Raw genomic sequence first — 72,089 nt, forward strand, 5'->3', positions numbered from 1 at the left:
TGCTTTTTATTTTATTAGAGAAAACTGATTATCTTTCTCAAAGATAATTGAAGTTTTAAAATTCATTTTGTTTTTTCCCTCAAGAATGTAGTATTTCCAAGAAATGAAGGAAAGCTTTAAAATTAAATTACTGTTTATAGTGATGAGTTACTTTAAGCAGAAGCCTTTAGTTTTACATAAATCCGTAAATAGCACTGGCTTTGAACAAGAAGGTTTACCTTCATATCTTTTATCACTAGCTTTAGAATTTATTAGTAAATACAAGTATAACAATATTATCTTCGATTTAGAAGTAATTCTTTTAATCACAGATTTTTCAAATTGTCTTATTGGATCATAGTTTAAAATGACACATTTCTTTAAGCTTAATACAAGTCTATTTTTTTCTTATAAAATTAAAAAATTATAGAATAATATAATGTAAGAACAACTTAGAATTCTAGAATCCAGAATTTTAAAAGTGGTATTTTTTGGTTTACATATTTCCAGATTTATAGTTGGATATAGTTTTAAGACACAAGTGCTGTGCAATAATGTTTTTTATAACCTTTTAAAAAATATACATATGTTATAAGTACCTTTTAGATCTTTTGATGCATTTGAAATATTACTTTAAAATTTCATGGTGTCTTCTTGTACGCCTGTGTCAAAGTTATGTTACTAATTCCCTATTCTTTTTTATTTATATTACCTACAAATTTTGCTTATAAAGTAAGCTTTTAAACAATTTTTGTTCAATGCAAGAAATTTGTACTTTCTGTGTGAATTAATGACATGTTTTTATGCACATTTTGGGGGGATGTTTTAGGGGCACATCATAATGGGATATTGATTAATAAGAACTGATTTTATATTGAGGTTATTAGCACTATACGTGGTCTATCCAGATAGTATCCAGCCATCTAATATGAAAAATAGAGACATTTACTGAAGAAAATACAAAATACAAAAATATTGTACATAGGACAATAGTGCCTCATTCTTTTTCAAAGTTGGCCCTTGGGACCCCACACAGTTTTCCCGGTAGCCATCAGCTGCCCCATTATATTTTTCTTAATCTTATGGAAAGTTTGAAATCTCTTTCCTTTCAAAGGTGATTTTAGTTTTGGGAAAAGGCAGGAGTCACAGGGCACCAAATCTAGACTGTAGGGGGGGCTGAGTCACCTGGGTGATTTGATGCTTCTCCAAAAATCTCTACATGAGACATGATGCATGAGTGGGTATATCGTTGCGATGAAGCTGCCAGTCACCAGTAGCCCATAGCTATGACCTTCTGAATAATCCAAATGGTTTCTGTGGAGGAATGTTTGAGCTTAACACAAAATTTGATGCAGATTCATTTCTCTACTTGCTCAGTCATTTTGAATGTGACGGCCACACAGTACACATGCTCACTCAATGGCGTCTACTGCTCCCACTGACTAGTACAGTGAAGTCATCATTGTTCACACATGTGCATCCCTCAGCTGCCAGATTACATGCATGTCATGCAAATCATTCTCACCATATTAACAATGTAATATAACTTTTCCGGTTGGACTTTTTCTGGACAGACCTTGTATCTACTCCATATGTTACCAATCTTTGTCTTATTTGCATTTTATTATTTAACTTCTCTCTTTTAAGTTTATAAGTTTCAAAAGTATTAAAATAAATTATTTTTTTCTGATTTTTTTAATGTTTAGAAATATTCTTCCCATACTAATATGAGGAAATTATTCCTTCATGCACTACTGCTAGAGTTGGACTCATTCTGTTTAGCATTGCATTTGGTATAAATTATGAAGTATATATTGATAGAGGAGAAAGGAGAAGGCGAATTTCACAAGAAAGTGGCAAGTTGCATTCAGGCATAGAACTGACGAGGCTTGAGGGAACGCAGGAAGTGTGAGAGCTGCGACCCCCAGGACCTTGAAGAGACGTGACTGATGCCCTCCCTGAGTAGATAAATAAATATTGGAGAATAGGAAGAACTTGGCATCTGAGAAAAGAGAAATTACCTTTATTAGAGAAAAAACACTTTTAAATTAGAATGATCACATCATGTGACATCTCAGTGAAACTGAGGTGAAAAAATCTGAGAGCCAGGGTTTGGATCTGAAGGGGAGTTAAAGTTGCACTAGACTTGCAGATTGGGGAGTCAGAGGCAAGCACTTCCCGAGTGTGAAAGAAACTCCAAAACAATGAAGGCACTATGATAAGAAGCAGGAAAAAACCCATAAAGTACAACAATAATAGTTAATGCTATTTAATGTTGTAGTTGTTTTATAGACCCAATGAGGACTTTATGAAAGCTACAAATCCTCTCCTATGACAAATGCATGTTTGTACTATTTTGCCAGCAGTTTTAGCAAGTGTTTCTTCTACACAGAGTTAAGGATCTTTACTCTAGGGGATATTTAAGACATCCTTCCAAAAACTGTCCACACTCTGAGGGAGCCTTATATCTAGATAGAAAAATGGAGTCATCAGAAACACAATGATGCCACCTTTGAGACACATGGGTTTTAAATTTAAAGAGAAAGTGAAAATAAATGGAATGGAGTAGAGACATGTTCACTTTGATTCGATATTAATTTGGTTATTTTTTTGTTTGGTTATTACTTTGTTTTTTTCTTCTGCTCAGATGGCCCCTTGGGTGGTCCTCTTCTCTCTTCCTTTATTTCTGTCTTTCTAATGGGTGTGGGTATGTTTTTAAATGGGCAATTGTCTTCACCATAGAAAGCTATGAATGAACTAGGTAGGATCTTATACAAATGAGAAAGAGAATATTTTTCTCATGGCTTCCACTCAAGATCTTAAGCTAAGAGTCCTGAAATGGGTTGTTCAGTTTCATACATGGTCCTGCCCTCATTCCTAGACAAGAGCCGGGGCAGGCACACCACAACAAACCAAAGGAGCACATTGGACTCATGGACACTCACTCCAAATTTATCAAAGATCACATCAAGAACTACTAAAGAACGTGACCAATAATGGGAATTCCATTTGTAATTAATCCCTTATCTTTATAAAGGACTCAAAGGCAATGAACTCAACACACAGTTTACAGAAGATGTTTGTCTTTTGTCTAAGGTTGTGTCTATTCAACTGAAAAAGAGCAAGCTACATTATTTTGTAGTCTGCTGATCTGTAGCTCAGACTACTAATGCTAATAAAGGGTGGGGCAAAAATAGGTTTATAGTTTGTATAAAAATAATATAATAATTAATAAATAATAACACAAGAATGAACTCTGTTTTGCATACTTACAATTGTAAACCTACTTTTGCCCCAACTTGTATTAATCATGGTGTGGGTTTCTTTATGATAGATTTGATCATTTCTTGGGAGATGGGCCATTCTTATAAAATAATAACAGGGAACTGGAATCAAATGTACCATATTGACAAGGTTTATTGTCTTCTCTGAAATTATTTAAAAAGACAAACGTGTGAATACTCAGGAGATAACTGACTTTGGTTACAAAATTCCTTATGCCCTCTAAGTCTCCCTCCAGAATCATTAGGAACATATTATAACTGTAATGTGTGCAAGGTATTATATTTATTGGAGAAACACCAATAAAAATGAAAAGATCAAAATAATAAGAGTAAGAAAAAGAAAACAAACATATGAAATGACAATCTGAAATAAGTTATAACAGAGACAATTTTGAATATTTAGGCATCTCTTATCTGTAGACATTTAGCGCTGAATTGCGTGAACATTGCCCTTCACGACAAATTACAATGGCCTGATGAGAGTCCACAAAAGGCAGAGATGCAGGCAAAATCAGCTATGTGAGGCCTTTATGCACAGATGAATCTGACAATAAAAAAGAGCTGGTACAGAGCAATGGGAGGAAAGGCTGGGCTTGCTATGCATCTATGGGAATGATTATCTGCATTGATATGATGCCATATGAAGAATGATTCATTTTAACCACAACAATCTAGTGTTTTAATTATGCCTAATGGATAACTGAGAGTGTATGTTCTTTAAACAATCTGTTGTAATCTCCCCAACCATCCCACAAACCACTCATCTAGGATTCACAACATGAAAACTTAGAGATAATAATTTAATCATAAAGTGATTTATAGAATCTTCTTGAAATTCTTGAGTACTTCAAAGAGATAATAGAAATGAAATTATAGAACGAGAGAATGGAGCAACCGTGGCAATGACATAAGCATAGCAAAATGAGCCACTGAAATATGAGGGATTGTTCAGGCAGAGCGCTACGTTCTTTTGTTTGTAAGTTTTGATGAAAGTAAACACATTAACTCAGTCCCTTAGTTAACACTAAGGAAAACGTATTTTTACCCCATGTACCATAGAATGTGAACATGTGCCATAAGGGACTGAAGGATGCTAAGACAGTCCCAAGGCTGGAAGATGGAGGGCTTCTCTGATGGGCAATTTGGGCTTGAGGATTCACTAGCAGCCTTGCAAACATTCTTAAAACGGCCGCTCTGTCGACAGCTCTCACATCCAACTTTTCTTCCTCTCTTTTCCCCTCACTAAGGTCAGACCTGCATCAGGGTATGTCAGCTCTCTCTGCTTCCTCCAGCTTCTTTACCAGTTTCCTCTGCAGATATTTTCCCTAATGAATTTTTGCACATCTAATTCTTTCTTGGTGTTATCTGCTTCTCACAGTACTCAAATCACACAAGCTGTATCAGGGGTTATCTGAGGAAACAAGCGATAGGGATTTAAGAGTGATTTATTCATTGTCTGGTGGATGAAGAAAACACTGTCCTGTTCGGTAGGTGGGGCAATGATACAGCCTTATGCAAGGGGGGTATTTTTCAGAAAAATTTGAACGTTTGTACCTTTTTCATGACCATTTAGTCCCCTTATACTCTCCTCCCCTGACACCACTACACTGTTGTCCATTCCATGTGTTATTTCTTTTTTTGGTCAATCCCTCCACCCCCTAACCTCCCAATCCCCTTAGCTTTCATCTAGCACTCTATGAGTCTGTCTCTATTTTGCTTGTTATTTCATTAGATTCCACATATGAATGAAATCATATGGTATTTGGTTTTCTCTGAGTGGCTTATTTCACTTAGCACAATGCTCTCCAGGTCCATCCATATTGTTGCAAAAGGTAAAATTTTCTCTTTTTATGGCCAAGTAGTATTCCATTGGATAAATATCACATAGTTTTATCCACTCATCTACTGATGTACAGTTGAGCTGCTTCCATATCTTAGGGATGGGAAGTAACACTGCAATGAACATAGGGGTGCATATACTATTTCACATTAGCGCTCTGGGTTCCTTCAGATATATTTTCAGAATTGGGATCACTGAGTTACAAGGTAAATCCTAAGGATTTCATGGCAGTGACAGCAAAACATCTGGGTCAAGAAAACGAGGTAGGGCATAAGGATTCAGGCATTTGAACATTTTGGGTTAACAATGCCTATGAAGACAAGGTTGGCTGGTTCTTTCAAAGTTGCACTGATGCTCTGCAGAGGAATAATAAGAGACTAAGGGCTGTTAACATGCGTTGGTGTCTTACAAAGAAGCCCTTATCCCTTTTAGTGAAAACAGAGGTTTGCAATAGGCTGAAGAGAGCTGCAGAAACATTTCAGTCCTCACCCAATGTTCTGCTTTGTTGTGCCAAGGCCAGAGTGCTGGTTAGGAAAATCTGGGGCCCTGAAACATGGCTGTGGGATATTTTGGTAGAGGACCCTGAAGATATTGGCTCTGCATTTTCCCCCTGGGCTTCAGAGATGGACCAGCCCCCTAAGAAAGAGGCACCACTTTCACAGTAGGTGTTGTGGCTGACGGGTTCTGAGTGGAACTCTTCCACCAGCAACTGCTTGGGCCAGTGGTGGCTGTCAGTGGGTGCCATGTTCTGCCCACTGGCTTTGCTGATTCTGGTGAGGCAGCAGATGAGTTCAGCCAAGCAGGATATGCACTGCATTATGTCAGCTGTATCACGTGGCCCAGCTGACATTAGGGGAGGTGCCAGTGCCTTCATAGTACTGCTTGTGACCTCACCCTGCTGGCCACTGGCTTGATGCTGACTGGGCTGGCTACTTCCACTATTTGGCTACGGGGCTGCCAAGCTGTTGGTGGGTATCACAGTTGCTGCCTTAGGCTCACTTTTCCTCCTGGGAAGGAAAGAGACTATATACACTGAATGAGCTGAAGGAATTAGCAAGTGTGTACTGGTTTGAGCCAGGAGAATAACTTCATGATGGAAGTTTGAAGGTGTTTCAGCAAAGAGGTCAGATGTAAGACTATGTAAGTAAGTATTCTTATTGTAGAACAATTTGTTAACTTTCTTGGGACAAGGTATGTTCCAGAAAATACCCTAAAAGAGGGAATAAACTTGCTGCTGCAGTGGCTCTTGGAGACCTTGAAAAGGTGACAGTTAACACTGGATGAAGTAGGAACGCCTGAGTTGCCTTGTCAAATGTTACAGGCAGGAATGAAGTAGCCGAGGGAAGCAGGTGTGCTGGAGTGGAATACTATGTGAGATCAGAAGATTCAGCAGATGGCTGCATTCCAAAGAAGGACCCAGAGGTCACATTATTTTCCAAGGCCATCGTCAATATATTTGTGAGAAAGGTACCAGCACCAGGAGGTCACCAGGTGACCTCTTCTACACGCCAGGGCTGATGAGAGGAGAAGCAGGTAATAGTTTTCAGAAGTCAGGAGGCCACAGTTATTCTAAAGTTTGGCCAAGGTCAAAGGGTCAGCCAAATGACTTTGACCCAGAAGAAGTTGTGGAGATAGTAATGGAACATGGTAACCTTGGGAGCAAGAGTATTGTGAATAATTATAAAAACAACAATAACAATATAAAAACAAAAGGCAAGAATGCAGGAGCAGGAAGCTGAGGATGATTGCCTCAATTAAAAGTAACACTCTCAGTTCTCAAATCTGAGCCACTTTTCCAATATGGTACTGCTACAGGGTGCAGCCAACAGGGGCCCCCCAAAAAGGATTTGAAATGGGCTCCAAAACTCAAGGTGTCTAGGAAATGTTGGAGAGACATATACGATGTTCTCACCTCTTCCCCCCCAGGTGTGAGTTGGGGGAAGGGACACATGGAGCAGGAACATGCAGGACTGTTTTGAACAGCCACAGCTTTGCAGCTAATCCATGGCATGGTCATTTAATATATCTATAGCCTTTGGCTGGTTGTTTAAATATGTTAAATAGCTGTGGCCATGCTTGGAGCCAGGGGGATGGCTCCAAGTCACTTCCCCCTCAAGATGTTACTTGGGGGGCAGGTCTCCCGAGTTACAGAGCCTGCATAGGAGTTTGGAGAAGATTGGCTCCATGACATGGGGCCACACCTGCTCAGACTCACTATGGCAGCCCAGTAAAGTTGGAAGAATCTGGGAGTCCCAGCAGGTATAACCAATTGTAGGAGGAGTCGGAAATGGGGCTGCAAAGGATTGGCATAGAGATTTAAACCCAGACTCTACAGCCATTGAAGAGGAGAGCCATGTGCTTCTGGCTTGAGTGGGAATCCCTGCAGCTGGGGATAGAGAGAATCACCACGTGGCTTAGGCAGAGAATCGCCACTCAGCTTTGCCAGAGTGGCAACCCTACCCTCTCTGCAGCCTTGTGGAAAGATCCACATGTTTTGGCCAGAGTGCAGACCCCTGCAGCTTTGGTGGAGAGAAGAATCATGTGGTTTTGGCCAGAGTGCAGACCCTTCCAGCTTTGGTAGAAGAGGACCACGTGGCTTTGGGGTGCTCCCTTTGGCCACATGGCCTGGGAAGCAGGAGAGACTTTGCCAGGAAAATAGGTACAAAGAACTCTTGCTAGTAAACCATAAGAAGGTGCCACATGGCTTTGGATTAATTAGAGATCCTGCCTGAATGGCAACATAGCTGACGGTGCCAGTGGCCTGAAACGTGGAAGTTTGCGTCTTTTCCAGAGTTACAGTACCCCAAATTAGGGGGGTGGCGAGGAAGCACTATGGGCATCTGTGGGTATCCAAAAGAATTGATATCTTAATGAAGACATTAGGTCACTACTTTAAGTCTGTATAGCATTAAATAAACATTTTCTTTCTTTTTCACAAATCTCTACCATTGAAAGACATCTTTCCTCTGGCGGTAGACATAATGAACCTGTGCGTGTGTGTGTGTTGGGCAACAGTTTCCGGAGTCCCTGGGTGGACCAAATAATAATCACTCCCCCCCCCAGGCCTGTGTTCTGTAACAGTACCCATAACATCCAAACAGTGGGCACATCTCACAGTGAAGGAGATAAAGGGCAGACAACCACAGGATCCACTGGCTACACTGTGTAGTGCACCATCCAGATGCAGCCTGTTTCAGAACTTTGGAATAACTTCTAAAAATCCAGCCAAAGTGCCAGTCCAGAGGTCAGCATTCTGAAATTATAGGGAGTCATCCTCAAGATGTATTAAATCATAGACCTCTAGATAATGTTATTTCTCCGAGGGGTAAAATAGATGAATCTAGGAATCATGAATTGAAGCATGGATAGCCTCACTGTCACTCAAAGACCAGCTGGAAGATTGTCTTCATCTATACTCTATGTTCTACATTTTTCAAAGTTTAAGGTCCTAGTAAGCAAAAGGGACTGCTCTGGTAAAGGGACAGATAAGAAGGTCCATTGAAGTACATGTTACGTCTGCTGCCTTGATATTTTGGATCCCTTGTGCTGAGAGACCATTACTATAGAACACGAGTCATCACACTGGCAGTGGCAATTGACCTTGACAGCAAGAGGACATGGTGCTATTTTTATACAGCTGGAATGGGAAGCAATATGTGTGGACTCCAGGTGATTCAGGTTTGCACCTCCTAATACCCTCTTGTCCCATTGTAACTGTGGATGGATATGTACAGCAACCCTTTCACCTGAGCCAGGTATGCTTTCGAAGGATACAGGCCTTCCGAGAAGGAAGGGTTGGGTTACACCAATAACACTGCCACCAACAATGTGCAAATTCAACTGCTAGATATTAAGGGAATTCTGAATGGATAATGGAGGAAGGATAATGTGAGTATCACTTGTGGTCTTGAGATCCACTGCATCAGAACTACCTCTTCTGAGTTTCTTGGGAACCATGGATGAGAGGCTTTCTGACCTGTGAGGAAAGGTAGATCTCTGTGGTCCATGAGGTGGCCTGTGGCAGCATCAAACTACGAGACTGCATCACTCAGGGCTCCAAGTGAGGAGAGCAGTGGCTCCAGGGACTGTGCTCTGCAATCCATCACCACTATCACACCAAGGCTGCCCTTCCCATGGCTTTCCCAAGCCAGTGCTGAGAGCAGCTGCCGGGGCCAGTCATTCCTAGAGGATGGGGAGCTCCTTCCATGGTGCACTGCTGCTCAGTCCCTCCCATTGGCCACTGACCTTGCCAAACTCTCTTAGACCTATCTCCTCCAAATTGATCTTTTCTCCATTGCAGGAGTCATGTTGATCTGAAGGCTCTCTAAGACCCTTCTATTTCCTCCTGATTTTCCCTCATAGGCATGTCCCCTACCTAATAAATCTCTCTCTCATTTCATGCTGTCTTGGCATCTATTTTTCAGAGAACCCACAGTACACATTGGTGTTGAATGAAAACACAATTTGTGACATTTAAGTAAAAGCTATCCTAAATCTAGACTGATTTGTAATACTACTAAGGCCATGAGCATTTCTTATTTCTACTATGTACAAATTGACTTTCATTTATTCACTAATAATCACCTGACCTGTGCTCTTTACCTACCCAGAAAACTTTTGATTCCTTTTTGCTTAATATAAACAGAAAGGATTGAAGAAGAGAATGTGAATATGTACAATTTCTCTAAATTACTAAAAATTACAGTGACTGAATGATAATGACTAAAATAGCAATTCAAAACACATGCCCTCCTGACAATAGACTACTTCTGAAGAAGGCTCTGTCTACACTTGAAGGTGAAGTAGAGATATATATGAGACAGAAATAATGAAATTAAAGACCTTTAGTTGTTTCAACATTATGATATGTCTAGTTTGTTTAGTCTTTTCATGGGCTTCACGTTTTAATAATTAAGGAAGTTCACAAAATGGTTTGCAGGAGAGTATTAGTGAAAGTATTATCTCATGCTTCAAAGCCTGTCAAACAGGAAGCATATAGCTTACAATGCTCAATAATTTATTGAACAAATAGATACCCATGATTGGATGGATTTATAAAATCACGTTTACAATGTTAATGTAATTATAAGCATAAATATTTTATAGCATCTATTATAGAAGCTTTCAGGTAATTGATGCCTCCAGAAATACTTGTTGATCTGAAACGAAAAATATTTTTGAAACATGGGTGTGGATAGATGCAGGTCATACAGGTAAAAGTGGATCATCAGTTGGGTGCACCAAAGAAATAAGTAGGGCGAGGTGTCATCACACGAATCCTTTGGGTGCTGTTAGTAGGAGAAGCACATCACTGTATCAGTGGCTTTGTTTATGGTGAGTACAGCGGACATCCAAGTGGCCTAGAGGAGCAATGCATTATTGACACGTACTAATGAGGAGGGGAAACGCAAATTGTGTCTGCGTTTCAGGGTGAAAGTCAGTCAGAGGTCTCTGCTGAGTTCAATGTGATCACAGTTTCCAGCTAGGCAGGAAGCAAGTCTCTGGCCTTTGTAAGTTTTTTATAGCCCGAGGAAGAAAGTTCTCCAGTTTTAGCCCACTTACCACACCTCCCATAGTGTACTTCACAGTGGAGGTTAAAGGAAGTTAGTTTTAGGGAGTTTCTGTTAAATATGGGAATAAAGAATAAAAAGGAAATGATGGCATATGCAAAATTAAGGGGATAAAAGTCCTTTTACTAGTATGTTTGAAAGAATCAAAACAGTTTTGTGATATTTTAGACAGAAAAAGTAATTTTTATGCCATAGTAATGTAGGGTTGTGTAAACTTTCATATTAGCTGATAAAGAAAAATATTACTTTCATGGGTTTGCACAAGAAGTTCAAGTATTTCATCTCAGCTTGATTTTTAAGCCATTTTCCTGCAAACTGGCAAATTTCTGCCTACAGCAAACTGATGAAAATTCATGGATATTTTCATTCCTCTGGTTTAGGGAGGAATAGTAAAACTTTTGCCTTAGATCAAACTTTTGAATATTTGAGGAGAGGGAAAAACCACACATTGCTTCTCAAATGTGAATACCCAAAGTGAAATGTGGCCATTCCTTATATTTTTAGACGACTGGAAGTTTTCCACAAACTTCTATAACAGTCACTCTGCAGGCTTCTGCTATAAATGTTTCAGGAACTATCTAGGGAAATATTCTATTGAGAGGGAAGGCAGGATTATCTAGCAGATAGAGCGTGGAGTTTGGACTTAGACAACCATCTGAGACCTGCACCTGCCTCTTTCATTGCCTTATGGTGCAGCTCTGTATAAATGATTCAGACTCTCTTTGCTTATATATATTGCCCTGTGGCAATACAGAGAAATGGGCTAAGCATTAGCCCCTTCTCAACAATCAGAGGATACCATAAACGTAAATATGACATTGTCTGTACAGTGCTATGACCTATAATTTCCCCCTCCCCAAATGCTGCAGAGATGGGAGGCCACAAAGGTTTATATAAATAAACTTTATAGAATCCAGGTGTGGAGAACTGTATAACCTGCCACTCACTTCTGTATTTGGTTAAGGGTCCCTATAACACATAATTAACAATAAGTATTGCCAATCGCCAATTCCCTCAACAGGCATCTTTCCTACAACATCTTGAATATATTAACCTCCCTCTCAAAAATTCAGTGAAGGGAGACAACCTATAACAACCAATCAGCTTGCATCTATTGATTGTCTAATATGTATGATGCATTCCACTGAGTATTAGACCTCTGATGAGAATCTATTAGTACATAATGATTTATAAAGCATAATCACTGTTCTCTAAACACTTGTCATCATGCTCTAGTTAAAGGTGAATGCCTGAATTACTAAAAATTGTGTAAAATAACCACGTGTCAAACAACTGATAGGAATAATGATTCTAAGGCATTTAGAGGAAGAAAAGTATAAAGATTTGGGAATGACTCCTCATATGATTTCAGTTTCTAATTAAGACATATACATTCACAAATACAGAAGAAAAATGCAAATACAGAAGTATAAAAAAATAAAACAATGTCCTTGGCAGCTTACACGCTAAAAAATGATTCATTAATATCTCTAGCTGTGATCATTTATTTCATTGTTCTCACTGAATTTAAGTAATTTTGCTCTGTCCTACAGGTTATTTCTCTTATATGCCAAGTTGAAGAAATTCTGATGGCTGTTTGAAATCTAGTTCAGTCAGTCAATATGGCTGTGTCCTATGAAATTAATTCAGAGTGAAGGAAGGGCCATGTGCTATAATGGGAAAAGAATTGGACAAGGACCACCGTGATCTCACTTGGAACGATGAACAGTCACTTAACCTCTCAAGGCATCTGTTGGGCTGAGCTCGATTTCATAGGCCAGTTCTAAAATTTTCTGGAAGAATGTAATGCCGCTTAACAATTCTATATTTCCTCGTGCTGCCGGAAAGCTCATGTGCTTGTGTATTCTGTCAGGATTCACGATCATTCATTGTCATTAAGATTAATATCTCAATTTTATAGACCACAGATGCTGCAGGTAGAGGAAAAGCAGATGGTAAAATGATGCGCTCAAAAAACATACTCTCACTGTAATTCTTTATTTGATTGTATTTCCGCTGGACGTTCCCAAACTTTATTAAATTTTTACAATTAACTCAAGAGAGCTTTGATCTTGTCTGTAAGTACCAATTTAGATGCGTAGGTTGGTTCTTGGTAATAGAACCGGTGTGTCAGGGAACAAGACATCTGTAGAACAGTTAGAGGCAGGGCATCCTTGCCAGGGGTATATGCCAATATTAGCATATACCTTTATTTCAGATCAGATTGGTAAAATGGTTTTTGTAAGTCTGATAGTAGATGTCATCAAGAAGATGAACAATGTCAAAACATTCCATGAATGAAAAGGAAATGGTAATAATACTTTTAAATAAGGTAAGAAATACATAATTTGTTTCATGTAAAACATTGGAAATTTTGATTTTTTTCAAAAGTAAGTGTTAATATGTCATGTAGACATCCCATGAAAAACTAAAATTTATTTGTGCTGTATTGTATAATGTGACTGATAGCAGGATATATATATTTTTAAAATTAGCTTTGTTGAGCATAATGAAAAAATACTTTGAGAAATTTTCTAGAATTTAAAAATATAGTTTTAAATAGCTAATCTTATAAACTGACAATGAGTAACTGTGTCAAAATCCAGCTATTTTAACATATTTTGGCCTATGTCCACTTATTTAATTGAGGGACTTTATTGAAAGTTTGCACTGTATTAAGCATGATCTAGATGAAAACAGAGCACTGTTCAATAGGAATATAATGCAAACCTCATGAGCAATTTTATTTATTTTACCACCAAGTTGAAATCTTTTATTTTGCTAATGTACAAGTAGAATGTAACAGTTCACTTTTACGGTGAAACACTTAACTGCTGATGACTTCTCTAAGATTCTGCTGTCCTTCCTAGTTCAGGCACCCAATCTCCCGTGAAAACCCAGCTTCCCTGCCATCTACCCCCCCCCCCCCCCGCCCAGAACTAGTCTGTCTTTTCAGAAGTCTTGTCTGGTGTTTTCTGTGTTGGCCTCTCTGTGCTGCTGCTTCCTTTGAAAGACTTCATCGGTTAATTGTACAATAGTCATTTCGATCTTATAATTCTTAGTAACCGAAGATACCCACTTTGACTCCATTTCTCTTCATTTAGATCCAGCGGTGAGTTGTTTGTTCTTTTGCTGCTAGTTTAAATCTTCAATTAGGTTTCCTTAACTTCTGGAGCTCTTTCGGTGCACTTTCAATCATAGGAACTAAATTGTCATTACATACTTCCCAAGGCTTCGCATCCATGCTGTGACATTAGTTCCAGATTCTCAATTCGAGCTGCTTGATGCTCGACTGGGCCACAGAATAGTTTACACATTGTTACCATGAGGTGATGTCAATTTCGTCACCCGAGGAAGGGGCTGAAGTCCATACCACTTCCCATACTGAGCGATTCATTGGTTGACCAGCCGCCAGTCTTTCAAATTCAATTCTTACTACGTCACTTTAGAAAGCAGCATAATCCAGGACCGTCAGATAGGTCAGGTAATCCTTAGCAGTGAGTATCTGTTCGTTTCTTCCTTCACCAGCATGCAGTGTGCTTCCCGCACACCAGGCGTTTGATCATGTTGGTGAACATACTGCTGCGCATCCGCAACCTCTGCGGCCACCAGGCCGGTGCCGCGGTCCTTAAGTTCGCCGGGGTTTTCTGAATCTGCACAGGCTCGGCCCGTTTCATTATGCCTGCCTGTGCGGTTTTAAATTTTGTAGTTTCCATACTAAGCAAAGTGTAAAAGGCACAGGTAAGTTTCATTTTCGTAAATTTTATTGAACCCTATATATGTATAATATTATTTTAACATAAAATTTGAGGCTGTAATTTTTTATGTAACCAAGCTTTCAAAATTCAGTGTGAATTTTACTTAGGGTACAGATCAGTGTGGACTAGCCACCTACCAGGTGTAGCCACGTGAGGCCAGTGACTACAGTACCGGCAGCCTGGTCTGGATGCTAGGGTATGGTAGTAGATAGCACAGGCTGGCCGCTAACTTCAGAAGCATTATAGGCTAGTACAGAACACAGGGTTGAACAATCAAAGCGTAAAATTTTATACTTCTTACAGTTGTTAAAAAGCATCAATAAAATTAATATTGTTGAATACAGGCCTGGCATTTAATGTATTTCCATTACATACGTCATAGATGAATGCGTTCTCTGTATGGCTGAGATCATTCTTGCCGTTTTTTTTAGGAAATGCATTCAGAATTAACACTCCTTTGTAGCCTGCTAATCTTCTTTTATGTCTGTGTTTTCCATTTTCCCAGTGTAATATCAATATTACACTGTTAAAAACTCACGAAGAAGAAGCATAATAATCCTTTAATGCCTTTCTACATTGTTAAAAAATAAAGTAGCTAGGTACAAAATAAAAAAAATTATCAGAGAAAATTTTATTTAGAATGAAGGAAAATTCAATAATTTTTTCATGTACTTTCTATAGCTTTACAGTTTCTGTGATTTGTGCTTCTGTGATTCTGTGACATGTTTTTAAAAGCTTTCTACCAAGGGCTATATAGATCTATTGGTTTATTATAAAAGTAGTATATTTCTTATGAAATCTTATAATTTTATCTAATTTACACATAAAAACTGGTATGAAGAAAGTACTTAAGCTTTAAAAGGGTAATAGTATAGAAAATTTAAAAATATAAAGAGAATATAATATATACATGACATAAATTCAGTGTCATTTAAAGATTTACCTTAACTGATTTCATTTAGTTCAGGCTTAATTGTTAATTGTGCCGTTGATAGTTCTATGTATTTACTGAGTTTTGAAGAATGAGAAAAAGCACAGTTTTCCAACCAGAAGTTTAATGGTCACTCATTCAACTAAAAATCTTTTCTCATGCTGCTACCTAACTAAAATTGCTGTTGGAGTTTAGACAGAGAAGACTGTATGGACCAGAAGAGTCAACTCCACGAGAACTTTCTTTAGCTGGAACTTCATGATTGGATAGACCTGTATTTTTTTTCAGGAAAATGTAGGCAGGTCTTTCTCACTATGAAAAGCAACATAAACAGAGTTGAAATTGACAAGAGTTGGAAAAATAAAGAAGATAGCTTCAGTTTGAGAAATTACAGTTAGAAAAAAGAAGGATGAACAATGTAAGGCTAATTAATGGAGACTTAGAATTGAAGCTTTGTCCAGTAAGTGATATGGTACCAATATAGTTTTAAATCAAGGCAGTGGAATAATGAAAATGGCATTTTTAGAAGATTCATCTAGCAGAAGTGACGGAAGTGATGAAAAGTGGAAGGGAAATATCAAGGAGGCTGGGTTGAGGGACCAGATCCAATAATAGATCTGAAGATTTAAAACAAGCCTTCTTATGATGGGAGACTTACGCTTTTTTGACAGCATAGGGGATAGAACTGGGGGAAAAGGGCAAGTAAGAGAAGGCTGAGGAAAAAGAGAATAAATGTAGGACTAAATTTATTCAGAAACTAGGCTCCGACAGGATTTGGGGCTCTGGTTGTGGAGTGGGATGGGCGGAAAAAGGAGGACAGACAATTCTTCCGCTAATAGTATGGCGTACAGCAGTTATTTTGAACTGTTAAAGTGAGTTCTTTTAAGTGTCTCTTGTCCAGCATAAAATATAGCGAGTTACATTTTACATTATTCTTAGATCTCATCCCTCAGAGCTAAAGTCAATTGAAAGTTGGCTGAAAAATTACTAAGTGGACTATGGTGATTCTTCCATGTTCTTTCTAAAATATACATATTTTGGTTTGAATTATTTCAGAAACTATAAAACCAAACTGTATTTATGTTTGCATTATGTTGGCATATGGTTACATATTGAAAAGTTAGCTTTAGCATAGCATTGGATTATAAAATTGGGCATAGCAAAAACAAAATCACAAAACTCAGAGCAGTAAGAGAATTTATAACTCATGTAATTACATGGGTAGAAAAAAATAGTTATTAACTATCTATCAGATACAAAGACTACTGAGAGTATCAGGTATATACATGTAAACAAAAAAAGAAATAATAAAAAAGAAAGAAAAAACTGTCTTCTATAGTCATTAACCAAATGAACACACATATATGTGTGCATGTGTATATATAACCCATACACACACATTCTGAGAAGTGATTATTATGCATTGAATTTTATCTTCTCCAAATTCATATGTTCAGGCCCTAACTCCAGTACCTCACAACATGATCATATTTGGAAATAGGTTTCTTGAAGATGTAATTAGCAATTTAAGATGAGGACAAAAATGGAGTAAGGTGAACTCCTAATCCAGTGTAACTGCTGTCCTCATAAAGGAGAAATTTGGATATAAACACAACCACAAGCAGAACAATATGTAAGGATGAAGGCAGATACAAGGGTGATGTTTCAATAAGCCAGAAACCCCAAAGATTACTAGCAAACCACCAGAAGCTAGAAGAAAGGCATGAAACATTTTTTTCTCAAGACCTCAGAAGGATCCAACTCTGTTGACGCCTTGAACTTGGACTTCCAGCCTGCAGGACTGTGGGACAATAAATTTGTATTGTGTAAGTTACCCGGTGTGTAGTATTTTGTTATGGCTGCCCTACTCAAAAACCAGAGTTCTACAAAGTGTGTGGAGACTTATTATAGATTAGATTGGTTATGAAGACCTTTAAGGAACTTACATTTTGGCAGGTACACAAAGGATGAGAATGAGTAAGCCATGGGCAGTGTTGGAGAAAGAGTGGCTTGGGCAGAAGACAGAGTACATGCAAAGGCCCCGAAATAGGGAAGAACTTGGCATAAGTAAGGATATGAAAAAAGACCAGTGTATCAGGGGCACAGTCAGTGAAGGAGAGAGGGGCACAAGATGAAACTACTTAGACCTTGGTAAGGAATTTGAATTTTATTCTAAGACCAATAAGGAGACTTTCATGGGCTTAAATCAAGTGGTGATATAATCCAATTTATATTTTTAAATAAATTCTAACTGCTAGCCAGAGAATGATATAGAAAGGGTAGTGGGAAACATAGTTAGAAATGACAGCATTGGACCAGGTATTCAGGCTTAGAATAAGCTTGTGGTAGCAAAATACACCTGATTTGAGAAAATGTTTCACATCAGGAGTTAGAGGGAATCTGTCAGATTTTTGTCTTGAGGTACTGGGTGCTTCTTGCTAGAATGTTTACTGAGGTAGAAAGGATGGAGGATGGCAAAAGGGGTAGAAGAGAATGAGAATTGAATTCTGGATGTGCTAAACCTGATACGCCTATGAAATAACCAATGAGGAATGTGAAATGGAAGGTTCATGGGGCCAATGAAAGTCAAAGGCAGGGGTGGAGAGATGGAAGTTATATAAATTGCGCCGTGACTCCGGAGTATTGAACACTTGTAGGGGGGCTGAAGTCTCCTGATTTCCAGGCCCATGACCTTGCAATCTCATGAAAATGCCTAGTTAATGACATTATGGTATCATTCAATTAAGTATAAGGGGGTGCTTTCAGGGGTTATATTGAGAATAAGTGTACAAGCACCACTGTGGCAAATAAAAAGACAGGCAAATGAAGATCAGTGAGACACTGTCAAGAGCACAGAAATAAGATTCAGAAGGCTGGAAGTTTACTTTCTGCCTTCCTACTTATTGGTTTAATTGCGCCTTAGAAAAATGATTTCATAGTGTCAGAAGACCTCTAGGATACTTATTAGTTTAAACATTTGACAACTCCCTAGAAATTACGCTTCTGGGTACACAGCCTGACAGTATTCTTGTACATGTGTACAAGGAGATATGTACAAGAACCCTCGCTAAAAACATTGTTTAAAACAGCAAATTTAAAGGAATTTAAGCATCCTTCAAAACAAACAAATAAATAATGTTATATTTATATGACAGAAAGCTATTTAGCTTTTTAAAAATGAACTAGATCTTTGTGCTAATGTAAAGATCACCAGTATAGAATGTTGAATGGCAAAAAAAGTGGGTCTGAGAATTATACTTGAAGTGATTGACCTTGTGTGGAGGCACATGCATGTAAAAATGTTAACAGTAGATGAGAAGGATGAAGTTCTGGTTAAAAGTTGGAATGGGAAAGAAAAGACTAGTGATGAGCTATCTAGAAAGCTGTGAGTTCATGTTTTATCTAAAATATACATGCAATGGTCAAAATAAGCTTGTTATATTATTTTTTAATGATTTTATTTATTTATTTTTAAAGAGAGGGGAAGGGAGGGAGAAAGAGAGGCAGAGAAACATCAATGTGTGGTTGTCTTTCATGAGCCCCCCACAGGAGACCTGGCCTGAAACCCAGGCATGTGAATGGAACTGGTGACTCTTTGGTTCACAGGTCAGTGCTCAATCCACTGAGCCACACCAACCAGGTCTGTTATATTATTTTTTTACAATGATATTAAATTAACATTATGACTCCATAAGTAGGTTAAAATCAATCATTTTCATTATCATAGAGAATGAGTCTCATTTCCATAAATTGTATATTGTAATATCAAGTTATTCATTTTTAAGAGTAGAGAAATCATGGTATTCCTTATAACATATTTTTTCATTTCTCCTTTATAAACTTACACAATATACAAAAGTTGTGAGATTACACAGCTTTTACTATCAGATTCTGAGATGAGTGTTTGAGCTGAGTCAGGCACTGTCATTCAAGACTGCTTTGGAGAGCAGCTTTCTAAAGGAGGCCTTGGTAGTCTTGCTCCGCAAATCAACAACTTGATGTCCTTAGAATTTAAAGCACCAAAAGTCACAGAGCTGGTAAACAGAAGAGACAAAAGTTAAACCTCCGTTGTTCTATTCTGTCCTATTCTCTCCACCAGGACTGACATACACTTTCATGCTGAAGAGACTGCATAACTTTCATAATTCCTTAAAGTTGGTGTTTCGTTGAGTTAATATGGAGTTTAAATACATATTGAACACAATAGTCATGTATTTTTCATATAAATGTTGTAGAAATTCCAGAAATATATGCTAGTAAATGAAGAAAAATAAGTAACATTATGAATTCCATCTTGATAATAGAATTATTCCTGTTAATCATAGAAAAGCTATGTTCCATGTTATGCTCTGGTTTTGTTTTTCTGGGTATCATTATAGCTATTCTCATTTTGTTCCTTTTTTTGGAAAACTTAATAATATACTGTTATTTTTTATGTTGAAATGGACAAAGATTTTGCTGTATTTAGAGCTGAAACAGAAATGTTACACTGTTGTGGAGTGTGCAATTTCACTGGTTCACTTTCCAAAAGAGGAAAAAGTGTAAGACAACTTCAAGAAAAAACTCTAACAGATATATTTGAAAAGAGGTTCACAGATGTAACTTTACAGTCATTTTGGGTTTGATTCTTCCTTTCTTGCCTTCTCTGCCTACTGTCCCTATTTCACATCTTAACAGTTTTTGTTATACTTGAATGATGAGCTCAAAGCATAAAAGCTGTTGTTTTCAACCTTTATTAATGTTTTCTAACTCATTTCCCTGTTTGCCCGCTGACAGCCTGCCAAAATCACCCTCTGGTGAATTGTAAAAAGATTGGGGTAGCAGTCAGGGGCCCCGAATGTGTTGCAGATAATTAGTAGATGAGATCTTTGTCACAGCAGATACTTGGCTACCCGCATGTCTCTATTTTTAAGACTGAGTGTTACACAATGTGCATTCATTGTCTGCTTTAGTGCGAAGAGTACATCTCCGTGTTGTATATAATAGAACTGAGTTGAATGAGAAGTCCCATTATTCTTTTGTTGTTTTGTACTGTCACTGGTTAACATGTGAGATATACATATTTGGTGAGTAATTGAAACCACCTTAGGCTTTTAAGCAGCTTTAGAAAGGGAAATCACCTATTTTGTTACTTACTGACTTAATCCAACCACCAGTCTTTGTTTTCCTGTAAAGGTGGGACCCAAAAATCTCCTAAGGTGATCACATTTGTTTTCATGCTAATGAGTTCAGATAAATTTGATTGGCAAAAATAGGGGGTCAGGACATTAGTTCTTGAATAGCACAAATAGAAAGTTTTTTTCAGTGTAAGATAAGGAGTGATAAATTGAGGTAAAAAGAAGAAATGAGACTTTAGGATGATGAAAATGCCAGGGTTATCAGTGGGCTTTCACCAGAATCCATGGCAGAATAGCTGGTAATGTGTTGTTATGTAGTGATGTGTTCTCTTTGAAAGTCCGATGATGTGCCCTCTTAAATGTGCACATGGAAGGTGTGCATGTTTGTGTTATATTCAACAGGCACACTCAACACTTGACCTGTTTAATCTTTCCCTTCTTTATGTGCCAACCTTTGTTTCACTACCAAAGGAAGTTCATCAGTTTATAGTGCCAATGATCTCCGGGTATGAGAATTATGTAGTCATGCTATAATGGACTAGTTACCTCAATATTATAACCAGAAATGACTTATTTTTAAAAGGATAACTACACCAAAACCAGTTTCCAAGTCTGAAAAAAAGGAGGAGAGATCATGGCTCCTCCTGTAACCAAGATGGTTAACTTGGAGAAGTCACAGGAACTCCAAAGGTGACAGATTTTTTGTAAGTAAAATGTGTACAAAGATAGCTGTTTTTTTTTTTCCCCAGAAAGATTCTTACTGAGGGCAATTAAATTGATAGAGTTAAAATTCCTTAGAAAGTCTTTGGTGTTTTACAAGTATAAGGCTTTATTAGTAATAATCTAAATATTGATCTTGGCTTCTTTTTTAAATCAGCATTTATTCATTTTTCAAAAATTAATAGGTGTCTAGTATATTTCAAGTTTATACTGTTCTAGGTATTGGAAATAGAGTAGTAAACAAAAAAGATGGTACTTATTGTCTCTATAGATCCCAAGCATTAGTGAATTCAAATAACGATAATAGAAAAAACTATAAAATCAGTTGGTGATAAGTGCTATAACATAAAATAAGTCAAATAAGATGCTTTAAATATGAGTTAATTGTAGAAAAACTTGAAGGAGATGATGCCAAAGCAGTGAGTGAGGGCCAAATTCTATACTGAAATACTGGCTTAAAAATATTCGCTCTTGAATGAATGATATTCCATGACTCAATCAAAGCCATGTATATCACTTACCAATATTTCATAGAAAACTCAGTGGTCTGGTACTTAAAACTTTTATCTCACTCCATGCTGTTATATTTGGAATGAAAATTTTAATTTTTTTTCAAGGACATTTTTTTCTTTTTTTTTTTAGATTTTATTTCTTTATCTTTTAGAGGGGAAGGGAAGGAGAGAGAGAGAAATATCAATGTATGGTTGCTTCTGGTGCATCCCCTGCTGGGAACTGGCCCCTGCTGGGAACTGGCCTGCAACCCACAAATGTTCCCTGACTGGGAATCGAACCGTGATCGTCTGCTTTGCAGGCCCGCACTCAATCCACTGAGCTACACCAAATTATTAATACATGAAATACAACATATTTATTTTTACAATGTCATGTAAGTGCAATGTAATAAAATTAATCTGCTAACATATGCAAATTATGGCAGAAGGGTAAATCACTGTCCAAAATAACATTGTGCACTTGAATGTTAAACAATATTTGAAGAGAAAAATGAATTTTCAGTATACCTCTCTTAAATAAATTAAAACAAATTGTGTTTAAAATATGTGAAAATAAAATAAATATTTTCTTGAAAGTAAAAAAATAATGTTGGATTAGCCTGTTTACACAACTCACACACAAATTGATGTATCTTTTCTTAGCACAGATGATTGAGAAAACAAATCTAGAGGCAAAGGCTTGTGTGTTAACATTCCATCAGGGAGGGAAATCCTTAGTTCCTGCATTCTGGGATGGAGGGTGGATTCCTAATATTACTAGGGAAGTAAGGGGTCATTACTAAACTGACCACCAGGTAACCCAGCCAACTTGTCTGGGTGCATGTAGATCCAATGGCTCTCATCTTTCTGTGGCACGAGGAAAAGCCTGAGGTAGGCGGCTAAATTTGCGTGCTAATATTGTTGGTGGAAATTAGGCTCTTTCATGGGATCATAAGAAAAGTGTTCCAAGGACCCATGTATGGGAGACTGTAGTCTGGCAAGATGATTTATTTGTGTGGAAATAGAAGCTGCCCCCTGGGTTTCCAATGTACCATCTCCCTCCATCTTACCATGGAATTAGTCCAACCTTGTCTTTAGCAAGGCCAAAACAAAGGGCAGTGTTCAGAATTTCTGCTTCATATTAAAGCTTAGTCCCTTGGAGCCCACAGCATCAGTGCAGGCCCCAGTGGCTGCTACACCCATATGCTCCTGCGTGTGTTCTTGGGCGAGAGAGAATATGTGAACATATGGGAAAAAATGCAGGTCAGAAAGAGAGAGAAAGAAAGAGAGAGAGAGAGAGTGAGTGCACTTCTTTGTTCCTCTGGGATTATAGTAGCTTGGCTTTGGGATGGACTAGATGCTTATCCAAAAGAACCAGTCAACTTCCCAAGCTTCCGTGGGCTTTTTGATGGGCATACCACCTATCTAGACTAACAGGCACCTTTGGTCAACCACCTTCCCCTGTGCCCCCCAACAATCTGGTATCAGAGTGGGGGGGAAAGAGAAGTGTTAATCTCCTTGGTGGAGCAATACTATAATCTCCTGTATGTGAAGCTGTAACTTCCTGGAGAAGCAAATAGGTTCATGCTACCCAGTTGATTAAACTCACTCTCCATATCTAATTTCTGTTGCTGCACTTTCCTGTTAATAATTAGCTAACTAGCAATAGTAACAGTAGGAAGTGAGGGGCCATCTGATGAGGAATTAGGATCACCTACTATCTTATATTTGGCTTAGTATGCAGACAGAGTGTAAGATAAACAGGTCCACAGGATGTTGGTGGAGCTCAATAAACTTTCCTTCACTACAGTTCTAACTGTCTCCTCCACGGCTACAAAAATGTGTCAGATGTTGATCACTCTTAATTGGGGGGGAGGGGAGGTGCTGTCAGTAACATCCAGTCGAAACTATGGTCCAGTCAATCCAGGTGGATAAGAAACTCATTGGGGACCTAGTTCTTATTGTAAGCTATTAAATAATAAGGAAGAAAAGCTTCAACCATATTGGAAAATCTATAAAATACAAATTAAGGCAAGAAGACAAAGTTGTTTTCTTCTAAAAATCTATGAAATTAGTTAAAATAAAACAGATCAATATATATACCATGTTTTTGTTATATAGGATGGGTGAATTTTCCTGTAATGCTAATGATTATATTAGCTGATTCAACTTTTATAAAAACATACTCTATTGTTTAAGGTTATACATTGCTACAAATGACAAGAATCTTCTCTTCTAAACAGAAACAAACACGCAGTTGTGTACACAGAAAAAAACAGTCCTTGTGGATTAGATTAAGTCCTATATCTGTTATGAGAAAGTAGCCACATGATGTGGGAAAAATACAGTATAACTTAACTCAGTTGTTCTTGTTTCCCAGGTTCCTAACACTAGTACACAGCCCCCTCATAGTGCAATACATGAAGAGTTGGGTCCTTCCTGGTTGGGATTGCCCATATTTTTAATGCATACTTCTTTCACAAAATGTGCTGCAGCTGCAGAGGCTAAATTTGGACCACTGGCTGTGTTATAAATAAAGTTTTATTGGAACACATCCACTCTCATTCATTTATAGCCTAAGGACTATGGCTGCAAGCAGCCTATGGCTGCTTTCCAAAGTTGAGAAACTACAACAGAAACCATATGGCTTGTCTAAAATATTTATTATATGGCCCTCTAAAGAAAAAAATTCAATTCTGTTTTATATTATTGGCTTGCATTAAAATTCATGAAGACTTTATAGTCACAAATAATATACACCATTACAAAGAGTGTTCATAGGTATTTGAAACCCTTCTGGTTTTCAATCATGACTTAGTGTTAACAAAAACCCCATTCCTGTTGAGGACAGACCAAGTGTTCCAGATTTCCAGCCATCCAGAAGCTCATTTTCACATAGTGAACCCTCTGACTCCAACTTAATAACTAACTGTTCATACAAGATTATCTTAACTAAAGACAAACCAAATATCATATATATATGTATATATATGATATGTGATGGCAAAAGATGTAAAATACCTTTTGTTATAGCAAATTCATCTTTATAAATGCATGCTTAAGACATTTATGTACAATTTTTCTATAAGGCTGTATGCATCTCAAATTTATATCAAATTCCTAAGTACAATTCTAAGTGCTTCAAGATTGGTGAATAAATTCTACTACTATTATGTTGTAATTATTATAAATTATATATTGAGTGAAATGGTAGAATAGTTTACCATTAGCATGTAGAATGCAAAGGATAATCACATTTTTCAAAATTGTATTTGTATACAATGGAATATTTTAAAATATAAATATAATTTATCTTTTTCCATTCTTGATAACTGTATTTTAATTTCTACACCCCTCCTACCATTGAGCCCAAGCTACAAGGTGGACGCTTGTTGCTCTGGGGAAAGAACTATGGAAGCATCATACAAAAGTGATCAATTCTTCCCTTAACTTTCAAAATAGAGTTTTAAAATGTAATTGAAAAGCAACAATCTACAAATCTAAGCACATTTGTATGTAAAAACTCTAGGATTAAGGTAGACCATTTTTCTGTGAGTTTTCCCATGAGTCTTTGGAGTGGAAGATCATGAGCCAGAGCCGTGAGGACTCAAATCTGAGAAAATCAGACTAGGGATGCATGCAAAGTAGCATATAATTAAAATGATAATGCTCCACAATGGGTAAATTTAACTGTTGCAAGTAGGTGCTGGGTTATTATTACTGTTTTATAGATGAAGAAACTGAGGCACTGGAGGTTAGGTAACTTTAATATAGAGCTGATATTTTAATTCATGCAATTTGGCTACAGATAAGATGCTATTCACCTCTATGTGATATGGCTTCTCTAAGATACAATCATATTTCTCCTGCAATAAAAATGATTTAGCACCTTGGCTGGGTATTCAGTTGGTTAAAACATTGTCCCAATATGCCAAGTTTGTAGGTTCAATCTCAGGTCAGGGTACACACAAGAAACATCCAGTGAATGCATAAGTGGAATAACAGATCTCTCTCTCACTCTCCCCCTTCCCTCTCCCTTTTTTAAAAAAAATCAATTAAAATTATTTAGCCAGTTGAAGACTAGAATGAGGAAAGAAGTCAGAATTTGAAAGGAGATCAGAGAGACAACATAGATGCATATAAGTTATTTAAATCTGATTCTGTCCCTCCTGGGTTTGAATCATGCTATAGAATAAATATTTGTGTCTTACAAAAGTCCATATGTTGAAACTCTAATGGAAAAGTCATGGTGTTGGATGGGGCCTTTGGGAGGTAATTAGATCATGAGGATAAAGTCTTTATGATATGATTAATGATTTTATTTTATGTTTTAAAATAGTTTATTTACTTATTTTTTTTAGAGTGAAGGGAGAAAGGAGAGGGAGAGAAACATCAATGTGTAGTTGCCTCTCATGTGGTCCCCACTGGGGACCTGGCCTGCAACCCAGGCATGTGCCCTGACTGGGAATTCAACCAGCGACCCTTGGGTTCAAAGGCCAGCACTCAGTCTACTGAGCCACACCAGCCAGGGTTGATTTGTTGTAGACTGTTCTGCCTGGTTTTAGGAATTGTAACTCTACCCTTTGTGGCTAAGGGCGAGGGAAAACCTTTGGAGTTCGAGCCACAGGAGACAAAGCTTGTCTCTGGTAGCAAATGCTGCCTCAGTTTCCTCTCCCTGCCCCCAAAGCTTGGTTGGAAGTCAATGGTGGGTAAGACTCCTCACAGCAGAGGGCAACCTAAACCAGACTCGATCACTTGGGAGGCCTTCATGGAAGGACTCTGGGGGCTGCAACAGAGAGGGAGCAATGGACTCTTGCCCCACGGCTCTGACAAAGCCTGAGTCCCCACGTTCTCTGGGAGAAGCGCTTCCTGGCTCAAATCCCCTTAAGCCTGAAAACCTGATGGGGAGGGGTGCAGCTCCTTGCCTTACTAGACCATGTTCTGGGGAAAAATCTGGCATCACAAAGACTTCCTGATAAACCTGTGAAATCTGCTCTGCTAGGAGTGCTTTCATTCATATGTTAAGGGTTTGAGCAGGAAACCCTAAAACTGTTTCTGACAGACTCTGACTCATACTAAGCCCTCAGACCTCTTTGAAATGTTATCTACTATTTGATCCTTGCTGCCCAGTATTCCTGTGTGTTACAACCCAATAAAAGCTCTTGGAGGAAGGGGCTCAACACCTTTTTCGCCTGAAAAACTAGCCACTGCTCACGGCCTTTTTCCTCTGGAAAAATGGCCACCTCTCCTCCCCAAGCAGATCACATCATATCTCAGTCATGTTTACTCTCAATCATGGCAGACGGGGTGACTTGCGAGGAAAGTCCCCACCACACTGATTAATGATTTGAAAAGAAGAGACAGGAGAAAGTTGCTTCCTATTTCATTGCTCTTTGCCATTTGAAGATACAACAAGATCATGGCCACTGCAAACCAGAAACATCCCCCACCAGAGCCTGAATATGCTGACCTAGGAGCTCTCCAATTCCAGTTCTCTGAGAACGTAACTTACGTTGTTGAAGCCATGCAGTCTATGGTAATTTGCTTCACCAGCCCCAAATGAATAAGGCAATCCTTAAGGGCATGAGTGTAGTGGGGCATATAAATGTCTTTTTGTACTGGTGAAATTCCAGAAGGAAATCCAAGAGATAAAATTTCTTATATCTGTAAGACCTTATATCTCCATTTCCCTGGACAGTTCTGGTTTTCACCTATTATTTTACTACTGTAAATATCAATAGCACTTGTTTTCATTAAAAAAAGCATCCCAGCTAGAGAATAAATGACATGGTCTTCCTATTTATACGTTATAACCACGTGGAACTTCAGTAAGAGGCTGACCCACAGAGCATTGTTCTCCATCATGGGCAGAGTAGGTTGGATGTAGAAATGGTGTCAGCAGGAGAAACCATGTACTGCCTGTGTCAAATGAATATCAGCAGCAGATTGGGAACAGACACACCCAAATACCACGTCTGTTCTGTGTGCAAGCTGGTACCTCCCCATGACTCCACCTGTCTTAGTTCTCTTGGGATGCTCTAACAAAACACAGTGGATTCAGTGGCTTAGAAACAGCAGAAACACTACTCTCAGTTTTGATGTCCAGAAGTCTCCGATCAGATTCTGGCGTGTTATGGTGAAGGCCATCTTCCAAGTTGCAGACTTCTGGTTGTATTCTCACGTACTGATAAGGACCAGGGAACGATACTTGAAACCTTTTTTAAGGGTTTTGTCCTCATGACCTAATTAATCACTTCCCAAGGCTCTACCTCTGAATACCATCACTTTGGTAATTAAATTTCAGCTTATGAATTTGGTGGTGGGGTGGGGCACATTCAAACCAGAGCATCGTCATATCACGGGCAGAAAGAAGAGAAAAAGAGGGAGAGGTTGAATATTTGAAATAATGATAGTGAGCTAATGCTGGCGTGATTGAGTTAAATGAAAAGTGTTTTGATCATCAAAATAGAAAGTTCAAGTTTATTTTCCACTACAAATGTGAAAAGAGAGACTTGTGAATGAGTTAAGTTACACAGAAATAAAGTCAGAAGTCTCCACCTTCAAGTAATAACATTAGATTTTGAACTACATATATTTTTACATACACATAAACGAACAGAAGTGAGTATATCCACCCAAATGTTAGCAGTAGTAATCTTCGGTAGTGAGTTTGTAGATGACTTCTATTTCTTTCTTTTATTTTTATATATTCTCCAAATATTCTTGAACATATATCAGCTTTGCAACAAAAAGGATTTTTCTTTTTTTAGAACAGATGCATTTATGCTTTCAACCTTCTGTGTTGGCTGAAGCTAGTTAATCTGAAAACTATTCCGCCTTGAAGTGTTAATGAGCTAATAAGTCATTTCAGGGTGAGTTACTTTTCAAAACTGCTGAAATCATACCTCTAACTATACTTGTACTCTATTTACTGGTAGGGAGGACTTGACTAACGCAGTGGCTGTAACCTAATGTAAGAAAATATGCTTGCTGTATACACAAATTATTATTAACATCTAATTAATAGAAATAGTCCCATTTTAGTAAGTTGGTAACCATCCTTTGAATCCAATCATTTCTCTGAGTGAGGCCTCTATGGAATATGGCTTAGTCTTTCATAAAGTAACAAAAGCCTGGAAGAACTATATATGATAAGCTTCCAATTAACTGTGATCATTACATCACATTAATGTTCTGAAGTCTATACTTATCCATAATATTAGAAAATTTATACAGAATTCTGGGTGCAGAATACTAATAGATGTGACTTTTAGCAATGACTAAATTAGAATTTTGGAATGGTTGACTTACATGAAGGTGTCTGTGTGTACATGCGCATGAGCACAGAAACACGCACACACATGAATCTACTCATACTAACACCACCACCACCACCACCACCACCACCACACAGAGGAATGGGAAAGAGGGAGAAGTAACCTGATCTGTAGTTTTTCTGTTGCATGTACATTTTCCTATTTTTCTAGGATTATCAGAAAAATTTGGTTCATTCTTCTTGTTTCTTAAATATCTTTACAGAAAACATTTAAATTTTGCCCTGGCTGGTGTGGCTCAGTGGATTGAGTGTCAACCTGCAAACCAAAGGGTCACCAGTTTGACTGACAGTCAGGGCATGTGTCTGGGTTTTAAGCTGGGTCTCTAGTAGGGGGTGGGCAAGAGGCAACCACAAATTGATGTTTCTCTCCCTCTCTTTCTCCCTCCCTTACCCTCTGTCTAAAAATAAATACATAAATAAAATATTGAAAAATAAAAATAAGAACACATTTTAATTCTTATTAAACTTCTCTGGTAGTTATTGGCTATTAAACAATTTTTATGATTATCTCATGCAAGATAAAATGCAATAGATTGGACAAGACACAGTAAATTATAGTTAAGTAAAAAAATCACTAAAAAACACTGGGTTTCAAACATCAGCTGGTTAAGAAATGACACATCCTTAAGAAATAAGAAATTTGATATGTTGGTTAAAATGCTTTATTGTTGTAAATATTGGAAACTCAGCTTAACCTGGCTGTGGTGTTAATATCATGTGTCAACTTGACTGAGCCTAGAGGTACCCGTGCACTTGATCCACTGTTATTCTGGTTGACTGTAAGAGTGTTTCCGGATGAAGTTGACACTTGAAACGGTAGATTGAGTAAATTGTTCTCCCTGCTCCCTCCAGTGCGAATGGGCATCACCTAATCCATTGAAAGGCTGAACAAAACAGAAGGGAGAGTAAGAGAGAATTCACTCTATTTGCCTGATGGGCTTTGAGCCGGGCAAAGGTCTTCTCCTACCTTCAGACTTAGACTGAAATTTATGCCACCAACATTTTTGCTTCTCAGGCACAATCCGCAAAAGCACATTTGATGAAAACAACCCATATTAAAAAAGATTGAGCAAAATATCTGAACAGACATGCCGAAGAAGTTATATGGATCACAAACAAACATATAAAAACATCTTCATTTATCTTCAGGGAATTGCAAATTAAGTAAATAATTACACACCAGGACACACTTATTAGAATGGCTAATGAGCAAAACCTGACAATAGCAAGCCTGGCACCAGGAGCAATAGAGACTCCTTGCTTGTGGGAATGCAAAACCGGAAAACCACTGTTGAAAAGAATTTGACAGTTTCTTAAAAAACCAAACAGCCTCATTAGAGGACAGTCTGTCAGCTTATAAATCTCAACATTCTAAATCGAAGTCTTAACATTCCATTCACCATTTTTACCACTAGATATTTACCCAAGTGATTTGAAAACATGTACACACAAAATCCTACATATGAGTGTCTATTTCAGCTTTATTCTTAGTCACTAAAACTTGGTATCAACCAAGATGTATATATAAACAGTTAAGCAAACTGCGGTATAACCCTATAGTGGAGTTTTATTCAGTGATGAAAAGGAATGAGCTCTCAGGCCATTAATACAAGAAGATAAACTTTAAAAGCACTATTGCCAAGTGAAGAAAAGACATTCAGGGAATGCTACAAAATGTATGACCTACCTATATGAATTTTGGAAAAAACAAAGCTACAGCAACGGTATATAGACCAGTGATTCACTGGGGCTGGGAGGTTGGTTAGACAAGTGAAGCACAAGGTCATTGTAGAAAAATAAAACAATTATGTATGATACTTTCATGGTAGACATATGAAACTATGCATTTGTCAAGATCTACAGAACTTCTTAGCACGAAAAGTGAACTTAAATGTTCTCACATTGAAAACAAATAAAATGTTGGGGATTTCTAGCGCACTGTGTGGAATGTGAGAGAACACACCACCTCTAATGTAACGTATGGAACACCCTCACTGAAGGTGATGGGAGAAAGGGATTTCCTCCCAATGCACTCTAAAAATGAGTGCTGTTTGTGAGATTAAAGTAAAAAATAACATATAAAAGATTGTACTCTGATAAAGTGGTTTCTCATTCGTGTCTGGGCTAAAAATTTTGATACTGCTATATATATGAATATTTGAATTAAACAGTTAAGTAAATAGAATTAAGTAAATGGATGGTGGAAACCATGTTTCTTATTGTTGCAGAAGTTCACAGACAAGAGGAAGAGGATAGAATTATGCATGTGGTAGGAATTAGAGTTGAATGCATCAATGTGAACTTATGTTTAACTTAATAAAGATACAGATAGTTAATTTGGAAGTGTGTATAGAAATGTGTATATACACATGGTTTAATATACACCCATATGTTCCTTTTCTCTGTCAGCTGAAAAGGTCTAGAAGCAACCACACTTAAGGGATTACAAGTATATTTTACATGCAGACCTTGGTTTCTAATACCGATCCCCAATGAAAAGCAACCAAGTCACTTTGGAGAAATGGTTGATTCTAGAACTAAGGTAGGAAATGTATAAGATGAGCATAAACCATCATTTAGTACCAAAAAGTAAGGGAGAGTAGAAGTAAAAAAAAAAAACCACAATGATGCAAACACAGGGACACAGGTACTAACTGAAAGAGCTCCCAAGGGCCCAAGCTGGGAAAATTAGAGTAAAAAATGAATAAATATGTTTCAGGTTGTAATCAAAAGCACAAAAATAAATATTCATAAGTCCATATTGATATAAATAATTAATAAAAATCAATGGGAGAGCAGGGCCTATCCCCTGCTCAGAATTCTAGATAATGACCGTAGATGCTCCGCCACATGGGAGGTAGAGCGTAGCTCCCCATTCTATGAATGGGGGCTAAAGATAGTGGTGTCTTTCCAAAGAGCACAGTAAGAATGTGAAGATATGGTAGTAATTTATGGTAGGGAAACCTGACAAACACGAACTGGGCCAGGTGTCAAGGTCAGCAGTGGTAAGTCATATTGGTAGATTATACACAAGGGAGGACCAAAAGAAAAACCCAAACTGGAACTTATTTATAAAAAATTGTGTCTAGATTCTTACATGTTTAAGCTTCAGTTACTTACAAGGTGCTCCCCATCTGATGCATTATCGCTATTGAGATTTTCTCCACTGCTCAAAACAGTTTTTGAATTCGTCAACTTTGATACCTTTTAGTGCTTCTGCCATTTTTTATTTCACCTCTTCCATATTAGCAAACTGTTTCTCTTTAAGAAATTTTTTCATCCAGGGAAATAAGAGAAGTTGGTCAGAGTGAGATTGGGTGAAAAGAAAGGGTAGGGACTGGAGGTCATGCTGTTTTTGGTCAAAAACTGCTCAATATTCAGCTCAGTGTGGGCGGGTGTGCTCATAAATCATACATCATCCATCGTGAAATGGGCAAGTGGGTTGAAAGTCTTCAAAAAAATTTCTGTGAAGGCGAATGCAGCCTCTCACAACAATGCCAGCTGGCACACTGATACAGGTGGGTTCCTAGGACACTCACCTAGCAGGGGAACCCTGTACTGTAAGGGGTCCACACTTTAGAAGATCATTTTGAATTTTTGGGGGGTCCCTCCCTGAAGCTAGTTGCAGTTTAAGGCTACTTCAGGTTGCTTGGCAAACGAAACAAAATGCCAGGGCAGCAGTGCCATGGAGTAACTGAGCTAAATTCTTGACATAAGGAAAACTGGGGTGGAATATTTGGAACTCTTTGTACTATCTTCACAGTTTTTGTTAATTTGAAACTGTTTTAAAAATTAAATTTATTCTAAAAGTAGTTATCAAGGAGTAAATGAGCTTGGCACCAGTGGAATGTAAATCTTAATGATCTTAGGACAAATAACTTGAAATTTAGAGTTTTTTAAATTAATACTCAGATGTGAGAGAATAATAAGTGTATTTGGAACAAAAAAAGGCCTCAGAAAGTTTAATATACAAGGACCTTTTAAAGACATTTTACTTGAAGATGTTTACATAAATTTTAATTTAAAAAATCCAAAATGGACAGATTTTGATATAACAAAACAATGTGAAGATACAAGCAAACTTATAATGCAGACTAAATAATTTTTACGATGATGTAAAAGATAAATAAAATATCAGATGTCCCAGTGTGCCATGTAGCTTCTGATGTGTTTAATCTATTTAATTGTATGTATTAAATATTAAGGGTTTACCAGTAACAGAAAAGAGAAAGGACATGTAACTTCTAAGTAATGGAAAAATATAAAACATAACAAAATGAAATTACTAGATTAGTGAAATAAAAAGTGAGAAAGAAAAAAATTTTAAGCAGAAAAAAAACACACAAACCATAAAGTAAAATGACAGGAATACCTATAAGCTTTCATTAATTATAAAAGTATTAATGAGTCAAGTTACACTATTAATATACAGATATTCTTAGAATGTGCTAAAAATTCCCAAAGAAAATTCACTTGCTATACAAAAGCCATAGTTGAAATTAAAGTACATAAAATAAGATTGAATGCAAAAGGGTAGAGTAATGTATTACCAACACCATTAATCAAAAGAAGGGAGTTGAAGAAATGTTATTTTCAGACAAAATAGAACTCCAAATGAATGAATTATATGGAGCAAAGGGAAATATTTCATACTAGCAAAAATAACTGTACACCACGGTGATATGACAGTCATAAACTTTTATATGTACGTAGGTACAAAATACATAAAATAAAAATTCACAGGAAGCAAGAAGAAATGCACAAAAAATCTCATTAAAAGATTTGAAATCTATATTAGAAACTAGGCCAATAAGAAGACAAAATAATTATAAACTTCTGTGTATTTGCACGGGTGTGCACGCAGTGTTTATGTATGCATAGATGAGGAGGTCTTCTCAGAACGGACGAGGATGAGCCGACTGCCAAAGTGAAGGCTTTCAGAAGACAAGGTAGAGAATGGATTCGCAGCGCAGGAGGAAAGTGAGACCCATAATAGAAAGGGACACACTTCCTCAATTTTTAACAGCGATTACTGTATAGCAAGCAATTCTGTTTGTAGAAGGTACCACTTCCTGTCACATTACTGTAACTGGAACACCACCTGAAGTAGCCGCGCAGCCTAATCATAATGTTGGCATTTCTGAATTAGGGAGAAAGCTTTAATTAAAGCTTTTTAAAAACATTTTTCTTGACTCCAGGAATTTACAACAAGACTATTTTCCACTATAAATTCAGGTTTATTTGATAAATATTGCCAAAGGATGACTGTGGTGAAAGAGAATCTTCTAGCAAGGATTTTATTGGAGCTGAGTATTAAAAGAAATCTAATTATAGGTTAATAATTAACTAAAGATTTTCAAAAGGTGTGATGCTGAAGATTATTTCTGGGGAAAAAAAGGAGACAAATCAGGTGTGGCTAAGAAGAAGGAAAGCACTGACTATAATTTAAACCTTGTAGATTAGAGAAGTACATTTCAAGTTCTTTTTTCAAACACAGTACTTTTTTCACCTGAACAATGACTTTGAATAAGATCACAATTCTCTTATCTCTGTGGCTGTTTTTTCCCCTGGCAAATCAATGTGGGGAGGAGATGCCCATGTGCAAATGAAAGAGGATAAAGACAATGTCCAAGAAGATGATTTTGATATCCTATCTTTGGCTCTGTTCTTGGAAGATGTCACTCTTTTGGCTCTTTTTTATGTTTCCTCGTGTTTCATTTTTTCCATTTTAGGAACTGGTTTATACAGCTTAGAAATATATAAAATCTAGCCCTGGATGTTCTTTGAAATGTTAGCTGCTGAGTTCAGCTGTTTTAGCTGTGGCTGCATTATTTCTTTGTGGGGAAAGAAGACGGAGAAAGAAAACAAGAACACTCCAGTTGATTGACAGACTGCCCTGGAACACAAATTTGCCTCTTGAAATCACCAGGAGAGAAACTAATCATTCATATTAATTAAACAATAGCTGGGTTGCCTCTAGCATTTCCAGCTCACCTATTTTTGATTTGTGAAAACTCATACAGAGATGGCATGCTTTCCAGAATTTGCCATGTGACTTCATGTCTGGTTTAAAGGACTGAAGCATTACACTGGCTGGGGTCAACCTACTGACCCCAAACTATTTTACATTGTCTTGCTTTCCTCTGATCTAGAAATTCTAATTTTTCATAAAAATCTCTGAATCCTTCTCTGAAGTAAGCAAAAGTTTAGGGAATGGAGAAGATCCACCTCTTGCACTCCTCCAGGCAAGGTTAAAACTATTATTCCCAACCTATAGTTCACTCTTTTCTTTATTTTTTGAATCCTCACCCGAGGATATTTTTTTCACTAATTTTAGAGAGAGAGGGAGAAAGAGAAACACTGATGAGAGAGAGAAGCATCTATGGGTTGCCCCCCATATGCTCCTGAACTGGGGATCAAACCCACAGCCTGGGTATGTGCCCTGACCTAGAATCAACTCCACAACCTTTTGGTCCTGGGTCGATGCTCCAACCGACTGAGACGCACTGGCCAGAGCAGTTGACTCTTTCCTTGAAGACTTTCATGGATGGACAACAAAGATAAAAAAGTGCAGCAAAAAAGGGAAAAGTTTTGATATGTCTACCATGGTCATTGGTACCAATTCAATGGCAACAGCAATCATCAATTTGGGGTGTGATAAAGAAGGAAACATTATTCAGTGCTAAACAGCTCAATATAGCCACACAGCACCACTTGGCTATGAAAACAGCAAGGATGGGCAGCATCCCTGGGTCCGGGCCTGTCTCTGGCTACAGAGGTCTGCTCTGTACCCTGCTGGTCTGTTCTGCCCTCTGCTGCTCTGCTCCCTTCCGCCCTGGTCTGCTCCATTCTGTGCTAGTCTGTTTCTGGCCTTCACTGGTCAGCTCCATTCTGCTCTGGCAAGACATGTTTGTCATTTAAGTTCAGCAGGGGAAATGTAGTCTTCAGTGGATAGGGAAAATGGGCTCTCATGGCCAGAAAGAAGCTGACTTAGAGACAGAAGTCCCCTGGTCCCTGATTGGCCTGTCCTCAACCAAAGGAAGACTCCAAATCTTAGGCACTGTCTAGATTGGTCAGAATGGAACTGCTCTGATTGGTTGGTGAAGAAGTTGATGGGGATACAGCTGTGCAGCTCTGATTGAATAGATAGAGGCTCATACCTTTTGGCTGAACTAGGGTTCCAAGAACTCCTTTAAGAGAATGGAGGGCAAAAAGGGGATGGCAGGCTCAGATGGCAGAGATATTACAGGCAGACAGTTCAGTGCCAGAGGCAGGGAGATCGATGCAGGCTTCTCTCTGGAGTGTAGTTTACACGAGAGATCCCTGTGTAGAAATGGCTGCGAGGCCGTCTTTGTTACTCTTGTTGCTGTTGTTTTTTAATTTGAACCCAGTTAGCCACCGGACACCCTTTTCAGTAGGTATCTTCTTTCTCCGGGTGAAATGTGAATTGAATGTAAATTGAGTTGTAGAAGAAATAGCTGCATATGAGACTGTTGACACTGCCACTGTTTGAGAAATTCTGGACATGCATCTGGAAGAACTCAGTGAAGGTGAACTTACTGACACAATGAGGAAAGTGTCACAAAAAGGATGAGGATGCCCTAGAGGAAGTTGACACTGGCAATATCTTCACATTAAATGAAACTTCTTAGATATTTCACAATATTGAAGGTGCAAAGAGTAAAATGTTGGGAGCTGACCCAAGTGTAGAAACGATTATGAAAATTCACCAAGGCATGGAAAAGATGCTTTCTGAGCATGGTAAAAGATGAAAAAAAGGCAAGCACTTTTTAAACTCTCTCTCTCCATATAATATCGATATTGCAATATCGATATTATGTTTTGCAATACTGATAGATATACATATGTATACACATACACACATATCAATATATTTTTACAAAGAAGTAAAACACTTTAAATTTCAATGTTATAAATTATAGTGTACAAAATAAATATTTTACCTTTCCTTGTATAATTATAACTTATAGTAAGAGAGTTTTTAAGGTTTTGAAAAAAGTTTTATATATCACAGAAATATCGAAGTTTTTCCCATTAGTTTTTAAGGTTGCTTTGCATGGCTTTAGTCTGTATGTTCATTTTTATGGTCTCACAGTACTGTGCAAAGTGAGGACTGCCTGTATTATGAAATAAAACCTTCCATTTAAAAGTCTTTGTAAACTAACGACTATTTTACCTAAAATTTTTGAAGAATAATAGTGACTTTCCTTTACTTGGAGATCCTTTAGGGTGTCCAACCCATGGCCCACACGCCACTTGCAGTCCAGAATGGCTATGAATGCGGACCAACACAAAATTGTAAATTTCGTTAAAACATTATGAGATTTTTTTGTGATTGTGTGTTGCAGTGTATTTAATGTATAGCCCAAGACAACTGTCCCTCCAGTGTGGTAAAGAGACGCCAAAAGATTGGACACCCTTGCATAAGGATGAATCCAAAGCAACACTCTTAAAAGGCCAGAGCAATAAAGGTACAGCAGTCAGTGACCAGATTTCTCACACTGATTTTTTTGTCTTAACAACTCTTCTCAGGACCTGGCCACAAAAGTCAAGTTTGCTTTATAGATTAAACCTAATTGGAATAAATAAGTGGGGGCCGAAGGACCTATTTTAGTGACTCACAGGTTAGAAGGCCATTGACATTTAATTCATCATTTAAACCAGGATGCCAGTGAGAGTAAAAGGGATGCTAAAATTATTAAAATTGTGCTATTCTGGCACTGTTTCTTAATCAATGAACTGGTTTTATTATATTGGTAAAACCCAAGAATAATTTATTCAAATCATTTTTTAAGTTTTTTAAAAAATTAAAGCTAAACTATCTTTGTTTATTAAAAAGCACCACTCAGAATGAATATCTAATTGTTAAAAGTTAACATAGGCAAAACAATTTTACTTGGTCAATAGTCACATCATTTTACCAGTTTTTAAAGTACACCTGTCTCTAAATAAGATGCCATCTTTTTTGATAAATAATATAATCTGCAAGTGTCTTATTTTTTATTTTTATTTAAAAATATTTTATTTATTTATTTTTAGAGAGAAGGGAAGGGAAGGAGAAAGAGTGGGAGAGAAACATCAATGTGTGTTTGCCTCTCATGTGTCCCCCTACTGGGGACCTGGCCTGCAACCCAGGCATGTGTCCTGACTGGGAACCAGTGACCCTTTGCTTCACAGACCTGTGCTCAATCCACTGAGCTACACTAGCCAAGTGCAAGTGTCTTATTTTTTATAAAATCAAAAATTTTCCAAGTTAAGATTTTTGAGTAGTACATTAAAATTTTTTAATGCAGTCAATTCACTTATCTATGCAAATATAATACTTTAATTGAAAAATAGATTATATTTGCTAAAGTTCCTGGTAAATTCAGAATATTTGCTGTTAAAGATTATTATAAATACTACATTTTAATTTGAATGTGTAAATACTTTATCCGAAGTTTACATGTCCTGTCTTTTTTTTATTCAGAGGAACTTTCTTTGACAAATAAGACAAATTCTTTAAGTAAGTTTTTAACTATTAATTAGTTAAAATTAAATACTTGTAACTATTTACAACTATTTGTAAATAGTTACAAATACTTAACTATTAATTGTCAAGTTAAATACTTGTAAAATTATAGGGCTTTCCCATTTCATTCAATTAGCCAACTAAAAGTAGTGAGTGAGCAAGAGAGGAAGAGGGAGAATTTGACAGCTGGAGTTCCTGTTTACATTGGGAGGATATTGTAACTTTTGGAGGACAATTATGGATTACATCCTATCTGCCAAAATAAATTCCAAGAATGCCCCAGTACATAAGCTTATTAATTTAAAAAGAACACAACTGTATCTTGACAATGTGTTCCAACAAAATTTGGATTATATGTACTTCAGCAAAATATAATTTTAACATTAATGTTGAACTTTTGAACCAAATTTACAGTAGCATTCAAAATAATGCCAAATGTTTTTCTTTTGACCAGATGCACTTCCAAATCTTTATATACATGATTATAAATATATAAAGATTATAAATATGAAGCTCTAAATATTGAAACACTGTGAAGGTTAACTAATTTCCTATTTGAAACATCTAAGTACTTGATAAAAACCTGATATGCTTCAACTCTGTAGAATTGTTTGCTGATGAAACCAATCCTTTCATAGTATAGCTTCACTTTTAGTATATGTACAAGGCAGTTTCTTATAAAAACAAAGATAATTTAGAAATGTCATTTGATCTAAATAAAATATTATAGTTTTATTTAGATCAAATGACAAGTAACAAGTAAACACTTGTTACAAGAGTAACGAGTAAACACTTTTGAAACTAAACATGTTAAATTATTATTTTTCATCTGAGACTTTTTAAATAATTACTACCTGTTGAAATAAAAATACAGTTTGTTAGCATATTTGTGCTTTTTGATTTTTATATTATTGTATCAATATGCAATAAAATGAGAAGGTAATTGTCATAGGCGAGTTGTGCATGTTACCTGTTCATAATGATATTTCATAAGAAATGGAAACTTAGTGCTCAATTCTTTATTAACTTACACTTTCACATTTTAGGAACTTATTGTTGCCAAAGTTCACAGAAGTCATTATATTTCATTTTAAAATGAAATTATAGGACTATAAAGGAACAAGAATAATCTTGGATTCCACTTAAGAGATAAAGAGAAAATGTAACAAGGGAGTTTGTAATCTCTATGAATCACACAATAGCATGGTGAGATCTCCGTTCGCTGTATGTATTTTGTATACCACGAATTTACTGCAGTTCAGTCTGACCACTGTGGTCCCAGCAGCCTCAGGTACCGTATTTTTCAAGTACTTCTCCCACTGTCACCCGAGACCCATGGTGTCTGTGTTTCTAATTCTTGGGTCCTAACCCACTTTTTACCAGCAGCCTGTGTTCTGTGCTAAAGGGAGGTATTTATTACCTGAAGTCTGGAATGGGTCAGGGACAGAGAAATGGTTTGTCACTGGTTGTTTTCAGATATAACAATATATTGTACCTGAGGCAGTTTACCCAAAGCAAGCATAGTTAAAATAGTGATGAGCTTATAAAGGAAAAGAACAGCACCAAGAGCAAGGCCAGCAGTGGGAGTAAAGATCAGACTGACAGGCTGAAGCATGCTATAAAGCAACAACGACAAATTAGTCCCAATACGAGAAAGAGTTGAATTGCAATTTAAAAAAATGAGAGTGAAAACATTATTTAAACAATTTTAAATAAATGTTTAAAATGGTAGGGATTATAATAAATAATCTGATATTTTGAAAGACTTGAAATTATCTTGTAGGCCTTAAAAGTCAGTGGACAAAAACATATAGACCTAGAATAATAGGAGAATGGCAATATTTTGTATTCACATACTTATGCATTTAGTGGTTGACTCCTGTATGTGGCTTGACTGGGGATTGAACCCAGAATCTTGGCACATCAGGACAGTGCTTCAACCAGCTGAGCCACCCGGCCAGCTGGTTTTAATAATTCTTGATAAGAGTTGAGTGTTCATGGTATTAAGTGAAAAATGAAGGATACAAAACTATACATAAGTATCGGCTGAACTATGCAAATGCGTACGAATATGTATTTCTACCAAGTGATTATAAAACATTTAAAAGAAAACAGCATCAGGGTAGTACAGTAATATTCTTTGGTTAGAGTTTGGGTGATTTATAATTTTTTGCTTTTTTATATTTATTGTGATATGACACAATTTTTATTTTTATATTTATTGTGATATGACATATAACATTTATGATCAGATTAAGTGCTGGGTTATCTTTTTTAATAGGAAAAATTACAACTGTTAGCTCTTTTAATCAAACATGGACATCAGAAAAAATACCAAAGTCCTTTTTACCCGTGTAGTAGACTGATGGTGAAAATGGATTTACTTCTTCACACTTTTCTTTATCAATATTCTTGATAATCTATCTTGGAATTCTCCTCCTCATCATATGGTAACCCCTCACCTTGAATCTGAACTGGATTTTGACTAATTTTGCCACACAAAAGTAGGTCCCAAGCCTGGGACTCAAAACACACACACACACACACACACACACACACACACACACACACACACACAAAGAAAACCTTGAAAGCTCTCTTTAAAAAAAAAGGCATAGAGTTAAAAGTAGTTTATGATGGAATTTAATTGTGGCAATAGATAGCTAGACAGAATTGACACTTGGCAGAGGGTGCCATCATAAGAGAAGTTGAAATATGTGGCATTGGCTTTGTGAGAGGTTGCAGGTGGGTGTTGGAAAATAATAAACAAGCTGTTAACAAGGACTGGGGACATGGTGAGGAAATTGTAATGGTATCTGTTGAAATGATGATCCATGCAATGCCATCATTAAATAGTTGACAAAACTGATGCCTGCAGTAACTCGGAAGACGGAAAATGTATCAATAAACTCTGGAGTTTGCCTAAGGAGTTCTCCGGGGCAGAATGTAGAGAGTGTCAGTTGGCTTTCTTAATTGTGCATGATACAGCAAGAAAGTGATAAACTAAAGAAAAAAAAAACCTATCCAGCTCTTCAGCAGAATTTGGAGGAAATAGAGGAGGACCGGAATTATGGGCTATAAAATAAAACAACTTTTTATCTGTAGTCACTCTAGTCAGGCGAATATTATCAAAGTAAAATATAGCATGGGCGTGCAGCTCAAATCATCGGTATAGCTTAAGATGCTTTGTTAAGAGCTCCGAGAGAATTAAGGAAGTGCCTAGCTAGTTCTGTAAGGTAGACAAAAGAGCTGCTAGGAGCTAATGCTGTCTCCCACAATTGTATGGCATTTCCAAGTGAGTTTGATTAAAAATAATTTGTTGAGTGGAATAGATGCAAGTCAAATTCCTTCAAGGCCCACAGAAGTGCTTTAGAGAGTTGTACATGCAAAAGAAACTTCATCATTTGGCCTCAAAGGTACTGAAGCTATTAAAAATTCAAACTGGATTTTGGATCTCTGTCCTTGTAGGAATTGATAGTGAGGTCAGGATAACTTCCCCTGATGTTTTCAGAAAGGGCAAAGGGAGAGATGGAGAAAGGTGGTCCAGGACATTGGAGCTGTGACAACAGATGGGGGGGTGGCCTGTCCAGAGTGGAGGACACATCTGGAAACATCCTCTTCTCCCAATGTCAGGGCACCTGAAAACATTTGCCCTGTTGGATCCAACAGTTGGATTTACAAATTTTTAAGGTATCAAGTTTGCCTCTTAAAATGAGAATTCTGTTTAATGAAGTTTTTCTTTGTTGCTATTATATGCTGGGTGGTAATAGCGAAGTACAAATAACTTGTCTTTTTGGTTCATAATCTCTGAACCAAAATGCACAAAATCTGTAGAGCCTTATCGAGACCTCATGTATATCACAAGACACTGAACTTGGAGGACATCCAGTAATGGGAAGAGAATTTGGGCACTGTGAGAGGGGGACAGTGTAATTTGTGTGTGAATGTGACTTTGAGCTTCTCTCATTAAGAGATGGAGTTGATTTCACCATTGCTTGAAAGTTGTGAGGACTTGTAACCTTGTTTTGCAAATCAAATACAGCATAAATAACTGTCAGCCAGCCCTTAGCCTAGCCTTCATGAGGCTTTGTATGTAGATGTGTATCTACTTTCTCTCTCTCAGCCCCCTCTCTCACCATGAGAACATTTTGGCTGGTTTGTTGCATGGATGTGACAAATAAATGACAAAGGTCTAGGTCAGCCAATACCCAGCTACAGCAAAACATTTGATCTGCCTGTTAGAAAAATGGCCAACTCAAAGCCCGGCTGGTAGTAGGTCTGTGAGTGAGCCTAGAAGAGATCACAGTGGTCCAGCTGATCCCTGGTCTGTGAGTAGGAGGGCATACTTATTGTTTTAAGGCTCTGAGCTGTGGGATGATTTGATACACAATGTTCCACAGTAATTGCTAGTGAATGAACTTAAAACAAGTGTTGAAAATTTCAAGTCATTTATCATTAATGGAGGGGCTAAAATTAGAGCAATTAGTTTTTAAAAGAGGACAATGGCTCTCCTTTAATTAGGAAAAGACAGTTGCCGGGGCTCCCATTTTGGTTGTATGGAGGCAAGTGGCACCGAACTCATTTTTGTATTCTGAATTCTGTCAAGTCACTTGGAAGGGACAAGTGTAACAGAAATAGACACCTCTGGGGAATCACTCTGGTAGCCGAGCAAGGAAGACACTGAGGTAGTAGACAGCTGCCACCGTGATGGGGCCAGAGGGACTTCATGGCAGACCCTGAAAGTCTGATTAAAATGCCAGACGTTGTTGCCAGGTGAGATAGTATGTTTCAGCCCATATGTCTCTTAATAGAAAAGAAGAATTAGCAGTTATAACAGTTAAGGCAAGTTGCCCCAAGAGGTATAGTCACAGATTTTATATTTTTTAAAAAAGGTTCTGTATTCAGGAAAGTTTGAAAGCATTGGGTCAACAAAGTGAAATGTATTTTTTTAACTGCACAACTTTCTAGACTCTTTACTGTGCCATTTGTACTGTGAGTCCCCCAAAGGAACACCTAGTGCACAGTATTCTCCCGATTTATTTGACCACAAGACTCCTTTTTTCACAGAGTATTTTACAGGATTATGTTTTCACCAAGTACACTTCGGGGGATGCTGAGTTCATGGTTGGTAAAGTTTATAATTTTTACTTTCTTTTTTACGTTTATAAAATATAAAGGTAGCCTTTTCACCAGTGTATGTTTTAATTTCATACTTCTTTGATTCATAACAAAACATAACCTAATAAAAATCATGGCATTATAGGTATTACTTTTTTGGATTCTGAGACACTATATTATGATGGTAAAACTCCTAATCTTTGTATTTAAATGTTGGTCAAATGTAAAAATGATGACTTTTATTCACATTCACATGTAGAAGAACCATGTTCCAGACACTGAGGATTGCTTCACATATGTCCTCACAGTCACTGGCCAGAAAATCTCTATAAGTTCAGTACTCATACCAGCTTTAAAAATGTTGAGATTGAAGCTTATTATATAACAGAGACAAAACCGAGGTTTGTACAGTTCTATTTGGATCAACACCTCCTCACTTAATGACTGAGAATCACTTGGCAGCAGCCATGCTGCTGGACTTTAGAGAGACAGAACTTGGCCTAGAAAACCACGTGGTGCTGGAGAACCTCAATGTCAAGGAGCAACTGCATGTCAGAGTGAGTGGGTGACTGAGTTGGTGAAATTCAGGGCAACTTTTCTTAAAGTCCACTTGAACAGTTTGAAAACAGTAGAGTAGTTAAGACAGAGTATGGACATTGAGATCAAGAAGCTAATATTAACAAATGTAAAAAATATAAAAAACCTACAACTCCCCTGGAATGAGTTATTTCACTCAATTCAGTTTATAATTTCTTTCTTCTTTATTTTTTATTAGAAATTAAAATTTTGATATGAATCCTAAAAACATTCTTAGGCTAACTATGCCATGATAAGTAAATTATCAGTAAATTAATTTGGGTGAATAAATTTTGTGCACAGGGTGAACATCATTTGCAGGAAAATAGGTGAAACTGTATTGAACAATAATTACAATAAAAATATATCACAATGAAAAAAAAAGAAAATAGGTGTTATATGTAAATACTTTGTCAGATGTGAACACTAGTTGACATACTGTTTAATACATGACCAATTAGTAACTTTTAAAACAGGTCTGTAGACATTATGACATATAATAAATCAAACATATTTAAAGTGTGCAATTTGATAAGTTTTGGCATGTGCATACATACACAAAATCATCATCATAATAAAAATAATGAAGATATCCATCACCCCAAGGAGTTTCCTCCCATCCCCCAAGTAATGGGTCAACCACTGACTGGCTGTCTCTGTAGATTAAGTTGCATTTTCTAGAATATTATACAAATAGAATCATATAATATATGGGTTTTCTTTATCTGTGGCTTCTTTAATTCAGCATAATTATTTTGAAATTCATTCCTATGGTTGTATGTATTAATAATCCATTATTTTCTATTGCAGAGTAGTAGTCCATTGTAAACTTATCAGTTAGTTTATCCACTTTTTAATTAATGGACATTTAGGTTGTTTCAAGTTTGTGGCTATTGCGAACAAAACTGTGATAAAGATTCGTGTACAGGTCTTTTATGGGAATAGGTTTTCTTTTATTTTGAATAAACTTAGAAGTGCAATGGGAGGAAAATGTAGTAGAGGCATGTTTGATTTTTTAAGGAGCCGTAAACTGTTTTCCAAAGTGGTTTTACCTTTTCACATTATCATCTGCACTGTCTGAGTGTTCTTCCTCCCCCTCTCCTCCTCCTCTTTGCCAATGCTTGGTGCAGTCTAGCTTTTTAACTTCAGACAGTCTAGTAGATCTCTAGTGTAATTTTACTGTGGTTTTAATTTGCATTTGACTAATGATGTTGGCCATCTTTTCATATGCTTATTTGTGATTCATATTTCATTTTTGTTGAAGTGACCATTCAAATGTTGAAGTCTATTGCTTTTTGTTTGCTTTTTAAATCTTTACTGTACTTTTTTCCATGACCATTTATTCCCCTTATCCTTCCTGGCCCCCAGCAATCACCATACTGTTGTCCATGCCCATGAGTCCTCTTCCACGTGTCAAACACTTTGATAGCTGCTATGAGTGAAAACGTAAAAACAAATTATTGTCAGGAATTCAAGAACAAAAATATCAGATATTTCACTCCAAAAAAGCAAGCGTTTTTTTAGGACACTGTAAATATTAAAAAAAAGGGCATTCAATATATAAATAAGTAAAAATTGATCATTCCAATTTAAAACAAAATATCAGTACATCTTTAAACACAGAACACAGTTGGTTTCTACTATTCTGAAATCTCTACCCTCTTTCCTGTGGTTCATACAATTTATTGTTACATTAAAAATATAAGAGTAGCTTACACAGCCCCCTTCCTTGCCTCTGCTAGTCAAGTGGAAGCTGGACTACTGCTTCTGTGCTTGCTGTGTGTGTTTGTGCGTGTATGTATTTACATGGTAGCAGTGGTGGTGGGATATTAGTAAAAATTCTCAGGTTCTCTTCACTTCCCATTCAACCCTCAGTTCTGCTTGTTGCATATGGAACTTGAGTTGGTATATAAACTGCACTATGCTATAACTTTCTTTCTTTAGCTAACAGTTTCTAAGGTTTATGGCACGAAGTTGAATGCTTGTATGGTTGTTAATATTGAATTATGTGTTCTTTTTCCTCAGGCTGTTAATACAAAAAATAGAAAAAAAAAAATTTACCATATTATAACATTAATGAGTAAAAACCATATAGTTAATCAATCAGTCAACCAATCAAGCAGAACCAGGCTGCCAACTTTAAATTACATTATATAATAATCTATAAATTAGACATGGTACTTGTTCAAAATGTATTTCCTTTAACTTAAATTTTTATACAAGTAATGCATAATCCAATTAAAAAGTTGTTAGAGGGACGAGCCTTTATCCAAGTCAATGAAACAGATGAGAATGCGTACCAGGGTCTATTCTTTTGTGTTTTTCTCTTCATAGAGCTGCATCATTCAGGAGTTTTCTCTGCATTTTAAAGCTGATGTACATTGGCTTAGAGTTCTTTGTCATTGTTTTGGGAGTTAATACACTCAATGTCATTGTCAAGAATAAATTAAATAAGCTAGAGATCTTTAAAAAAATGAAATTATAGTAACAAGGAAGAGAACTAGAAATGAGTGTTTGCAGAATTTTGATTTCAAATGCCTATGAAATAGTCATATTTTTAAGTATTCCAAAAATGTATATTTGCACAGGCTATTTCACGAATGAGTTTCTGGTTACATGTTATATTTAAAATAATTTTTGGGTATGGTGCCATTAAAAACTTTTGTGTTTGGAATAGGGATATTTCAGTTATACTTTCTGCTTTTTCACCATAAAACATTATAAGCAGCCTTCCAGAATTCAATGCTTGGAGAAGGAAATAAATTCTTTCTTTCCATTAGCACTTTCATGGTCAGATATTCACACTTCTTCCCCCGCCCTAAGAAAACATGTTACCTTCCTGGGCATAGAATTGAATTTGTCCTTTCAATTACTTAAGTATTGAGCAAATATTTATTGTGTATTAGTTGCACATCATTGCTTTGGACTTTTACAATCTGGTTGAGCAAACAAAATTATACTTATAAAGAGATTTTGCTATATTGTAAGGGCAAATTTTCAGAGAAAGAGATCATTATGGTATGGAGCTGTATGGGAAGTCCTGAAATGGGTAAGGAACTTAAGGAATTCCTTGAGTACAGGAACTTAAGGAGTGAAATGTATCTGTAATGGCCCAATGGAACTGGGAAATGAGAAGGGAAATGAGATGGTGGGAAAGCAGTAGAAGGTACTGACTTGTAACAAAGCAAGACGTGTTGAAATGCTTAAGACTTATTTTGACTAGAAGAGATGTCTTTCAGGTGAATGACAAGAAATACTATTATTTTACATGTGCTCGATTGAGTTTACAGCTAATCTCAAGCTACAGGGTTTCTGTTTAAGGCCACAGGTGGTGACAATAAATAACTAGTAAAAGGAAATTAAAAAGGCTGAAATACTCTTCAAATGAGTTGGATGGAGTTTAAAAGGTAAGAGTGAGTTTAGGAAGACCAGCTGGGATTATGGTTTACATTTGTCGTCCTGACAGAAGAAAACCTTTCACTGAGGGTGTTGGAAGAGGAGTAACTGAAAAGTTTAGGATCTGATGGTCCTCAGATGAGTCGTTTTTCTCATTGAGGTTATTCTAATCATGGAGCTAGAAACAATAATGAATATCAGGAGGGACGAGCTGACTCATTCTCAATATTTGGAAAACAAGTATTTCTGATGGCAAACAGTCTTAGGAATTATGAGTACCTAGGAATTGCCTAAGTAGTAATTATAATGGGATACATACTCACCTAAATTCATTATCTAAATTAAAAACTGGGAGTGGTGTTATGGTGCTCTGATATCAATCAAACATAGATATTTCTCTGAATTTTAAAAAGATGCTACCTACTATTTATATTTTGTTTAAGTTGTTAGTAAATTGTCTCAACACCTCATCCATAGTCATTGGCTAAAAATATTGTTCCTAATATATACTGATGAATGTTCTGCAGCAAGGTTAGTTTATGGACTTTTCGTCTCATTCCTTGATTTATCTTTCTGTTCTGTCTGTTTAGTCACTTACTTTTTAAAGTTATTATAATTTCCAAGTCATAAATAAAAAACTCTATTAGCTTTTTGAGGTATTATACTGTTTGTAGTAAGCTTACAAAACTCAGTAATTATGACAATTTCTAGTTGATTTTCTTGAGTTTTACACATAGCAAATTATATCCTCTTTATTTTTTAAAAGAATTTATTTATTTTTAGAGAGGGGAAGGGAGGGAGAAAGAGAGGGAGAGAAACATCAATGTGTGGCTGCCTCTCACGTGGCCCCACTGGGGACCTGGTCTGAAACCCAGGCATGTGCCCTGACCGGGACCAAACCAGCAACACTTTGATTTTCAGCCTGCGCTCAATCCACTGAGCTACACCAGCCAGGGCATATCCTCTTTAAAGAACAGTAAATTAATTTCCTCCTTTGCAAAATCTAAAGCACTTTATTCATTTTTGTCACACTAACATGAATAGAATTTCTAAAACTATACCCAGGAGTAATAGTATTAGTACACATTCTTTTTATGAGAATATTTATATTTCAAAATTAAGTATGCTTGCTATTGGTTTTTGCTTTGAAATATGCATAATAGTCTCTCTACTTTCATACACTCCGAGGTGTAAGAATGTTTTTTTTTAATTTAAAAAAGACATTTACTTTTATTATGTGACTTTCAATAATTCACAATACAATTACGTTTTTCTTTTCTTAGCTACTGAGGTGGTTACTAATAGTAAGTAGATTACATTATGATAACCTTGAAATAAAGTATACTTAGTCATGATGCTTCATTATTTAAATATATGAGTTGACAGATTGGCCAGGAGTTTCCTCTCATTGAGTTCTTGTCAGACGATATTATCAAAATTCACACTAGGGAAATGAATGACCAAGTTTACACTTTTATGTGTTGTAGAATCCTTGCAATACTGTTCTTTTAAGATTTTGAAAGAAGTCATTCATAAAAGTTTTTGTGTCTACCAACTATTTTGGACAAATTCATTAATCAAACATTTCTTAATGGCTTTTAGATTTGCTTCTTATTCAGTTACTATATGTTTATTTATATTTTCTCAGAAAAGAGCCATTTCATGTTAATTTTTAAATATGTTAGTGTGGTATGCTCTTATTTCTGGCTATAGAAAGAATGACACTGAAATAGAGAATAGGCTGAAGGGGACCAGAGGAAAGAGGGGAGGGAATTTCAGGGGAAAAGGGGAAGGGTTTACAGGAACTAGTATAAAGGACACATGGACAAAAACTAAGGGGGGTGGAAATGGGAGGGAGGTGGGGAGCACTGGGGGGGTGGGCTGGGATGGGAGTAAAAGACAGAAAACTGTACTTGAACAATAATTAAATAAAATATTTTTTAAAAAGAAAGTTTTGTGTAGTTCTTATTGTGTTTCTATTGTCTTTTTATTAGATTTTTCCAAATAGTGCTTTATTTCATTGGTCTCTTCTATAATTATATTGTTAATTGCTTTCTAAATAATTAATTTTACTTTTAATTCATCATCCTCTTGAAATTATTTTGTTGCTCTTATTCTAACTTACTGAGTTAAAAGTAAAGCTTAATTATTATTTTATTTCTAGTCTAATAACTATGAGGTTGATAGGCATAATTATTAATTTAAGTATGGTTTTGTCTGCATTCCGCAAATTTTAACAAAGTTTATACTTTTTAAAGAGCCTGTAATTATAACTTTGATTTCCTCTTTAAAATTACATTGAGTTGTCAAATGATTTAATATTTAAATTCTGTAATTTGTTATTTTTCCTGATACTATCTAATTGTGAGCAGAGGATTTAGTTTATGCGATTACAAGTTTTCATTTTGGGGGGGGAGGGAAACAACACTTATTTGTGTGGATTTTCTCTAAGAAGCAAGTGGGTGGAAAAAGTAACCAGTGGTTCTCAACCTGAATTGAACAATAGAATCACCTGGAGGTGAGTCTTTTTTTATTATTTAAGGTTTATTTATTTATTTTTAGAGCGATCTCAGTGGAAGCAAAGCATGGATAACCACGGTGAGTGGGCAGGCACGCAGGCTGCGGGGAGGAAGTGAGCTTCCCGGAAATCAGGCAACCTCTGGGAGGGCCTCGACGAAATGCTGGTTCATGGTAAGGAATTCGGCAGGGAGGGTTGTAGCCAGAAGAGAAAAGCCTTAGTACCCCAAATGCACTAAACGCGGTTTGCTTTAGAATTTTGGAAGAAACAGAGCAATATAAAATAGCTTACATGGGCATTCTGCCTTGAGCACAAACTTACCCACTTTCCACAATGACCAAAGGGAGGGGCGGTAGCTGAGGGAGAAAAGCTGTTTTCTAAATTCTGCTTAGTAAATCACATCTTCAAATATGATGAAAAGGAGCGGGATATCAATGAAAAGAAAATAAAAGGTGTTATCAAAGGACTTGCTTGCTGTGTGCCTTATGTATGTGGATTAAACCCTCCAGCATACCATTCCTGTCGGCATCATCCCTTAGTAATCTTTCCCTTCTGAAAATACACATCTGGTACGAAAAACTGAGTCAACGCCTTGTGCATTTATAAATCACTTGTTTCTGTGAGAGGCAATTTTAGTTGGAAGGACACTATTGGAAAAATAAATAAATAAAATTAAAATATAAGAGGAGAGTAGAAGAGTTAGAAAACGTAGTCCAAATGGCAGTAAATGTTAATGGTCTGATCACACACACAGAAATTGTCCTTCAAACTGAAGTGGCATATTAAATAGTAATGGATAGATATACTTCCCTGCGAGAGCTGATTTGTCTAGCAAATCCTTACTGACATATACTCTCATTTGCCACTATACAGCCTTTTGAAAATGCCATTCCAGCAGAGCATAAAAAAGGTTATTTAGATTAAGTATAGTTACAAGATAAGCAGTATACTGAGTTCATTGGACTTATGCGCACTCATTTAATTTCCACCGCTCCATTACTCTGAACCAAACTGGCCCTGAAAGAACTAGAGGAAGGGAAATGGCATTAAAAAACACAAATCACAAAGTAGAGAACATTCTTCTTAAAAACGAAATGGTCTCCATGTGTTTCCATTTAATACCATGGAAATACTTGCTTGACTTTTATAGCATGCAGAGAAATTGCACCGATCTATTAAAGAATGCAATATAAAAGACTTTGAGGTGGGTTAACAATTTCCAGGTCTTTATCATTCTAGATGGGCTTGGAACTTCAAAACACTGTAAAATATTATAAATGGTATCCATTTGCATCTGTGTGCCGCTTATGGCATAATGAATGCATGACAGTTTATTGAGTACAGGAAGAAATACGAGGAGACCTTCGGTGATGTGTTTTAAAATGCGGCCCAAAGCCAGGCTTTGAAGAAAGACAGAGTGCCAAAACAGTTTATCTTCTCCTTTTTTCTCTTAACTTTAGTGTCATTAAGTGCCAGTGTGAGGCTTTTTGGACTTCATTTGAAATTCAAGTAATTAATATAACTGGAGAAAATAATTTCTAGAGGGACAAGGAATTGTGATAAAGTATAAACAAGAGAGGCTTGACGTTTAGAGGACAAGAAATGACAGTGCTAATACCCCAGTTATACTGGGTGATTTAAGTAATTGTTAAGACCTTTCACAGGTTCAGTTTGCATTTGACAGTGGCTGAACTTTATTAGCCTTTAATGGCCTTCGATAATTTATATTTGGTATGTAAGGGGCTCTGCATCAAAAGGGGTTTATGAGGACATCCTCCTTTTCATATATATATATTTCACATATATATATTTCATATATATTTCATTTATAACTGAAATATATATATATTTCAGTTAAGAAGAGCTGGCCCTCGGCACCTTGCTTCAGGAAATAGTGTGCTTTCTGTCTTATTTCAGACAGTAGACAAATGCCAGTTTTTTATAGACTTTCTCTCCATTGGCTTCTTCCTAGTAACATTTAAACAGAGTGTATCACAAAAAGAAAGATGAAAGAAAGAAAAAGAACAGAAAAGAAAAGAACCCCTCTCTCGAATCATCATTTTCCTGCAGTTTCGGCCCTGGTGGCTGTCGTTCTTTACATCACCCTCCAACAAATGAGGATTATCTGTACCTTCTTACCTCGATTCGAACCTTCTCTCCATCTTGCTGTCCTCTGCCTCTCCACCCACTTTCCCTGATCAGCTGACACCAAATTCACTAGCAGCTTCTAGGCACCTAAGTCAAATGGAAACAGTCAGTCATCATCTAATGCTATTCTCTTTTACCAGGTGCCAGTATTTTTTAAAGAAAAAAAATCTTTCTCTGCTCATTATGTTTTTCACATTTGTCATAAATGTGTAGGCTGTTCTGGATTCTTTCTGAATCTGAGACTTCCTCTCTGTGAAATTTATTCCCTCTCTAGTTTCAGTGAGTAACCCCAAAATATGTCCCTAGAGCCAGGCTGTGAACTCATGGGAACAAGATTCTCTGCTGTTTCTGGGCACCGCCACACAGTTCTTGGCACATAGTAGCCTGTCAGTCAAAATCCATTTCCTGACCAGCTGACACATCTTCATTCTGTTCATTAAGCCCATATACCAAATCACCATAGAGAACATTACTGAATGGAGGTTTCTCTGTTACCTGGAACTCAGAATTCCCTAAACGAAATGTGTCATCTTCTCAAACTACTCCCATCTTCCGCTTTCAGAGGCTGAGAGGGGAACCTGGTTCTTCAGTGGGCCTTCCAATGACATCACGATTCCCCAGTCACCTGGTGGCCCGAATGAGCACTCTGAGTCCTCCTTACCTCCTTCTCCCTCTCATTTATTTCCCAATGAGCTAACTGTCCTATCTTTCTTTTTTAAAAAAGATTTTATTTGTTCATTCTTAGGAGAAGGAAAGGAGGGAGAAAGAGAGAAATATTGGTAAGCTGCCTCCTGATTTGGGACAGGCTGAAACCCAGGAATGTGCCCTGCACAGGGAATTGAACTGGTGACCTTTTGCTTTGTGGGATGATGCCTAACCAACTGAGCCACACCAGTCAGGCTACACGTCCTGTTTTTCTCATCCCTCCCTGCCCCCCATCCTCACCGCCACCACGTATCAAGGGATGATTGCGGTTTTAGAGTTGGACTCTTTTATCACATGCCAGCTGCTTTCCTAATCTCCTGTTTTAATTCAGTATTTTCTTCCTGCTGGGTGAATTTATTTTCAAAAGTCTAAACTAACACCACTACTGAAATACCTTCCTATTTTTTTTACAGCCCCTGGAGGGTAAAAAAAACCCACAAAAGACATTCGTTAGAATGTTTTAAAAGGTCCTAAGTTATACCACACCTCTCCTACCTAATTTTTACTAGTCCTTATTGTAATAATAAACCCCAGTCATAGGAAAGTTTGCCTACTTCTTAAATCTTATATTCAGTTTGGAACATAAACACACCATTTTAACTGTTGGATTATTATTTATTATTCTTTACATTTCGGTGAAATTTTTCGAATCAGGAAGCCAACCCTGGTCTGTGCTGCCCTGTTCCCATGTCCCCTGCTCTTTTTTTTCTCCTATCGAGTGGCGTGTCCTTCTTTTAAAGAAGAACTGCTACCTGAGCATGCAATAAACAGGGGCATTGCAATTTCTTCTTGGTTGTCTTTTTCACACACCATAAACTCAGTGAGTACAAAATCCAATTGTGCCTTGCTCACTGTATTTGATACAGGATTAATGCATTACATATGCTCAGTAAATATTTAGAGTGTTGGAAAACACTGAATGCTTTAGGAATATTGGAATCACTGAGACTGTATAATATACCCTATGAGAAATTTCAGCAAGATTTTGGTTCCCTTGTATAAATAAGCTAAGTTTTTCATAAAAGGATTAATCTTAGTTTGTTGACTATATAGGCGTGGAAATTGATATATAATTAATATATATATTAACATTCTCCATAGTTTTCTTGTCAAAAGTGATTTCTAAATTACCCCTGAATCCTAGCCTTCCCAGAGGAACCTGCAGTTGTTTCAAAGGGTCTGTATATTTACTGCAATTTATCACTCAAATATTCATCCATTTGCCTTAATTACTTGCTTTTCATTTGTATTTCTGACTACAACACCTCTTTCTTATGGTAATAAATCCTTTTGTTCATCTTAATTTTCCCCATTCCAATCCTAGGGAACTCTGCTTTCTACTTCTGTTTTGGTATTTGATGAAGCAGAACATAATTCCCTTAAACACTAACACAAAGATTTATATTGGGTTTAAAATATGGTGCCTCTTCACTTTTCAAACCTAAGAATCCAGTTATTTGTTTTGCCTTCATATCAAAGTCCGGAGTAACCATTTCTTGCAATTATTTGAGTTGCCTTAATCTTTGTATTTGATTACCTATCAGTCCTATTTTAATTGAATTTTCATTTTATCTTCTTCGGATTGGCAATGGGAAAGGAGAACTTAAAGAGACCCTCAGAACACATCAGCCCTACCTGGATTTCCCCATCCTGTGAAATCCTTAACGTGGCCAACCTCCATCTACCTGATGGCCTAGGTGGTTATTGCGTAGGACAACGGCTGCTTGACTATCTCATCCTTGTGCCTTTTCTTCTTTTGATTTTTGCAGTTTAACCTAGGTTCCTTATAGCAGACTGTAGTGATGCAAATAAATAGTTCTTTATTCTTAAGCACTTTGCCACTTAAATGGAAAAAAATTGTATTTCCCATGTGAGGCTTTTTTGAGAGGATTCCAAGTAGCAAAATAGGAAAATCTCTTTTTGTATACCCACGACCTGACGTTCCTGAGAGTTTGTCTAGAAAAGACAGCTTGGCGGTACAGGTAGAAAGCACCTGTGCTTTTAAATTGGTTATGTCCTTCTAAAGGGTTGCTGTTTAACTGCAAAATAGTAAAAATTGGGGTAAAATTTCCCTGTACAGGCAGGCATGTAAAAAACACTTATAATTTTAAGACAAAGACATTTTCAATGTATGGAATATTATAACTAGGACATGAGCCACCTGGATGTCCCCTAAGTCCTTGACTTTCTTGAGTAGGTAGAACCTACAAACTATACTCAAAATTGTCTTAAATGCCATTTCTCCCAAGATGGAAGCTCAGCTTACCTTCCAGTATATCTGGGGAATTTTTTTTTGTTCGGGGCTTAAAGTTCCCCTGGACTTTTCTGGCTCCAGTAATACCTTTTCCCACTAAAACGCTCTCCCGAATGTTAGTCATGGGATGGACACACTACTCTGTTTCCAGTCTGGGTCATCCTGCTGGTACCAGCCACTCACCTGAAAAACTGACTCTATGGGCAGCAGTTTTTACTAAATTTATAACAATGGAGATGGTTTATTATTCAATAAGAAGCCCAAATCATTATGAGCAAACTCATTGATTAGGCAGTAATATGTACCCAATATAGCTTAACATGTCTGTTGTCTGTTGTTATATCCATGACATTATTAAGTGAGTTTAAAATGATAAAATCTGTTGCTTTTTTCCCTCAGAATATAACATCTGGAAGTTCCTAGATCTTAAGACTCAAAGTTGGGATAAAGTTACTTGCTATTACAGTAAAAAGAGAGTCAACAGTAATAGTTAAGACAGCATTTGCCAATATGTGATGTATGTGGGGATAGGAATATGAGGGCTGGGAAAGGTTGTTGTTGTTAAGGACAGCTGTGCATATGTGGACTGTTTCTTTGTTTATTCAATAGTTGAGAGGTAACAAGATGGTCAAGAGCACATTTCATGCTTTCTAAATTCTAATTTTCAAAATACTGACAGCATAAAATTTCTCATAATGCAACCCATTTAAAAAGAAATTGAGAATTTCTTATAATTTCTCGTAAGAGAGCCTGTGGGTTATCTTTTGAATGTAGAGGAAGAAAGTATAAAAATAGAGATTATCTCCAGGAACATGTAGGAATCCTAAAGTACTCTGGCCTTCGACTTAGTCCACCTTGCTAGCTACATAATACACGGAGTTGAAGATTCATCAAACGACATGTGTACTGAGTAGACGTCAGAGTAGATCTCAATACACAGAATTGCAGCACCATGTCAGTCGGTGTTATTAAATAAAACATCCAAAAATCATCAGTATGCTCCTTGTTCTTCAGAAAAACAAGGTATAGTGTAGTCATATTATCTACAAGTATTTTTGTCTTTAAAGATTACTGCTTTCAGAATTCAAAAATTACAAAGTCATTTCTTCGCTATGTTTACATTTTTGGTTCCTGTTTTTCCCTTCAGCACACAGTACTCAGACATAGTCGAGGTCTCATGTGAATCTTTTGAGTCATAAGAGGTCTAACTTTATTTTTAAATTAGGAATTTGCCTTAAACTTCATAGAAAGAAAAAGTAGCATCATTTGTTTTATCGTTGATATCTGTTACTCTTTAGTTTGGAGGCTCCAAAAATTGAAAATAGTGATTAGCAGAGAATCTTTGAACAGTAATATCACATCATTTTTATTCAAAATTAGAAAGGTGAACATATTGTGAAATTCCTTGAGTTTTATTTGAATATTTAAAACATATACAAAACAACTAAGACAGTATATCATTTACCTGTTTACTTATCACCCTGACATTTTTGCTTCAAATTCTATGCAATAAGTATTGAAAGTAAAGTTGAATTTTTCATTCTTTTTCCTGTCACATTAATCACTCTTACTTTCATGAAGTAACAATATTTCAATTTAATGTTTGACTACTTATGTTGTCATGATCTATGTTTTGCATGGGTTCCATCAGATACTTGTAAATATGACCATACTATTTTAACATTTGATTTTTCACACAATATTTTATTTCTGAGGTTTGCCAGTGTGCTATATTGCTGGAAATTAATCCCTCATTTGGATAATTATATTTCCCCAACTGTCTTCTGTAAACATGGCCGTGGTGGACATCTTTACACACACTATTGAGTACAAAGGTGCTTCTTTAGGGTTCATGCACAGACGTGGCACCTGTGTCACGGGTATTTGCCAGACACCACCACAGTGTCCTCCAAAGTGGATTTAACAATTCATAGGTTCACAAGCAGAAAAAGAGTGTCTCTGTTTTCTTGTACTCATGTCACTAATGCTTGACATATTTAGACTTTCTGAATTGTCCTAAAGTTCTTGTTTTCTTGATTTTCATTTAGATTTACTCTTATACCACAGAATTTACAGTTTGTTTTTATGATGGAGATAATTAGCTTTGTCTTCATTATTGATAAATGTTGATAATCAAAATTTAGCTCTTAGGAATTCAACCAAAGTATTTTCATGGTGTATCTATTGTGTGTTGGCTTAAATTAATATCTTTATGCATAAATATGTGTATTAAAAATAAGTAAAAAGTGAGACTTTGAAGGGAACTCTCAATACTACTCATTGATAATTGAAAAAAATAGGCAACTGTGATCCAGGATTCATTCATTCATTCTATTTTTCCCACTGGTTTCTCTTTTGAATTCAGTGACAACCATATCTCATGCTAATCACCAATGAAAGAGAACTTTGCTTTAGGAGATCTAATAAAAATTGTGGATAATTCCCTATTCCTCTTAGTGTAGTTACCTAAATATCATTTTGAATTTATTGTGCTTAACAAGTGCTTTTTAAAAAAGAATATGCTTTAATTTAATTAGTTCTTCAAAATGCTGGTGATGGCCACCAACATAAAGTAATAGTTAACTTTTCATGTCAGTTTAGTGTCATTTTCTGATCAAAAACAATAATGACATCATTAGAAGAGTTTATAATGATTGCTCCACATCTCCTATGTCCCATCTATTGGGTCAGGGGAACAGAGACAACAAGCAACAGCATCCTTGATTTCTATGACCCCATAAATAGTGTGAACAGAACACATTTCATACCAAAGACTCTAGATAAAACTGAACAGTGGCTTTCTATAAATCCCAAATGCTGCTGAAGGTTATTTAAAAAAACACCATTTTTGACTCATCCCTAACTGAACTCAGGAATTTGTTGAAAGATGATTGTTTAATATTTTAGATTCATATAAAATGTCAAGTATTTAGATATGTGCACAATAAGAAATGTGCAAAATGTTTTTCTGAGAGTTATAGCAATTACAAATAATAATGGTGATGATTAAAAAATAAAATGACGTTGATTGAGTGATCTTTCCATGGCACACCCTGTAGTTATGTTATGTATTCATCACAGTAGCTCTTGCTGGGTAGATAATGTTTCTATCTCCCCAACACTATTGTATAGAAAAGAAAACTGTTTCTTTGCACAAGTTTGTACAACTGCTAAATGGCAGCATAAGACAGATCCATGTGACCCCCAAACAGTTATCCTCCACTTTCTTGTACTGCTTCCCTTTAAATTGATACCGTCTAAGAATCACCCCTTTTAACTTATTAAAAGCTTAAATGTTTTGCATCTAGTGGGCCCCATAAAGATAAGTTAGACTCCTAGCTTTCTCAGGATACTGAACTAAGTTACAGAGAATGTGAATGATTTGAATGAAGTCCTACACAAGATTAATGAAAGGCCTACACTCCAGTGCAAAACATATTTATTTTTGTGTAATGTGTTCTGAAATTGCATTCTCTTTACTAATTTAATGGGATATTATTACAAAGTTGACTTAGCTGCCCATTTTATTGGCACAGTGTTTCTCTTTCCATTTTTCTGCACCCAGCCTGCCTCCTGCTTTGGAGGCTGTGTCTTGTCTGTCATTGGGCTTCTGGACTACGTAGCTACTAACCACACTGTTCAGTTCCTGTCAACATACAGGTAAACATGTACTTGAACCTGACCGATTGGAGCTCCATTATTCTAGTCACATTTATTAGCTCAGAAATGGTCTTAAAACCCAAGACAAATAAACTCCAAAGGCTTTGTATAGGGGCACTGGGAACTATAGTTTCTGCCTGTATTCAGTAGTCTTCAAAGTGATTTGGTGTAAGTTTGAAGCTGTTTTCGGTCATTTTCTTCATTTCTTCAATAGAAGGGAGTAAGATTAGCACACAGAGATGAACAGGGCTGAAAAGGAGGAGAGGCCAAAAGGTAAAAGAAACACACATACACAGAGATTCAACAATCTCTAAAATAACTCCGTATCCTGAAGTTCCTATCTACTGGGGCAATGAAAGGCATTTTTGTTTAAAGTAATTTGAATAATTTGAATAAAAGAGTTGTGACTAAAGTTTTTGGATATGAGCTTTAATTTGATAGACAGATAATGCACTTCACTTATTTCTTAAACACTTCCTATCACTTTTCTTTTAAAGGTACTTTAAGAGGAAACGGTAATGGCATTATTAAGTTTGTTGTATAATATAGTTTATACCTATTTCATCTGGCAAGCTTTCAAAAATAATGCTAAAAAGAGTTTTGCCATTTTATTTACTATTAAAACAAGATGTAATATAGGGTCAGAAGTGAACTATTATATTATTATACCAAATAATAGTTAAGTATAATAAATATATTAGTGAAACTTCAATCCAAGTATTATCATATATATATTTTAGAAATGTAATTTTGTTTAGCCTTTTAAACTTCATCATATTTTTAGGACTATGTATTTGCCTCACACAAGCATACTTTACTCAAAAGAGAAGAGAATTTTTGAAGAGAGGTTGAAGAGTCACTGTAGTATTATGGAGATTTAATGCTTATTACCATTTCAACATTATCTTCAAATTAAACAAATGATAGAATCCATTTGTATAATGGATCATTGTACAAATGTGCCTAGGTCAAAGAATTTTTTAAAAATATTTTATTTATTTATCTTTAGAGGGGAAGGGAAGGGGAGGGGGAAGGAATATCAATGTATGTTTATCTCTCCTGTGGGTCCCCTGCTGGGAACTGGCCTGCAACCCAGGCATGTGCCTTGACTGGGAATCGCACTGCAATACTCTGGTTCACAGGCCCACACTCAATGCACTGAACTACAGCAGCCAGGGCCCTAGGTCAAAATTTTTTTCAACAAAGATACATGTACACCACAAAAGTTTAGCGTAATAAATATAAACTAGATGCTTATATAATATTTTGATATTACCAAAGACTGAGGGTATGTGCTGAGCCTTGCTTTCCATAGTTGCTGACTCATATATCAATACTTGGGGTCAAAGAGATATCAGTGGAAAACTCTTAATTGGTAACACAATAATTAAATTCATCAAGAATGTACTGTGTGGATTATTCTACATGCTTTCTTCTATTTATTCTTCAAAATCCCTGTGATACAATATGTCTCTGCGTTACAGTTAGAAGACGAGTTTAGAAAGGGCAGGTAAGTTGCTGGTGGTGGAGTCTGGCTTGCACCGAGCTCTCCCTAGTCACTGCACTCAACGCTTAAACAACATGGTACACCAAACATCATCTCAGCCTCTAACTGTCCTGACAGATCCCAGTTGTAATCACAGCTTCTTGTCAAATTTGGAAGGCAAAGAAGAATCTGTTTTCTATCCAAGCACTTTCTGTAATTAAAAAACGTTGATTCTCTAGTATCTGTGTAGGTGCAAATGTATGTGAATGTGTAATGGTGAACACATATCCTTAATACACAGGCTTAACATTTAAAATTGCATATCAAAAAGTTCATCTCTTGTATAAAGAATAAAAATTGTGACACTGGCCATTATAAGGTATTAAAAAATTCATGGCAACTTTTTAAAAAAGGAGGAATGTTATTAACCTTGGTGTCTTGACCAAATTACAATACGGGTAATTACATTTGTCTTCCCTAATCTTCTTTTCAACTTTCAATTGGGTAGTGTATTCTTAATGGATTTCATTACCAAGCTTCCCTTAGGATTTAAAATAGGACTTATCTTCCAAGACGGGGTTCACTCCAAATTTATGTTCTCTAACTTCAACTGAGCTGTCACTGAAACTTTTCACTTGTGTGTCTAGGTCTTTAATTCAATTTTCTTTTTGTTGTTTATTGTCTTCTCACTTTGGCTTTTTCAAACCATGTCCACTCTCCTCACGACAGAAGCACACGTTTCAGTTGAGCAATTAATTTTGGATACCAAGTCTGCAGCCACCCTCCTATGCTCCAAAATATCAACATCAGTGAGGTGTTGGCGATGAACCCACCTCCTACTTTACCGGAAGGAGTCATCACCGAGGACTCACTTCCACTGCTTGTCTGTTGCTTGGAAGTTTCTTCCTGAGACCACATCCTTGACTCTTTAAAACTCCACCATAGCATTCTGCCATGTCTTCTTTCTTCATTTCTGGTTGTTTTGAAGGAAAGTCTGCATCTTTTTTCCTAAATGCTTTCACTTATGTTCTTGCACCCTCTCTTTCTTCTTGTCTTCTCTCACTCTTCAGTTAATCACTTTCAGTAACTACATTCCACAAACATGTGGAACAATCATTTCATACTGAACAGGAAAGAATCCATTTCACTTTGGTATCTGGGGCCGTCAGATGATCACACACCACTTTTCCATTTCTTAAATCACCACAACATAACCTTACTTCCCACGTTCATCAATTCAACACAATTTCTTCTGCTTCCGTTTTGTGAAAACTGTTCTTCAAAGAAACAAACAAAGTTCAAATTGCGAAGTCAATACTCTTACTAACACTTAAAATTTGTATTTCTTTCTTGGCTTTAACTTTGTCCAATAACCTTCATTTATAAACACTGTGTACCTCCAATTTCCCATACATTTTGGTCATCCAATTATCTTCTCCTTACTTTGTGAATCCAATTCTCTTACTGGTTTCTTTTTCATTTTCAAATTTCAGCAGAAATTCTTCCAAAATGTTTTGTCTTTGGATTTCTTTTCATTCTGTAACCTCTTTATTAGTGACCAGTTTTAATTAACTACTTCAATTGAAGGAAAAATAAGAAAGTAAAAAATATTCTATTTGTGTACCTACTATCTACTAGCCTTTGGGATAAATGCTTTACAAAAATAATTTGATTTATTCAGAAAAACCAAAACCAGCTATACTGTCAACATTTTACAGATAAAAAAAACTAAGACCGAATATGACTTAAACGTATTTTAACAGCATCTTTTATATACTTGCTTTTGTGTTTTCTTACTTAATTCAATTAATTCAGCCATCTCAGCCTCAGATGTTACTATAAGGGTCAGTTGCAGTATTTCAGACAAAAAATCATGAATAGGTAAGCTATCCAATGTTTCATAGTCAGACTTTATAGTTGGTCCAGGGTACAAATTCAAGTGGTTCCAAATCCAAAAAGTTGTGTCTTTTACAGCATCTTATTTCAAAATAGGTTAGTCTGTTACACATATCTTCACTTTTGAAATCTTTTCAGAATAGCAATCCCATTCCTCTGAACATCCATTAGTCATGCTTACATGAGTATCTCGCTGTTACTACATATTCCGCACATGTCAGTATCTTAATATTAATCATTTCTAAAAACATTTCTTTATCCGATATCACCGACTTTCCATTTCTTTCAAGAAGGGCTTATGTTTTATACCAACATTTTTTTGTTTTTAGTTCTTTCATCTATAGCTTCATTTAGGAACTCACATGATCACTTATCACAAATACGCATGTCCAGAAAAGGAGTTAGTAAATAGTAAGCTAAGAATTATGGAATAATTAATTAGTGGTTTAAAGGTAAACATCTACAATAGTATATTGTATCAAAAAGATGGATATGCCACATTGGTGAAATCCAATGATTCTTACTAATATTTTATACATTTCCAAGAACCTTCATACTTTGCAGCAAGGAGTATGATGCTTTGGACTGAATTGTTGCCCCCAAAATGATGTATTTAAGCCCTAACCCTTAATGTGACTCTACCTGGATATAATCTTAAGGAGGCAATAAAGGTTAGGTGAGGTCATTAAATAGGGCACTAATTTGATGGGACTGTCATCTTATAAGGAGACGAAGGTCTCTCTCTTTCCCACTGTCTATTGTCACATTAGCACACAGTGAGAACATGGCCATGTACAAGCCAGAATGAGATCTCACACCAGAAACTGACCATGCTGGCACTCTCATCTTGGATTTCCAGCCTCCAGAACTGTGGGAGAATACATTTATATTGTTTAAGCCATCTTGTAGTCTGTTTTTTTATGGCTACCTACACAGAATAATAGCAAAGGGGAAATAGATATATTTCAAGAGCATTTTACAAAGACAGAGGAATATTATGTAGTTAAAGGGCTAAAATTATGAACACAAAAAGCATCAGTAACATCTAATCTTGTGCATCAATAACATGGTGTCTTTCTGCTTAACGTGGTGCCTTAAAGAAGGTTTAACAAATGTGTGATGTCAGTTCTAGAGGTATAGAAAAGAGTATGACAGAGAAATCATATGAAGATGTAATGTAAAGAAAAAATCTGGAATGGATAAAATCACAAAACTAATTCAAAAAACCCAACAAAGCTCAAGCACAATAAGCATACAAAACATACCTACCCCTGTGTACAAATAGTGCAAGTACAGACGGCCCAACACAAAGAGATCCGTAGAGCAGCCAGAGCAAAGCAGATTGGCTCCAATGGTGCCAATGGCGGCCGACAGCTGTCTGCACAGATGTGATAGTGGGAACCGGAAGATGCTGACATATCTTCAATGTGCTGAAAGGAAATATTTCTCACACCAGTAATCTGTGAGCAGTGAGAACTTCCTTCACGAATAAGAGGAGACAAAATCTAAGAGGTTGCCATCAGCGCATTCATTACAAAACAAGGTTTGAAGCACGTGCCCCAGACAAAAGGAAATCGATCTCAGGAGAGAGACTTGATATTCAAGGAAAAATAAAGAAGGCAGAAAATGATAAGCATACAAGTATGTTTTAAAACAACAAATGACTTGGGAGACAATAATAATGTTGGTGGTCTATTATGTTTCCTATGTTACAAAGTGGAAGGGAATGACAATGAACTTGAGTAGTTTTTGTCAATTAACTATTAAATGGTAGACCTAAAATTTGAACCCAACAATTCTGATTAAGTTCTTGTTCAACTACTTTTTTTGAATGAAATGATAAATAATTAATCAAAGGACAGAGTTGATTTCACATAATTATTAAGTTAAAAGAGAGGCCTGATCCCAGAAATAGAGGTCATCATAGATGGTTATCACTGGGAAGGGGTAGTGGGGAGAATGAGGGAAAAAGTACAAAGGAGAAGAAGCATAAATGGTAGGTACAAAATAGACAGGAGGAAGTTAAGAGTATTATGGGGAATGGAGAAGCCGAAGAACTTATATGTACCACCCATGTGGACATGAACTAAGGGTAGAGGACTGTGAGTGGGAGGTATGGTGCAAGGTGGAGGGGAATAAAGGGAGCAAAAAATAGGACAACTGTAATAGCATGGTTGGTTAAATATGCTTCAAAAAAGAGAGAGAGACCTGAGAAAAGACTACAGAAAAGAATAAAAAAGCCAGGATTCAGTATTTGCAGACCCACCACCAAGCTGTGTAGCTGTGTAAACTCGTGGAAGTCCCTTAATGTATCTTACTCACCTAGCTTCATTAGTCATGTATCATGGGCATAATATGTCCCCTCTATTGAAATTTCATAAGGACAAACTTCAGAATGGCTTCAAGAATAGAATGAGAGAATAAGGACCAGCTCTATCTTCTTTATATTTTGCTCATTGTTGAATGCAAGCAAGCACTTGAAAAAAACGGAGAAGTCTTGCAGGGAGAGGTGTGTGCTTTGGAGGAAAAAGGTCAACAAAAGGCAAAGCAGCAGGTACGCATCCCTCTCTCCCACTCTTGGATTTCAAGAATCTTCCAGAATGGGTGCGGATGACTTGGAATACAGAGTTACTCTCCCTTTTCGGCTCATGATTTACTCCAGCCCCTAATATGACAACACTCTGATTATTCAGGAGCTATCATAATACTAGAATCATTGCAATTAAAGTCTGTATCACAGTTGTCACTGGCTGTGACACATCTCGTAATTTAATTCTCCTTCCCTCTGCCCTCTCACGTGTTCTCGATCCTTCAGAAGCAGTGGTTCTCATATTTCCATCTCTCCAAGCTGGTTGGAGCTCATTTCTCCCTAAACCTCTGGAGAAGACGGGTAATTTTGTGTTGGTTTATTCAGAGCATGCTGAGCACTGACTGTGAGTTGTTCCACGTGACATAGGAGGGAACAGATCACTATGTCCCCTTGTAGAGCTTGTGTTTTAGCAGAGCTGGCAGATGGTTAAAAAAATAAATAATGTTAGTAACAGCATCAGAAGCCTGTTAGTAATAGTAGATTATAAATGGACCCAAAAATATAAACAATGAAGAGAATCAGGCATGTTGGGGTTGGGTTCAGGCTCAAAGACAAAGTAAATGTTTTATTTTACTTATTGAATCAATATTTAAAAAAATAGTGATTCGGAATTATACACGACTTCAAAATAAAAGATGAATTCCTTTTTGACATCTGAAAGGTTTTAAGTATAACGAACTCAAAGTGAACTCAAATATTTTCAATATGATTTCATTCCTATATTCTGAGGAGAGATAATCATAACAGTTTTCTGCGGGAAATTTCGCACTCACACAGAGACTTGTGTCCCTGTTTTCCCTGTTGCTGCAAGGCTAGATAATCACAAATAGAACTTGAAGGAAATTTGGGGATGGCATCAAAGGAAACGAAGTGGGTGCAAATGTGCTCCAAGAAAAAGCTAAAAATAACTGTAAATGGAAACGCTTACTTCAATATATAAAAGGATCACCCTACATAAGTGTCTCTTAAATATTCATTCAGAGTGTTTTGAGATATATTTATATAATGTATATATATATTTGGAAATATGTATATATACATATAGAAGATGTATTATTATCTTATGACTGCCTTAACAAAGTACCATGAAATGGGTGGCTTAAAACAAAACAATTTATTCTCTCACAATTCCGGAGGCCATGAACCCCAGACCAAGGTACCAGTGGCCCCCACTTCCTCAGGAGGCTCTATGGGAGAACCCTTTCTTGCCTCTTCAGCTTGTCATGGCTCATTCATGACTTTCAGTATTTCTTGGGCTTCCCTGGCTTGTGACCACATCACTCCAGTATCCCTGCCTCTGTCTTCACATCACTTTTCTTCTGTGTGCCTGTGTCTCATCCCCTCTGTGCATTTCTTATAAGGACACATGCCATTTTGTGTTGAAGGCCTACCTGGATGATCCCGAAAGATCTCATCTGGAGATTCTTAACTAAATTGCATCTGAAAAAACACTTTCCCCAAAATAGTTAACATTAATAAATTCTGGGATTAGCACCTGAACATATCTTTTTTGGAAGGGGAGGAGAGGCTGCCATTCACCCCAGTATAGGAGATTTATAGCTTAAAACCTTTGCCATTAGTCTTTATTATCACCCATTAATATATGCAATTAAACATTTTAGAAAGTAAGGCACAGGCTGAAGATATTGACTAATCCTTAGTAACATATTTTGGGGGAATAAATGGATAATATTGATGAAAACAGAAACATATCTTATGTAATTGACTTGATTTTTTTCACTCCTGCCATGAATCCCATTAGTTACTTAGACAACCGTGTGGTTCTGCATAAAATTAAATGTTAAAAATATACCAGCAGGAAGTAAAAGGTCAGAGTGATACCTCTTTTCTCTTTTGTCACAGCAGACAAAAAAAAAAAAGAAAAAAAACCAGAAAAAATTGAAGAAGCATTGATGTAAGAAAACAGGGATAAAAAAAGAAATCAAGTTAACAAAATTAAAAAAGAAACACCTAAGCAAAACAGCAAAAATAAAATAGCAACATGTCCTTGAAAAGGGACAAGACACAAGTGAAATAGGTATTTGAAACCCTGATGGACCTGCGGTCTGTATCTGAGATTTCCGATATTCTGCTTTCCCCTAGCCAGTCATGTTTCTGGCCCAGCCAGACAATGCTGGGCGTTGGAAAACTTTTCTGCCACCCTGGACATTACCCACTTCACACCTCAGGGACAGTGATCTGTTATGTGCCAATAGGCAGTCAAAATGGCCTTTAGTAAGAATACAGAAGACTCCCTGACAACATCTCCTTACAGGCTACTGCCTTGCTCTGAGCCAATCATTTCCTTCACTCTAAAAACTCGCCTTTCAGTGCTGCACTGAGGCCTATTTTCCTCCCTCAAGAAGCTGTAATGCATTTGATTGAGTCTCCCTTTCTCTGAGAGTGACCAGTGCAGATTTATCTGTTTTCTCTCTTCTTTCCCCTGGGTAAGGTTGCAGAACTTTTGTTTCCACTACCAAGCTGTGCTCAGTCATTTTGTTCTCTCTTTTCTTGGACAATAAAGAAACAAATGTAGGTACTACCTTGAGCCAATAGCAAATTAAAAACAGAAAGGCAAGAGCAAATTTGCTCATTTATAAATCACCATTTATCCTTGTTCTATTTTATGTCTTTCAAAAGCAAAAAAAAAAATGTTTTCTGGAGGAGGATAGGTGATCTCAAGGGGACATTAGGCATGTTTAATGCAATCAGTGTTGTTTGACGAATCAGCTTCTGTTTAATTGAGAGGGAGGCTTCCCTGTCAGTCTGACTCAGTTTTTATGTTGCATCAAAAATACCTTCATAAAAATCAACCTTTTACAACTATACAGCCAAAGCCATTGCATCCCACTTCACTTTCTGTATTCAATAAAGGTTTAAAAGACAAATGAAAGATCGTTATTCAGTTTTCATCCTTATCTGAAATCATTTGCTGGTGGTAAATTTGGTCAATGTGACAGGAATGAGTTCTAATGGAGATTGACGTGAACTCCGAGTGAGGCCACTAAATCAGAAGTCGGCAACCAGCTGCATATTCATTTTAAGTCTGAGTTTCCAACTTCTGTGTTATGTATGAGTGCCGCTCTTTCATTTGTCAGTGAATACTGGCTTGCAGTTAGGTAATAAGGGAATATAAAATATTCAATAATCTCTCAGAGGCCAGAGAATGCTAGTGTGACTTGAGACTGCGTATTTCTAAGAAAACTGTTTTCTGGGGTGGGGTGGGGGTTGGGACAAAATGTGTAAGAAGATGCTACGACCTTTGGAAGAAAAGCCAAATCCAGATTCAAGAGGGTGTGATATGGGGCTTGCAGTTCTTTGCAGATTTATTTTAAATATTTAGCTATTTCGTTAGGTAATAAGAGTATTACAGTTTTAATCTCTGCCGTGATTTAGGGAGGAATGGAGAAGTAGTGATCTGTTTACAGTACATATTAACTAAGTGCATTCATTTGCATAATACCTCTTTAGGGATGGACTACATTACTCAGAGATTTCTATATGTGCAGCTTCGGGGATATTTTAGGCTTCAGTGACACTGAGGTCTTAACTGAAAGTCTATTAGATTAGCATGGCAACATTTCCTGATTAAAAACCCCCATTAGTGGTGAGACAGCTTCTGAGAAGCACTTTTCACCTTATGGTGCCAGCAACAGGGGAGAAGAAATATTCCTGTTTGAAAGTGAATTCCTTATAGAAAGGCATGAGGTTGCTTTTAAATATATGCAAAGAACACCTTTTTTTAAAAAAAGATTGTTTATTTTTCTCTAGAGAGATGAGAGGGGGAGGAGAAAAAAGGGGAGAGAAATACCAGTGTGCAAAAGAAACATCAATCAGCTGCCTCTCACACACCTCCAACTGGGGTCCTGGCCCATAAGCTGGGCATGTGCCCTGACTGGGAATTGAACTGGCGACACTTTGGTTTGCAGGATGACTCCAACCAACTGAGCATACACCAGTCAGGGCAAGAATACTTTCTGATGCTGGAAGAATTTAAATGTTCTGGAGATAAAAACTGTGAAACCCCATGCTTTTAAAAATATTAGAATCTCAAATTTTAATGCTGAACATATGAATCATCAGCAATGATTTTTTAAAATGCTGATTTCAAATTTGACCTGCTCATTAAAAAATGAAAAGTATTGACACTTTTGCTTGTTTGCAAAATACTGGTTTTACTTTTTAATTGCATAGGTGTTTATGATGGATTAAATTACAGTTTTCAATTGTGTTCTTCCCTTCCCTGTAAAAAACGCTCACTCCTTCCACAATCAGGCTTGGTCCTATGATTTTGTTATTCTTCATTATGAGAGGATTTTCTTCTCCAACCACCGACTGCAACCTTACATTGGGACTTGGTTTAGTCAATGAGTTGTGAGCAGCAGGGATATTTTCTCTTTGCAAGCAAAGAGTTTTAGGGCCACCAATAGTTGTGCCATCTTGCTTTCCCTCTGTCATGGAAATGGCAATGACCTGGCCTGTATGCTTCGTGTTGGATCTGGAGTAGATCTCTACAGTGTGGGAGGTAATGATCTTTATTTATTTATGTGAGCAATCTTTGGAAGTTTGGAAACCATTGACAATTTGTGGGTTGTGTGTATGTCTTGGATTGTTGTTCTTGTAGATGTTGATGTCATTGCAACCATACACTTATTGTGAGCAAAACCTAAATTTTACCTCCTAAATAACAGTTACCCATCTCTATTACTTTGGATGCAACCACTGCATGGCTCATACTAATCTCTCAAGCTAGTTTATTACTGTCCATTAGCCAAAGAGCATAACACTGCCTAAGGCAGGCGCTGAAAATATGGCCAAGGATGGTGACATTAAGGTATAGAGCAAGCATTTTATACATTGAAGGATAGAGTTGCTCTCATGTCTCCTGACTGCTTTGTACTTTTGATTATTGACAATAATATATCTATATTTATTTTATGTATTTGGTTAAGGGCTTAGGTCTTAAATAGGATATGGTATATTAAAGTAAAGACATGTTCATAGCATTTAAATTATGTTTCTCCAAAGTAAATAAAATAAAACCTTCCTTAAGAATTAGAATCATTTATATTACACAGAATTTAAAAAAAAGAAAATTAAAAGAAAAAAGTAAAAATCAAAGAAAACTAGAAAAAATAAGAAGAAAATGCAAAAAGATAAGCAGGTTATTTTAGTCATAAATACCAGAAATTAAGTTTTCTAGTGATATGATTTAAAAATAATGGTCACATGTTAAAAAGATGCATAATTTCTGAGAACATAATGAAAAGTATGAAGGACACAAGGACAAGAACTAAGAGGGGTGGAAATGGGAGGGAGGTGGGGAACACGGGGCGGGGGGGCTGGGAAAAGAGAAATAGAAAACTGTACTTAAAAAATAAGTAAATAAAAATTAAAAAAAGAAAAGAAATTCAAATTAAGGGAATCTATGTGAATATGAAATCAACTGAGTAAATGAAAAGAAACCAAGATATCACAACACCGTCTCCCCAGTTTAGGTCTACTCTTTTAAGGCAGGTTCGTGGGAAGGGTTTGAAGGTGATGTGAAATCCTTAAATAATTACCATAACCAAATTTTCAAGTTATGCTTTTCAATGTTATGGAATTCAAAGGGGGTCCTAGAGAGGAACTCCTCATCCTCTTGAACCTTGGATAAGGTCACATCTCAGGAGGCCACATTCAGAGGTAGTCCTGAAGAAGTCCCATTGAGCACAGTCAAATTGTGCCTTCATTTTCCATTTTTTGGTTTTACCACCTAGAAAGTGAAGGCAATTAAGTCCTGACGATGTGAAGGCGTCAAAAGCATATTCCGATTCTTCTATCTATGCTTCTGAATGCAATCTGCTGCACCACCTATAAGTGTGGAGTATGGAAAGTGAGAAGTAAAGAGTACATTAAAAAACTACAGCAGTTTTAATGGCATGGAATAGGCACTGACCAGGAAAAATGGATGGTGTCCAATTTAACTGGAAGAACCACGTCAGTTTTATCGGTAGTAAATCAGCTCTGAACTTGTCAGTAACTTGACTGAGTTGGAAACTGGCTTTCTGGGAAAGTGGAGGAGAATCATTAACATGGCCACAATAGTCTCGTGTAATCTGCTTTAATTTTTCTTCCTATATTCCAGGATACAAAGTATCTTTGTGAGCTTTCTCATCAGCCTTCTTTATACTTGCTGCATGAAAATAATAATTGGTACAAAGTAGAATAAAGTCAGTCATTTACATGTCAGTGTGATTACACATCTGAACTAGGTCTAGTGCAGCTGGAGGCCATTCTCAGGAATCTCAGAGGCCTGAAAACCTTGGTAAGAGGAGGAGCCAGCAACGTCCTTGGTAAAGGCCAAACCTGACATGGTCCTGCTGAGGCCAGAGTGTTTCCTTCTCCTGGGAAGCAGGGTGCTGTCATGGCCTCTGAAACTACATGACCTGAATTTTAACCTGATAATCTGTGTGACGTTGTCAAGCTACTTAAGTAGCCTGCACCTCAGTTTACTTACCTGAAAAATGGGAAATCTTCTATTCCTACTTGACAGGGTTTTGGGAAAGATTGTCTAAATAAATACGTGAATAGTTTACATAAGTGCCTGGCACATAACAAGCCCCAGAGACTCGGGAGTTACTATTGTCTTGGTGATGGGGTCTAGAGCCTATTTTCTCAGTGTTTGAGCTCATAATCTCTCTGTTCCAGCTTCATTCTTCACTTTTAGTTGTAATGAAAATATCCTCACTTGTGGATTGGCCAATTATAGCTTCTTTCACCACATATTTTTAGCCTTAGCTCTTCTAGCAATTAGGCACAGGATAAAAGAAGCCATATGCTCTACTTAAAAAGCCTTCAAAAAAGGGGATCAAATAGAAGATTCAGGTGAAACATCTCAGTCCTGGGACTTTCGAGGGACAAGGGGGTGGGACTGCAGGTGAAGTGCATATTGTTTGAGAGTCTGTGTAAGTGAGCAGATCCATTAAAATAAGAATTAAGTTGCACATAGAACGAGGAAAGTTTATTTTAGAAACTGAAAGCCTAAAAATAAAAAGAAGGCTGTAGAGACACACCTAATATTTTTAAAAAGTAATTTTTCTAAACTTTTATAGCTATTTCAATTGTACCATGATTCAAAAGGTAATGTCACACTATCTTTAATATGAATTGGTTAATGAGACTCAGGCCTTCATGAAAGTTTT

General features: G+C 36.8%; 1 pseudogene; it reads right to left on the reverse strand.

Annotated features, from left to right (window-relative positions):
• Window positions 1–13,625: 13,625 nt before the first annotated feature.
• On the reverse strand, window positions 13,626–35,916 carry LOC119036981 (pre-mRNA-splicing factor SPF27-like; annotated as a pseudogene).
• Window positions 35,917–72,089: the final 36,173 nt, after the last annotated feature.

The sequence above is a fragment of the Artibeus jamaicensis genome, unplaced genomic scaffold (genome assembly GCF_021234435.1).
Source record: "Artibeus jamaicensis isolate MK-2021 breed Jamaican fruit bat unplaced genomic scaffold, CSHL_Jam_final scaffold_369, whole genome shotgun sequence".
Classification (NCBI taxonomy): Eukaryota; Metazoa; Chordata; class Mammalia; order Chiroptera; family Phyllostomidae; genus Artibeus; species Artibeus jamaicensis.